Source organism: Thamnophis sirtalis, unplaced genomic scaffold (assembly GCF_051295495.1).
Source record: "Thamnophis sirtalis isolate CommonGarterSnake01/CBP01778 unplaced genomic scaffold, rThaSir2_p1.2 scaffold_4, whole genome shotgun sequence".
NCBI classification, from domain to species: Eukaryota; Metazoa; Chordata; class Lepidosauria; order Squamata; family Natricidae; genus Thamnophis; species Thamnophis sirtalis.
This window is the reverse complement of record NW_028261384.1, coordinates 94,751,373-94,823,461: the sequence shown is the minus strand read 5'-3', so window position 1 is coordinate 94,823,461 and position 72,089 is coordinate 94,751,373. Positions and strand designations below refer to the sequence as shown.

General features: G+C 40.8%; 1 protein-coding gene across 2 annotated transcripts; it reads right to left on the bottom strand.

Moving 5' to 3' along the window:
- Positions 1-24,887: 24,887 nt before the first annotated feature.
- Positions 24,888-46,146, bottom strand: ORMDL3 (ORMDL sphingolipid biosynthesis regulator 3). Of its 2 annotated transcripts, XM_014074222.2 has the most exons (6): positions 45,975-46,146; positions 39,630-39,691; positions 37,389-37,446; positions 31,396-31,587; positions 27,400-27,551; positions 24,888-26,031 (listed from the first exon to the last, which is right to left on the bottom strand). In XM_014074222.2, exons 4-6 carry the CDS (start codon positions 31,567-31,569, stop codon positions 25,896-25,898), a joined length of 462 nt encoding a protein of 153 aa, XP_013929697.2. In that variant the 5' UTR covers positions 31,570-31,587; positions 37,389-37,446; positions 39,630-39,691; positions 45,975-46,146; the 3' UTR covers positions 24,888-25,895. The 2 variants fall into 2 exon arrangements, with proteins under 2 accessions (XP_013929697.2, XP_013929712.2); XM_014074237.2 differs by lacking the exon at positions 39,630-39,691.
- Positions 46,147-72,089: the final 25,943 nt, after the last annotated feature.

The following is a 72,089-nucleotide window of genomic DNA, read 5'->3' as shown; positions in this document are numbered from 1 at the left end:
AAAATAAAACCCTGTCTTGATATGTGGTGACCTGCTTTATGACTGTCATAGCAAATTAGCCAGCCTCATTGAGGTCCTGCTTAAAGTCACTCATGCCTTGGCCACTTCCCATCTGGATTGCTTTACATAGGGCTACCCTTGAAAACTACTCAGAAACTTCCAGAGATCCAGAATGCAACAGTGTACACAGTAATGGTGGTGGTTGTCCATATAACACCTCCATTGTGAAAACTGCATTGGTTTCCTCCCCTCCCCCAAGTGCAATTCAAGAAGCTGGTGATCACCTTTAAAATCTAATATGACACAAGACTTGGCTATCTCAGGGACCACCTCTCCATCCTATCAGATCTGGTAGGGTGGGCACACTCCTAGTTCCTTCCTCTAAAATCTTTAAATTATAATGGAAGTGTTCTCTGTGGGGAAAAAAATATGCCTTTATTCAAATAAGTATGTAGTCAGGCAAGTCTGATTCATTCTCCTCTTTGATTTTCCTCATGCTATAAATCATGCTACAAAGCAGTGCTACTCAATCATGGCAGCTTTGTGATAGATGCACTTCAACTTAGAATTCCACAGCCAACATTGAGTCACTCCATCCGAGCCATCTTAAAATTTTATATGCTATAAAATTTAAGCTGTGTTACCAATTATAAAAGTATGTTAAGGTGCAGCTAAAGGAAATAAGTGGATGATTGCTTCAGATTTCATAAATGATTGATTTGACCTGAATTGGAAATATCAGAACTTCCAGTGGCTTTAGGGATTAAATCAAAACAATAGCAACATGTGTTTAATTTTAGGCTCCCTGGCTGGGGAAAGTGGATTTCTGTGTCAAAACACTATCATCTATCACTTTTGCAACATGAAGTCTGAATGTTTTATATCCCTACTTATAGCTGATACTTTAAAAAAGAAGGCTCCATCGAAAATGTTGAAGGACTTTCTTAAGACCCATGAGATAAAACGGACACACAGCTGGCTTAAAATAAAAAAAGAAGAAGCATTTTTTTTAAAAGAAAAGATGAAGCATCTAATAATGTACACACCAGTGTTTCCCAAACCTTTTCCTTTATTGCCCAAAATCGCTTCACAAAATGTCCCTTTTGTGATTTCATAATGGGTTTGTATGTCCTTATCCAAAGGAAAATCATTTTTGCCTGATTTGGAGTAATTTACCCAGATTTGGGAAACAATTTATACACGAAGATAATTTCCTCCTTACAAACATCGGTTACTATCTTTAGTTCTACATTTTATTTCGCGTTATCATTTTCGGGTTGAGTTAGTCTAAAAAGGAGCGATACGTAACACTGTATTTACAATTTCTGCAGTAAAAGAACCCCCGCTTCATTCCGGTCCCTGGGAAGTTTGTTTAACTGAAAGAATAATATTCAGCAGTCGGTCGCCCAGCAATCTTTAAGTAAACAAATTGCTTAATTTGCCTTACCTTTGCCTATGCTTTAAACGGCGCTCCGTACAGCTGTAAAAGAGATCTCTAGCGAAACCCAATCTTTGACTTGTAGGGATGAGAAGCTAAATACGTAGGGGAATTAGGGAGTGTCCTCTAAATTCTGCTTGCGTTGGAATGGCTTTATTTTACTTTCACTTCTTCTTTTTAACGAAACCTATAATTAAATCTTATATTTTTTCTGTTCTTAGAAAATATTGCGGTGTTCTGTCTTACACCTACGGGGAAGTAAGGTCCGCTGAAATTAACAGGCTTATTTTTGAGTAGCTGTTTGTGGACCGTCTGATCAAGATATCGGAGCGGCTGGAGTTAGGAGTGAACTGCTCGGGAAGGGCGGGAGTTATTAGAGAAGGGATTGTTCCTCCCATCGGAATTGTTTCTTAAATTGAGAAATTCCATGTGTGGAGAATCTAAAATATTGCAACGATCGACGGGGCTTTCCCTTACCCTGTCATGCTGAGTCAGTTGCAGGAGATAGGCACTATTTTCTTTTTCAGTGTTTGTGGCTGGAAGAACAGTAAATCATTGGACAGAAAGCGACTTCCAAATTCCCCACCACGCCCTGGGTTGATAGAAAGAGTGTTCAAAAGATCCAAAGGAACACATTTACAAGAATGTTCAAATGCTCGGAAATTCTGGGAGTTGGAAGTCTACGCCTCCGTTAAGATTGAAAAACACGGATTTAAAATAACAGAATGAGAACAATTACTTTGCATAGGTGGTGAATATTTCTTATTTACCACATTTTGCTCTCATCATGGGATCCTTTTTATCTGAAGCCTTAAATTTAGTGGGTGGTCTCAGTCTGGGTAGCTCTCATTTTTGTGTATTATCTCAAGCACCAAACTTTCAGCCAGCTCCAAGTTTTTGGCAAGTTTTTTTCCTGATAAAAATGATAGGAACTCATGTCTAAATGTTGATGTTATGGAAAATCACCGCATTTTCAAGAGTACTTTGCAAGTAAAAGAAACCCCTTTGACTTTCATTTTATGTATTTATAGTCTTTGCAAGCTATCCCAGTTGTGAGCTTCTGGGCAGTGTACAGCCAAGAAAAAAACAAAACAACAACAACAACCTAACAGCAAGGTTGGGATTAGAAAAGACAATTTTATGAATAGACAGCAGAAAAAGATTTGCTGGGCATGTTTGTGTTGTGATTAAATACACATATTGCAAATTTGAGGGAATAGCAGATATAGCAGTTGGAAATGAAATGGTGTACTTTTTGGGTCTTTTTGTACTTCAGATTGGCTTGCTGGGCAAAGGTGCTAACCCTTGGTTTACAGCTTAATATTTGACCTGGGATGTCAGTTATTGATATGGAGCCTGATTTTTTATTTATATTATTACTACACCATGATTTTTAACAGGCAATCTCCAGGACATGAAACAGTTTCTTACTTAGAACAATCTTAGCACAACTCCAGCAACAGACATACTTATAGCTATGTTCAGTCCAAATTTATATTGTGAAAAAAATAGCTATGCTATAATATTTTTTTCTTCATCAGGACATGAATAGCATATTAAGACTTTTTCTGCTTTTAATACAGATCAGGAAATTATATTTTGGGACTCATTTATGCACCTAAAGCTATTCCAGTAAAGGTAATGGAATTTGTTTGACACTTAGAACCAACTGTTCCATTTTGGTTCATGAGAAAAAACACATTATTAGGCATATTATTTACAACAGGAGCAAACATTCTTTTTATAGATGGAGCCAAACTTATTTCCTGATAGCGGAAAGATTGTGGTGGTTGGGGGTAAGAAGTTTCTTTTCCCCTTTGTTTCTGGGGAAGTTTTAGATATTTTTTTTATGTGTCCATCTCTCAATTGTGAGAAATATTTGACCAGAACAATCACAAAATTAAAGAAAAAAATATGTCAGAGACAATAATAGCTGTGTCACAGCTGTAAGTCAAAGATTTGTAGAATAGGACTTGAACCAAAAAAATGCACTTAAAAAAAGAGTATGTAATTAAAATCTATACTCATGTGCATTGACTATATACTGTATCTTTCTTGACTTCATTACTGAGAAGAGATTAGAGGAGGATTCTTGCATACAAATACTTTAGTGTTGGATTTACACAGAATAAACAATAATTGTGTTGGGATTTCATAGTTCCTTTACTTCCTATTGTCTTATTCAAATTTATGTCAGGGATGCTTCTAGACATGCATTGAGATGATGATAAGTCTCTGTCTCCCTCCCTCCCCCCTCTCTTTTAAGAGTATAAGATTTTTATTGAAATATTCAAGAAATTGCTTTTCCTCAAGAGTTTCAAGAAAATTCTGCATTTAGAAAGTGAATGAGAACACATTTATAATAGCTGAGTGCAATTCGTCCATTATTAAGTTGAACCTAGCCAAAGTCAACACCATATTTTTCGTGGTTTCTTTCTACAACCCTCTAAAATTATATAAGTTAAACTAATAAATATTTTCATAATAGTGTCATTGACTTAAATCTAATTTAGTCCATCTTTCTGAAATCCCAGAAATGGAGCCCTAACTGTTGGGATGGACAATATGATTCCTCATTAAGATGTCTTCATAACACTAAATCATACCAATTCTCAAGAGGAGACAAATGACTCTGAATAAGGGGAGGTTTTAAGAAAAAAAATCTTCCCTTTGCTTGCCACATTCATGGTTATAATTAAGTGTAATTCCAACTGATACTCATCTTTAAAATTTATATTCTATCCTGGTTAGCAAGTTTCAGCACTGAAAAGAGGGATGCAGTGTCTAATCCATGATGGCGAATCTATGGCACGTGTGCCAGAGGTAGCATGCAGCGCCCTCTCTGTGGGCATGCAAGCCATCACCTCAATTCACCTCCACCTTGTCTATCAGGCAGTTCGCTATTGTGAGTAGATAAATAGATACTACTTTGGTAGGAAAAACATAATTGCTTTCATGTGTGCTAGGAATGGAAGCCAGCACTAGATCTGGCCAGGTGCAAGGCATCACGACACAAGGTGAGGTGAGATTAGTGGAGGAGCCTGGAAGAGCCAGCAACACAAGTGCTGCTAGTTAATTGAGATAAAGCTAATTTGCCTCCTGCACTGCACCAAGGACAGATGCACAAGCACCAAACACAATCAATCAGAGCTGCACTGTGTGTCTAGCATGTATAGATTTCCTTGAGATTGTATGCCATATACTAAATAAACAATAAGTATTGGAAACCCTGCCTTTATGAGCAGCACTACAGATATATAACCCTGGAAAAATCAATTCACAGGTTTGGAGATATATGACAATTAAGAACCTAAGAAATCTTGAACCAGATGATCCAATCCCACACAACAGCCTAGAAAAAAGCAAAATTTCAGCATGCATCCAGAAGAACTCTAATGTGGCATAATATTTTGAAAGGTTTATTGGTGATGCTGACCAGAGTTGGGGAAAGTTGGAATTTGTCCTGCACAGTATCCACCACTCCTTTCAGATGTCATGTCAGTTAAAAGTAAAGGTAAAGGTTCCTCTCACACATATGAGCTAGTCATTCCCAACACTAGGGGGTGGTGCTCATCCCCATTTCAAAGAAGAAGAGCCAGTGCTGTCCGAAGACGTCTCCATGGTCATGTAGCTGGCATGACAAAATGCCAAAGGCACACAGAACACTGTTAGCTTCCCATCAAAGGTGGTTCCTATTTTTCTACTTGCATTTTTAATGTGCTTTTTAACTGCTAGGTTGGCAGAAGCTGGAACAAGTAACGGGACCTCACTTCATTATGCAGCACTAGGGATTTGAACCACCAAATGCTTATCTTTCTGATCAATAAGCTCAGAGTCTTAACCACTGAGCCACTGTATGCCTTATTATTAGATATTATCATCACTTCTTCTATTATGCCCTTGATCCTGAGATGTCTAGCAAGTGTTATAGGACATCTGATTCCTGTGAATTGTTGCCGGGGATGGAACTTAGCCAAAGCATGAGCGAGCCGTTTGGACACAACTGCTTTTACATGGAGTATCTCTTGTTACTATTTGGTCTCAAGTTCCAGAAATGAACACAAGACATGGAGACAGTGCACATTAATGCAAAAACTAACTTCTGGTTGAACTCAGTTCTTTAAAAAATATGGGGAATGAAGTATGAAACTTGAAACTGTTGGTCACTCCTCAAGACATTGAAATCTTGAAAATTAAAATACAACCCAGACTAGAAACATTTTCTGTTAAGGTTTATGGATAAAGGCTGAAATATATGTTACCTTTATATGTAAAAGGAGCATGATTTTTATATGCTCGGCCCTGAAATGGTGAGTAAAGATGATGGAACTTAGCAGTAATGGCTAAGTTAGTGATCCTTGTAAAACAACAACAATAAAAACGTCACTGGAAAAAAAATGAAATTTCAAGTCCTTTATGGACTTTTTGCAGGAGTTGGGGGGAAAAAATCAAATTCTGACATGGATTTGATGATTGTAAAATTTTAAAAATGTAAGGGAGAAGAATTTTTTTTCTTTTGGGGGGGAATGGACATTATGTTATAATATTAAACTAAGAGTTGAATGTCTTTTTTACAACCATGGAAGATGAAGTTGAAAATCATTCTTTGTATTTATTTTTGTTTCCTCTATTTTCTTTCTATCTTTCTGTACCTCTATTTATAGCTCTCTATTTCCTCTTTATCTGTATTCCTGATTGTTAGTTTATGTTAGGTTTTGTGTGTGTTTGTTTTGCAAAATTTAATGTTATTATGAAAAGAAAAAAGGAAGTGTTGGTTAACCCTTTGCCTGGAGATCTTGCTTAAATACACTTTTCCATCACCATCCAGCCTCATACACTGGTTTCTCTTCAGATCATATAAATCTTTTGCCTTTTACAAAAGATAATTATTGCTTCACACAAATTCCAAAATTTGAATAGCAGTCCAGAAGATGCTGAACGCCAAAGTTCTCTTCTTTGGTTATGATGGCTCACTAGATCAGTGGTTCCCAACCTTGGCAACTTTAAGACTTGTGGACTTCAACTCCCAGAATATCTAGCCAGCACTGCTGGCTGGAGAATTCTGGGAGTTGAAGTCCACATGTCTTAAAGTTGCCAAGTTTGGGAACCACTGCACTAGATCAACAGCTCAGCAATATTTAGGCATCTACTCAGTGCTTACCCCTAATTTATGGAAAGAGTCATGCTGCAACCTCATTTAAAATCCAAAGCAGGCCTCAGTTATAGGTTATCTTGAAAATACACAGATGATCAATTTAATGCTCCCAATCCTAATTTTGCTTTATTAAAATACCAAACTACACATTGGGCTGTGCTATTTTTGTCAGTGTATTTATTTTGTGATTCAGGGCATTATATGAACCCAGAATTAACCAATTAATTAACTTAATTGAACTAATTAAGTAAGGCAAGGGCAAATGTGTTTTGTAAACATAGTCTATGCAAAAGTGCCTTTAAACAGTTTGGAAAATTTGATTTGTATAAAAAAGAACTGACAGGACATCATGGTAAACCAGAATTTTGAGCAGCTTGCTTACTGAGAATCAATCAATATCTTTACAAAGTACAGTTAAATTGCTTTCACTTGGTTTCTTCTGCCAGCAAAAGTGGTTTACCACATTTACATTTATATAAAGCCCACGCCGCTTTACACACTCTTGCTTATTACACAAATTGCACTGCATTGATCAAAACCCAGTATTTTGTAATAAAAAGCTTTTTCGTATCTATTGTACTTTGGAAACCAGTACTTCTCTCTTTCTTTTTTGAAGGAAATCCCCATTTCAGCACATTTTCCCTGAGCTAATGGGTATTTTTCTATTGGCGTGCCCTAATTCACATCTCATTGTCAGCCTAGGAAAAAGCCCTAAATGTATTAGACTGCTATTCAGAATTTCAACAATACCTCAGTGTACTGATATGTCACCAAGGTTAAAGAAAGAGTTTTGAGGCGCCTTTACAGTTTCAAAGTCAACTGTCCCTTGCAACTCATACCATAGCAGTCTAACAGGAGAAATGCTTCTGCATACCTCCAGACCAATTTAGGTAGTCCTTGATTAACAGCCACTTATTCAGTGACCATTTGTAATTACGACAGTTTGAACAACTGGTACTTAAGACCTTGAAGTTCTGGAAGTCCCAGCATCCCTAAAATTACATGATTGTGATCCAAGTGCTTGGCGATTGGCCAGCACTTAAGATGGTTGGAGTATCCCTTGTCACATGATCATCATTTGCAACCTTTCCCCTGACGTCTCACAAACAAAGTCAGTGAGGAAGCTGGCAGGAAACATTGCAAGTCATTCTGGGAGGTCACTGGCAGGCTAATAGCTTTTTCTCCTGCGGGGCCTAGTTATACCCCCTACCCATGGCAGCTATCCCTACATCATTGCACACATTCCCCACTTCTGCCCACCAGCCTGTTTGTGAGCCGCCTAAGACTTGCAATTTCCCCACTGACTTTCCTTGTTGGAAGCTGACAGGAAGTTGTGGGTTGTTACTTAACAATGGCAATGGGGAGTGCTGGGATGCCATTGCTAAACTATGCAATTTGTTACATCACGCTTTCTAACTGCATCAGTTAGTGAAAGAAATTCTGGACCCAATTGCCAGGGTGATCTGAGAAAGACCACCTGCGAATACAAGACAAATTCATGGCGAATCCAGTACTGTAATTGACGAGCCTAAAGCAGAGAGAATGAGTACTGGCAGGCTGCTCAGTGCTTAGTTATTGGCTGCTATAAATTGAACAAAGGGTGAAGGTGCAATGACAGTTCCAGGATTTCCATGTTGAATGTGCCTTCAATCTGTAGAATGTGAGGATACAATGTGCAAGGAAAATGGGGCAATGGGCATGCATTGCAGATGTAAAGGAATTTCAGAGTTCACTGTAAGCCTCAAGGTTTTAGAAATTGGCTGGTAGTCTGCAAATACTTTTTTGCTTGCTATGCACATTTTCAAATATCCCCAACTAATATTCAGGAAGGGAAACAAAAAGGCTTCTACAAGGTTACTATCGGCTTATTATTAGCTGACACAATGCAACTAAAAAACACAATATTGCAGCACTAACAAAAAATATTTTGCAATTGCATTTTCATAAATATACTCATCTTATGCAACAGGTAGCAAATAGTTACATATTTTTGTTTCCAGAAAGCAGTTCTTTAGTTATAAATGTATAGACTCGAAGAATGTATATTCAAAATAAAAGAATTCCATTTTAATGGCAAGGAAGTGAATTTGTATTTAATTATGGATGACACGGCTAAAATTAATGTCAAAAATATAAAATTTGTGTAGTTGTGAATTTGCCTGAAATTAGAAATTCATACCATTAGAATGTTATGCTTTGGTATTAGTTAAAAAAACTTAGGATGTATTTTGGGGAAAATTGTTTTAAATAAAAGTGATCCAGGAGAAAAATATTCTGAATGGCTGGATGAGTATGAGATGAGGGTACACAAAAGTGATTGGGCAGATCAATCAGAAATTCAAGAGTCGACCGTTGACTTACCTGAACGGTCCTTCTATGTGTGCTGTGAGGGGAATCCAATCATGGGTTAACTTTGTCCATTAGCCTAGAGACTGAGTATGCAAATCTTGACCATGCCTCCTCTGACTGGACCGGATCAGTTTTGCACGAAGTCAGCCCTTGAAAGATGTATGTCAATGTCACTCATGGCCATAGCCAAACAGGTATTCAAGTCATGTCCAGAGTAGTACAGTCAGGGAAAAAAAGAGGCAAGGTTAGTCATATAGTCAGAGTCAAGGTAGAGCCCTGACCAGCCGAAACTGTGGGCGGGTTTGGATTCCACTCACAGCACACATAGAAGGACCATTCAGGTAAGTCAACAGTCGTTCTCCTGTGTGCTGCTTGGAGAATCCAATCATGGGACATGCCAAAGCAATTAAGTCCCAGGGCGGGAGCCAGGCTGGTCAGGATCCTCCGCAGAAGAAAGAACCCTTTGCAACACTCTCCGCCCAAAGGAGGCCTCAGCCGAGGCGTATACGTCAACCTTGTAGTGTCTAATAAATGGTGAGGGCGACAACCAAGTAGCCGCCCTGCAAATCTCTTCCACCGAGACTTGCATAGCCCAGGCCGCCGTGGTGGCCGCACTCCTGGTAGAATGAGGAGTAATACACCTGGGAACCGGTCGGGAGTGACTGTCGTACGCCAATGCGATACACGCCTTCAACCATCGGCCGATGGTGTGGGAGGACACCTTCTGTCCCATGGACGACGGCTGGAATGAAACAAACAGCGCCTCCGATCTACTGAACGACGCCGTGCGCTTCACATAACGTCAGAGAGTTCTACGAACGTCCAAATGATGCCACTGGCGCTCCTGAGGATGGGAAGGATGAGGGCAAAAGTCAGGGAGGACAAGCTCCTGAGCTCTGTGGAACAACGTGTTGACCTTCGGAAGGAAGGAAGGGCCTGTTAGGATGAAATATGCAGAGATCCGCATGAACAGAAAGCGCTGCCAACTCCGACACCTGTCTGGCCGATGTAATGGCCACCAGGAACACCGTCTTAAGGGTCAGTAATCGAATGCTGATGGAGTGGATGGGCTCAAAAGGGGTAGATGTGAGTGCCCTGAGCACCCAGGTTAAGTCCCAGGTAGGGTGGTGCACCGTCAGAGGCCTCAGATTAGTCGCACCTTTCAGGAAGGTCTTGACCCATGAGTGCTGGGACAAGGAGTGGCCCTGACCGCCTCCAATCACCATGGATAATGTTGTGACCTGGCAGCGAAGCGTGTTGGGTGCTAGGCCCTTATCGAGTCCCGATTGCAAGAAGTCCAAGACTTGAGGCACTGAAGCCTTGACAGGGTCGGCCCCGGCGCGGCGGCATCACCTACAGAAGGCTTGCCAGGTGGCCTCATATATACGTGTAGTGGATGGTCATCAGGCCACCTGGATCGTGTCAATAACCTTACTTGAATAGTAACCTTACAGAATAGCCTGCTCACATGCCACACGGCTAACTGCAGTAGCTGGGGGTTCGGGTGGATGAGAGCCCCCTGATTGAGCTGGATCAGGTCATCAGGAATCCTCCATGGACGTGAAACCAACAGGTGTAGGAGGTCTGCATACCAGGGCCGTCTGGACCACATCGGGGCAACCAACAGCACCTCTGCCTGTTCCGCCAAGATCTTCTGGATGACTGATAGAAGAATCGGGAGAGGGGGAAAGGCATAAAGAAGGCCGGCCGGCCATGGGCTGCGTAGAGCATCCACCCTCTCTGCTCCGGGAGTCTGGTACCTGGCGTAAAATCTTGGAAGTTGCGTGTTGTGTTGCTGCGCAAACAGATCCACCTCGGGACGGCTGAACCGGCGAGAGAGTTCCCGGAAGAGGTCGGGGTGAAGTTGCCACTCCGCTTGATCCACAGTGGCCCTGCTCAGCCAGTCTGCCTGTGTGTTGGCCACACCCAAGATGTGTTCCAATGGGGTAGCCACAGCAAGCGCCGGGATGCTACGTTAGAGACTACCGCTCGAGAGGCGAATTTTGCTGCACTAAGAGTGGCATCCGCAGAAAATTCCAACTGCCATTAATTTGGTAATGTCTTGGTGAAGGCACATTTCCTTCAGGGCAAGCCTACTCTGCAATTTCTTAAGCCAGACCAAGGAGGTCCTATTAAAGAAGGACGCCGTGGTAGCCGAGCGTAGGGCCCAGGCCACAGCCTGATGGGTCTTGCGAATAACTGTCTCGGCCTTACGATCCTCTGCCTTCAAACCCTCCAAAATTTCTGATGGAATTAATGCTGGAGAGGCGAGGGCAGCAATAGGAGCATCCACGGTGGGGAACTGGAGAAGACCTTCCAATTCAGGAGTAGAAGTGTACACTTTCCTATCCCCATTGCTGGGTGGGTTAACCACGGTCGGTTGATCCCACTGCTTCTGAATCAGATCTAGAAAGAGTTTGGGTGAGGGAATAACATCCTGCAAGGCCACTTGCTCAGCAAAGAGGCGCTCAGTTGCATCTAACCCCACAGCTGTGCTATCCTTAGAGGCTGCCTCCCCCATGTGGGTGGTGGTCTTAACCTTATACAGCAATGACTTAAATAGAGAATGGCGGAACAATCCAGGTGAGTAGGTTGATCCAGTGGAAGACTCATCATTGGAAAACTCCCTATCTATAACCTCACCGTCCTCCACCAAGGCCGACTCCTCACTATAGACTGAGGGTTGAGGCGAAGGTGGATCTGTTTGAGGAATAGATGAATCCCCTTGCACTGCCTGGGGATCAGGTCCAGTCTGGGTCACAGTGGCCCTGGGAACCTGGGCTCTACGAAGTAGCTCCGCATCCACCCCCCTAGAAATAGCTACAGATATCATTTGGTACCAGTCAGGGGGGAGGCCCAAATCCTGGCCTTCCATTGGCCTTAGGCCTGCAGCAGTAGGAGTGAACGTAGTGGAAGGCCCTGCGCATGGGGGCGAGTGGGCCGAAGCCACACTGAAATCAGAAATGGGAGGGTAGGGTAGGGGGGCCCCAAACCCCCCTCTGCTGACATGGGAGCCCGAGGCAATTGAATATCAGGGGACCAATTCCGCTCTGTAGGGCACGCTGGGGAAGCCCGTTGCAGAATTAGTACCGGGGGTGAGCTGCTAGGTGCCCCAGAGGCCTTAGCTGCTAACTTGGATTTATCCTTGCGCTTATGGGACTTGTCCCTAATGGCGGATGAGGCCCGAGGCTTATGACTGGTGGCCCTAGTAGCAGCCCTGCCGGGCCTTGGGCTAGCCCCCCCCTCACCAGGGGAACGGGGCTCACAAGTGGGCTCCACAGTACCTTTGGACACAGACTGGTCAGCCATTGCAATGAGAGAAAAAGATTTAGAAAGGCTCAAACTTGTATAATGAGTAAATGCCACGAATTGCTCCACCGCACAAAGCGCCACATGAAATCAGTAGCTGCGTTGGAAACAACCTCCTCAGTGACTCAGCAAGCCTCAAGTGAGGGAAAGAGGAAGGCCGTCGGGGCGGCGTCGATGCCTGGGCGCGAAATCACACTCCCTGCCTCCTCTGGCCGATTCCGGTGTGTGCGCAGAACCCGATCCAAAATGGTGGCCACCCCAGAGGGCGCGAAATTTCAAACCGCCAAGGCCCTGAAAGGACACCCAGGGATCGTGCAAGCCGCTAGCTCCACAGCGAAAATGCCGCTGCTCCAATCAAGTAAACACTACGTGGCAATGGCGATGCCTGGGGTCAACCGCGCCATGCAGGCAGGTCGCTCCCAGCTCGAAACGGCGCAGGGCGGCGCACCAGCCTAGAACGCACTCAAACATTAAGCGAGGGAAACAAATGCCAAACTCCGCACTTGGAAGTGCCGCTGCTGTTCTGGCGCGACGAGCCTATGGACCTTGCAGCTCCCGATCCCAGGCGGGGAGGTCTGGACTGGCAGCGAACTGCCGCCTCCACCTCTGATTAAATATACCAATTTAAAAAACGTAATCTGTGGCTGCTGAATCCAATTAAAAGGTGAAATTTGTCGATTAGTCTAGAGAGAAAATTGAGATGCGTCTCGTAAGGCTGGACTGAGTAAAAAAACTGATCCGGTCCAGTCAGAGGAGGTGTGGTCAAGATTTGCATACTCAGTCTCTAGGCTAATGGACAAAGTTAACCCATGATTGGATTCCCCAAGCAGCACACAGGAGAAGAAGGATTATCTGTTTAGAAGTAGTTTGGATACTTTACAGTATTTAAACTTAAGTTTGTTTGTAAGGCTGCTTATCATATTATTGTTTATTTTAAGTCTGCTTACATATGGCAAAGGAATTAATGTAAAACTATGTAAAACATAAGGAAAATTTGTTAATTTTGGAATATTAGCAATGCTAAGGAGAAATGTAAAAACACGAACGAAAATAATTGCTGCAAAAAATCAGGATGTGAGAAAGTGTATTTAATATTGTGGTCAGTGACCACATAGGACAAAAAGACATAAAATGTAAGGCATTTTTACCTAGTAGTAAAACCTAAAATTAAGAAAATATTTTTTGATATAAAGCAATAGAGGTCTAAGAAATATTGTGCCTCTTCGGTTAAATATCAAGTGTGATAACACAATGAAAAGCAATTTGAGTCAGATTGGTATATTGGTTAAGGCACAGGTTAGAGATTGTGAGTTCTAGTCCTGCTTTAGGCATGAAGCCAGCTGGATAATCTTAGGCCACTCCCTGTGACCCTCTGACCTACAAGAAGGAATCACCCTTTGAAAATGTTGCCCAATGCGGTGATAAAAGGTATTCCTCCATGTACCCATTCATTACCAAGTCTATGATATGCCTCCACACACATGTGAACAAATGGAATCAAAGGCATACCCAATGAAACAGTCACCCAGATGGGTGTGGGTAAAACATTTCAGCCAGATGGGTGTGGGTAAAACATTTCAGCCAGTCATGCTGTAATTTACTGCCCTTTTCTTTATCTTATTTTTGATATACACAGGCCAAAGTCACGTAAGCTGTGGTTGTGTTTTTTCTTAGGGCTAATTAATGGCATGGGAGTGAATTTGTAGATTTATATTATGAATGATAAAGCTAAAATGTATGTCAAAATAATAAATATCATCTAGACAGTTGTGGCCCTGCATGCAGTTATAAATTCATAATATGATGATGCTACGCTTTGATAATAATGAAAGAGGATGTATTTTGAGGAAACATATTTTTAATAAAAGTGATCTGGGACAATATTATTCTGAATGGATGTGCTGAGAGATGTGCTGAAAAAATGATTCAGAGACCCAAGATCAGAAATCTGCCAATGTTTTCCTAGGGGTCCGGTGTACACAGTTTCACTGTATGCCAAATAAAATTATGTTATATCTTCAAAGAGATGTGATTGCTCTCAGCAAGCCAGGTTTAGGCCACAATTTAAGAAAATTTAAGAAAACGTAACTTAAATCTCCACAATCCATTCACAATCCAAATCTCATTCATATTGGGCTCCACTAACATCCTGATCCCAGTTCTTGAGGAAAAAGCCAGGTCTTCAAGCTTTCTGGGATCTCTGTAGATTCCATTCTAGCTTTCTGCAAAATGTTGATCTTGTGTAGTTGTGTAGCCAGGTTTGTTAAACTAGAGCCTTCCATTTCCTCCAGTCTTCCTAGACAAATTGACATGAAATAAAAACAGAAATCCACAGTGTAGCCTGACCAAGATGGATCTACACATCTGCAGGCAAAGCCTGATGGGACCAGTAGGCTATGTCTGGACAAAAATGTAGGTGGGGAAGATCCTAGGGGGAAAATATACCTACATTAGCGTAACAGTGGTCAGTGGGTGCTGCCCTGTCCCAATCCCTCAAGGATCATTTCTGCCTTAACAGTTGGTGAAGCACACTGCATTTTACATTGACATTGCCAGAGGATTCCGCTGTCTTAAAATGGAAAACACTACCTTAAAGCTGAAATAGCTCAAGCTGATCTAAATCTGATTCACTCATGGGCTGAAAATGAGATGGTCATATCATGGGGACAGGGCAGAAAAAAAGCACAGGAAAACCATTATATCTAACATTCCTAGCTTCAAACTTCAATGTGTTAACAAACTAGGCTTTAGTCTGGTTTTCACTAATGCAATAATTGAACCATGGTTTATGGATTAGTGTTCTATGAGAACTAGATCCTTCAGTAGTTTGTTTGAAACAAACTCTGGATTACAGCAGTATAGAAATCCAGCCTAATGGCCATAGTCTAACACACAGAGAATATAGAACCATGATGGAGAACCTATGGCACACGTGCCACAGGTGGCATACGGAGCCATTTGTCAGGGCACGCAAGGCTTGCCCTGTCAGCTGGCCAGCGCACATGCGTGCGTTGGCCAGCTGACTTTGGTCTTTATTTTGAAGTCATTTTTCGCCCTCCGGAGGCCGCCTTGAAGCCTCTGGAGCGCATAAAAGTAGCCCTACAGGCAAACTGGAAGTTCAGGAATGTACTTCCGGTTTGCTTGTGGGGCCATTTTTAGCCTTCTGGAGGCTTCAGGAGCCTTTAGGACGCTTCCCTGAAGGCTCAAGAGGGCAAAAAATGACCCTACGAGCAAACTGGAAGTCACTTGCTCGTAGGGCCGGTTTAACCCCTCTGGAACCTTCAAGGAAGCCTCCTGAAGGCCCCTGAAGGCTCTGGAGGGCTAAAACTGGCCCCACAAGCAAACCAGACGTTTGTTCCTGAACTTCTGGTTTGCCCATAGGGCCGTTTTTTTGCGCTCTGGAGGCTTCAGAAAAGCTCCTGAAGCCTCCGGAGTGCCTCTGGGGGGCAGGGAGGCTGTTTTCACCCTCCTAGGCTCCCAGGCCACCCTCCCAGGCTCCTATAAAGTCTCTGGAGCCTGGGGAGGGCGAAAAAAAACGCCAAAATGGGGGGGGAGTGCTGGAGTCGTGCACATAGCATTATGGGTGTGGCACACCTGCACACGACCCCCCCTGTGTTCCCCCCCTTTTGGCATATGGGCCAAAAAAGGTTCGCCATCATTGGTATAGAAGATTGCAGAAAACTGATTTTTAGTTTCTCTCTGCATCTTCAAGAGAATGCTCAGGCCCTCAAACACCTTTTGCTATTTCAGCACATAAAAATATTAATTTATTTCACTTACAGAATTATCAACACAGCTTGTAAGAGAGAACCTATATATAGCAATTAGTTATCCAAACTGTAGAGTGGAGGAAATATCAGTCTTTTATCCTGGCTGGGAAATTCTAGGAGTTGATGTGTTCGCATTTTACAGTGGCTTGGATTGAGAAACAATGATCTACATCCCTAGTCCACATTTACTGTGGGGCTGAAGTTGTAAGGCTAACCTGATCAGTTTAGGAGCCGAGGTGGCGCAGTGGTTAGAGTGCAGTACTGCAGGCCACTTCAGCTGACTGCTAGCTGAAGTTCGGCGGTTCAAATCTCACCGGCTCAAGGTTGACTCAGCCTTCCATCCTTCCGAGATGGGTAAAATGAGGACTCGGATTGTTGGGGGCAATATGCTGACTCTGTAAACCGCTTAGAGAGGGCTGAAAGCCCTATGAAGCGGTATATAAGTCTAACTGCTATTGCTATTGCTATTTACAATTTCAGATCACTGGCAAAAGTATGCAATTATATATCTCCACCCCAAGCCAGATAAATGATATGGTGGCAGTGATAGCTGTGTACCTGGATACTGTAAGGATCTGGATGGGAAGGAACTGGCTTTGACTGAACTCTAGCAAGATGGGGTTTTGGCCCTTCAAGCCCATATGATTTTTCATCTTTGACTCTGGACATGGTGACACTTTCTCAGATTGAGCTGGTACACAATGTTGGGGTCCTACTAGACTCATGGCCCATTACTCTTCTGCAGCTTTTACAATTCTAATAAGGTACAAACATTTCCTAGTACCATTTTAATTAACTTGTATTTGAGCTGCATTTTAGAAAAATATTAAGTCAGAAGCATTGTTGATATATAGATGTTATTGTGATTTACAATACTCACTTCTTGTGATTTCTCTCTTGGCTGCTTGAAAATCCACAAAAAGCTGTAATTTCCATAGAAGATAAGGAGTGGCTTTTTTAATATGACTCCTTATAAATACAACAAAGTATCCATGGAATTTTCCTCATTATTTTATGGTTTAGTGTTGATCAATTAGTCTAAAGATTATATGACATAAAATAATGAAGCATATTGCAATATTAAAAAATTAACAAAATACTCAATTAAGATACCGTATCTTTTGGACTATAAGACACACCAGTGTATAAGACGCACCAAGATTTCAAAGAGTTACTTAAGTCAGGAAAAAAGTTTTATTCCTCCCTAGCCCCCAGGAGCGCTCTGCAGGTTTTAGCAGGGCTGGGCAAAAACGCTCCCTGTTTTTCATCAAAATGGGGGCATTTTTTCCTTCCCCCAGCCCTGCTGAAGCCTGCAGAGTGCTTCTAGGGGCTGGGGGAAGACAAAAATGCTCCCCATTTAACGGCCTGACTAACATTTCCACTCTTTTATGGGGAAAAAAGATGTGTCTTATACTCCAAAAAATACGGTAATTCCCTTTGGCAACTGAGTCCAATCTGATCTAGACAGGAAACTTTAAGAGGAATGGTTTTAGTTATAAATTTGTTAGTCTCTCTTTCTGTCCATGTGTTTGTATCTTGGAGGAAGTAAAATAGCTTAATAATGAGGTCCCAATGAGCTATCCTATCAATTAGTGACTTTAAAAAACCATGCTCTGATTAAGGTATATGGTTGACAGTTATGCAGGAGATGAATGATGTTCCGTTTGTCACATGTTGTTTATAATACATCCTTGATGAAATTGCTACAGAATTGAAGCTTGTTTTAATTCTTGCTTAATCCTGCTCTGGTCAGTTATTCTTTGGCCCTGTGTCAGGCCTGTAGTTATAATATTTTGCTGTTGAAAGGTTTTCTTAGTCTTTTGGCTGAGCTCTAGTGTAGTATCACTGCTTTAAAGAACTAAGTTTTTCTTTCTTCTAGATATACATCCGAACTAGACTATGTTGTATATGCATAATGTTGCATTTATTTATTTATTTTATCATGTTTATGTAGTGTATATTGAAGATGGTGACCCTTTAAGTGCTGTATGCAACAAAATTTCATTTTAACATATGCCAATTAGTGTACATTTGAAGTGACAATAAAGTTTCTAAATTAGGACTTTAAAAAAATATCCAATCTATTTTACAATCCTCATATTTAATGAATGTCTCCTATACAAATATCTACTAACCAAGTCTAACCTTGCTTAACTTTTTAAAGTCAGCCAAGGTTGGCTAGGAAGTGCTAAATTCTGATCTGACAAATTCATTAATATGAATTAATATAAATTTGGCCAACATATTTGCTATTTTAAGTTTCCATTTTCAGATTATTATTTTTCTATTTGGATTTGAATTTCTAAAATTTCTCATATTCTTGGAAATTTGCAAAGACACATTGGCTGAAACAATATTATTGCTACATTCATATAGAACCATAAATTACAATAACACAGGTAGGATATTACATGAATACTGATTTTTGTTTTATTAGTTGGTCTTGCAATACTGTAGAAAGGACTCATAAAAATTATATTCACACTTTGTCTTAGAAAGTTTTCCAGATGAAGGATTTCTTCACTACACAACAAATTAAGGTCAAATCTAGAAAGGATAGGGTAGGGTAGGATAGGGTAGGGTAAGCTGGAATGGGATAGGATAGATAAAAGGAAGGAAGGAAAACAATATAGCTATCATTCTAAGTTCATTGCAAAGATGTTCAATGTAAAACTGATAAAACTAATTTAAAATACCATTCAAACCCTCATTCTAAAAATTGTATTTCACAGATAATGGCAAATCAATGCAATATTTTATTTCACTATGATTAAATAACAATCCACACACACAAATTTCAATTTGTGATAGCCTCAGCTACTTTTTCCTTCCTAAAATGCTTATTATCAAACCCTAAATATATATTTTTCTATTGTTTTATATTATATTCTTCTGAAGTACATAATCTAAATATAAAAGGAAGCCTATATTCCATCACATCAAGTAGATAACAAACTGTTAGCTCCTAGAGAACATACTACTGTACTATTGCAAGTGTATTAAGTAAGCTGGATAAAGCGTCCAGCTGGGTCCCTCTCCCCCTTCTACTTCTAGGTTTCTAGAAATAGTGCTACATGGTTCTTTGAACTTTTCTGTATGCAGTAATGCATAGCAGGAATGCCCAAATCAATCTGTCAAGCTTTGTTTGGTATCAGTGGAAATTATTCTAAGCTCTATCCCTTCTATTTTCCTTATGCAGTTGGAAAACATGTGTGTCCTGAACTGTCCTGAAGCCCACCACGAAGTACCATAATTTGCCAGAACGGCCTCATTGCCACATAGGATTCAAACGCCAATCCTGTTGCTACATGGAATCTGGATGGAGGCAGTCTTCTCATTTACCTTAGGTGGCAAAATATTTTTGGCCCACCTCAACAAACAATAGCTTTAGGTGGGCAATCTGAAGCAGGGAAGCAGTGTAAACATAGTATGGCAATGGAGGCTTGCCTCTCTTCATTCCTAAGGTAATGGTCACTGGGAAATCTTTGCACTCAGTCAGCAGCCAATGAGCCTGAATGCACTGGTTGAAATTTCTTTAATCAGGATGGGAACTCTATAATCTCATCCAGAGCCTTCGTCAATTTCTCCCTATTGTGGGTCAAAGTATATACCACAATATTCTTAGAACCTTCCACTTTTTTCTCCAGTTTTCTCTTATGTATCTAAGATTTCTCTGGGTCATCCAACATATAAAAGCTCCCTATACGCAGATAATAGATAAGGCACTCATATGTCCCAATATTTAGAAACTTTTGCTGTATATCTCTTTAATGTATTCCTTATGGTCTGGTTCAATTATTATATAACTCTATCTATCTGAGGGTATTAAGTACAAATTATACAGATTAATTCTTCATACAGACATGTGAGTAAAATTGATGAGCAATTGATCCTTAATCTCTCTGAGAGAGCCAACACTGTTCTGCACCCAATTTGCTCTTTCAGAGTTATGTCTATCTACTTTCTTTAATGACCAAGGAGACTTTTATGTACTCACATGAGGGGGGAGGGGTCTAGGATGACTCACTGTGGTTGCCTCTTTCTAGCCAACTCATCACATGACAACTCAACCTGGCCAACTCATCATCAGGCCAATTCACTACTGGACAATTCAATGCAGGGTAACTCAAGACAGGGACAAGTGAAATGCAGCAGGCCTTGTCTTGATTTAACTTTGAACCTTCTCAAGCCAGAAGTCCTTGAGGCTGGGTTGATCTGCAATTCTTCTTGTCCCTCTCTTGAATTCCCACATTGAATTGTCCCACAGCGAATTAGCAATAGTCAAATTGTCTGGTGTGGAGTCAGATGGGGCTAGTTGTCTCTTTCCGCACTGGGGAAACATTACTAAATAGCAAGAAGAATCCTATATTATTCCAGTGGTAAAACAGCATTCACAGTATATTACATGCCTAATGATAGCAAAACTCTGAGGTATTAGCATAACCTGAAGCTTTTAATTTTAACAGTGTGGTACAGGACTGAGGATATGGTCCTATCTTATTTCATTAGGTTCACAAAACCAGCATTCCTGAATCAGTCATTCAGTCTTCAAGAGAGAGCAAAAATAGAAAAAAATTAAAACTGCATTAAAAGTAAAAAGGTAAGAACTGTGACCACTAATGACTACACTGTTACACTAAGCAACTATTAATTCTTTGGAGGTAACTACTATAGCACAAAAGATAGAAACTGTTTGGCTCTGTGGGTGATGGGCCTCTCTTTCTTCTAACATGGATAAAGAATCATTGGTGTATTCTGAGAATTCAGCTACTATCCTTGCAAGTGGTGTTGACTCCTTATCAGTTCCATCAGTACCCTCAATAGCTGGGGGAAATTGTTTAAAGTTCTTAAAGTAGTAATTATACAAAAATAGTTCTATTTTTGAAGGGCCAAAAGCCTGGCATAGAAAAAGCTGCCTTTTTTTCCAGGGAGCATCCAACACTGGTGAAGAAATTCTTTCTGTTCTCTAGAGTTGTAAGAAGTGAAAGGACATTTTGAACTGAAAGGCACAATGAAATCGAAGCAGCTGCTTTACCTGGGAATATATAGAAGGGTGGGTTGGATGCCATCTTGAACCAATTGTCAATTTTGTACAAAATTAGATCTAAGCAGATCTTCCAGAAAGTGACATGGGGGATGCCATATGCTCCTGTGTTTTCTAGCACATTGTGAAACAATTTTGCAAGCATTATCTTGTGCATTCCTTAGCAACTTTTAACAACACCTCATGAACTTCATCTGGTTAGCATAAAAACATGAAGCCACATAATCACTGAACTAACACTTTGCTTTTAAAAAGTTTGCCACAAGAGCAAACTGGCAATTCTACATTTTAAAACAAATAGGAATGCTGGGAGCGTTTTGCAGAAAGAGAGATGTTGGCTATAACAGATTTTTTTCTACTTGATACTCTCCCATTGTGTTTTAGATGAGCTCTCAAAATAAAATATTATAAAAAGGGACAATCACCTAGAGGACACTGTATCAGGAAAAAATGGCCTAAATATCTGAATAGTGCAGATAAATGTACAATATAAAAGCCCTTAAGATAATTCAATCTTTGAACCAAAGGTAGGCATTCATCAATTTATTATTTTCAGAACTGCACGTGGAAACACATTTTCCTCCAGTTAATTTGATTTCTCCTTAAGGCAAGTGCTTAGCCTAACTTCTTTTTAAAGATGCTACTGAAACTTAGCTTTTGCTTGCATACAATTAACTACTTTGCACCAGGGTGGGATTCAAATAATTTAACAACTGGTTCTCTGTCCTAATAATCAGGGGGTAGGTGGGGCTAAGTGGTCATGTGACCATGTAGGTGTGGCCAACTCAACATTACTCAGGTCGAGGGGCACTTTGCCTTAGCCGTTACAATGTAATAAGGGTTAACCGGAGAGCAGTTTCTGTAAGCAGAGCAATAAAGATTAAGCTAAAAACAACACCAGAATGTTTCCTTCCTGCCTTCCTTATAGGATTAGCCCTGTAAAGCGGAAAAAAAAAATTTCTTCCAACAACCGGTTCTCTGGACCTCTTAGAAAGTTAAGAACCGGTTCTCCCGGATAGGTGCAGACTGGCTGAATCCCACCACTACTCTACACATACAAGACTCAGATGCATTAACACCCACTCACCCTTGATATGCAAGAACAAAAAATCAGCTGTAAAGTACAATTTTGAATTCTCAATAACTTTCCCTCCAGAGAGAGAAGGGGAAAGAAAACTAGCACAGAGAAAAGAAAGCAAACCAGAGTTCATTTGAAGAGCCCCCACATAAGCAACATAAAGAACCCAACCACACAGAAAAAGTTAAATAAACAATTTTTAAGGAAAAGAAGTGGAGCAAACATATAGAAGTTCATTTTTCTGCTTTTTTTCAAATGTTTCTAAATTCTTATGTTCTCTTTTTATGGATACTTAAAAGTACTTTGCTTTGAAGATGTATTTGTCAAGCTTTCAGCAATGCGAGTTCCTCCAGATGTTTACTGACAATCCAAAGGGCACACTGGCAGGAGGATCATGGAAATTAGAGATGATCAATCCATTTGGAGGCACCAAAATGTGAAGGAAGTCTTACACAGGCATAAAAAATGGGACATACTGAAGTGAATAGCAATGAAAAATCTAAACTATGCTAGGATTTGGGTGAATAGCTATCTGAGTTATTTGCTATACATAGTTCTCAACTTACAACCACAATGAGTCCAAAATATATGTTGTCAAATACGAATTTGTTAAGTGAGTTAACATTTTATGACATTTCTTTCCACAGTTAATTACTGATGTAGTAACTTGGTTAAAACAATCTGGCTTCCCCATTGAACTTGCTTATCAGAAGGTTGCAAAGAATAATCACATGACCCTGGGATGCTGCAACCATCATAAATATGAACCAGTTGCCAAGCATCTGAATTTTGACCTCAGGATCATGGGGATGCTGCAAATGTTGTAGTTGTGAGAAACCATCATAAGTCACTTTGTTCCAGTGCCGTGAATTTAAATGGTCACTAAATGAACTGTTGAAAGTCGAGGATTTCCTGTATTTTGGTAGATGTACTGAATTGGAAATGCCACATATTTCAGAGAAAATTTACACTAGGAAAAGTCATTCTTCCTCTCTGGGCTTCAGTAAGCCTTCCCTAGTGAAATAACCTCACCAGTGCATTTGGATAGTCTTCAGCTCATTTAGCCAAAATGATGGTTCAAAAAAGGCTCATTTAGATAATAAATCCTGAGTTGGATGTGCAGCAACTGAAACATTCCGTCTAACTCTAAAGCTGATTCCATAATGTATAACACTAGGTGCTTGCACTTTATAATTGTCAGTATTGGTGGTAATACTGTTATACTTTATTAACAATCAGCAATAAAGCACCTGTCAAATTTTAAGAGTCCTCCCCTCTTCCCAAAAACCTTACAAGATCTTGAAATCCTGTTATTGTTCATGTGACTTGGGAAGCGCATTTGAGCCGTGATGTCATCTTGCATGATGGCCTCAAGGGTTGGAGAAAGTTGCCAATCCTGTTCTAATAACTAAATAAGTGACTGCCAGTGGTTGGTTTTGATCAGCTTTATCCAGGACCAGATCATTGTGATTAGGTTTGAGAATTAGGAGTTTTCCATGTAACATATATACTTTTTAAAATATTTAATCAAACAAGAAGAAATCATCTTCCTTTTAGTATTTGATGATTGGTTTAATATCAGAAAGCTTGAAGGACATACAGTTAGATTCGGTTATGGCTCAATTTTAGATTAGCTTATTGGTTCAAGAACTAAGTGCTTCAACTTTAAGATAAATATTGTCATTATAAATAGGAAGATGAAATCCCCAAAGTGATCACTGTCTTTTCACATTCTTAACTTATGGTTTTCTCTCTTTTAGATCCATGTAGAATACTTTTTAAAGCTTCATACATTATGGTACATATAATTCCCACTTTATCATTTAGGTGGCCTTTTATGCTCTGGATTCTGGAATATGTTTAATTACAAAATATGTTAACATTAATATTTGTTAACAAGAAACACCTACTTTACTTAGTTTCTCTGAAAGCAGAATAATTGCCTCAGATATATTTCCTGAGAAGTGTTAAAAGAGTTTAATTACCCAGTTGAAAAAAGTAATTTTCTATTTATTTTTATATTTTGCTCCCTAGAATCTATGTATATGCTAGTTAGCAAAACGATAGAAGCTGTTGTCAGGCTCCAATGTTCAGGAATTTGAACAAATAATGCCAAAAAAACCCATTCCAGCTATGTTAATTTTCACTGCAGTCTCATCTCCTAACTATATGCACATCTGCAGGGGGTGGGTGGGGGGGTCATTAAATTATACTCCTCTTACAGGATGCATGCTTAATAATAATAAGCAACTTCATATATCCAAGATATTGATCATCAAAATTCATCCTTCCCAAAATATTTTCAATGCCCAAGTGCAGCCTGACCTGTTTTTTTTATAAAGTCGATGTCTCATATCTTAATGTATTAAGCTTCTAGTGTTGTTTGTGTTTTCTTTCTTCTCCTTACACCCTAATAAAAAGCTGCAGAAGGAAAACACCCAGATAGCAATGTCTTTCCCTCAAATTATGCCTTCTAGAAGTGTGAAGATTCAACTCATGTAGCTCTCCAACTAGCATAATCGACGTGAAACATATCTGGAAAGTAGGAAGTCTGAGGAAACTTGTGTTATGAAATGGATCTTTTCCTTTTGCAGCTTTTTGAAGAAATTATAGGTTAACAATGATGTTAACCAAATAAAAACCCATTTTCCTTTCTTACAGTAACCAGTATTGTTGATGAGAAACAGGCTAAAAGCAAGCAATCCTTAAAAGTAAAGACTATATCATACTAGATGCGCCATTGCTGCTAGACACAAAATCATTTTTATTTTAACATAATGATATATTTATGCAAAATCTGTTCCACCATATGGATGGTAGGTACAAAGAAAACAAACCCATCACCTTTGCTAGACATCACAATGAGTAATGAGAGACACTAGCTTTTGAATTTCAGCACTGTCATAAATAAGTAGTAATCAACAATAGATCTTAATAATCTAACTACTACTGTTGGATTTCTGACAAAGAGAAAAATATTGGAAATGAGGCCCTGATATATATATACATATCTTTTTAAGCCACATTCCTTGTCTTCTTCCCCTCTGCTCTCATGTAACTTCACAGTAAGCCATTTGTGCTCCAAGAGGCTGGTCATTCACCCAATAATTCTCTGGCCAGGAGTGCCAGTGGGGAAGCTGGGATTCAAACCTCAGCGCCCACTGCAAAACCAGTGGCAAGCACTTCCTCTGCTTCTTTCTTCTCTTCTTCTACTCTAATCCTGCCTCTACTTCATTAAAGGTATTTATAAACAATTGAGAGAAATCTGACTATTCTTTTCATAGGCTGTAGCTTAATATTTCTGACATAGCCCTTTCAATGAGCAAGTCAAACTCCCACAACGGGACAGTTTGATGTTAAAGTGCATTTGCTATCATCTTAAATGAATGTCACTTCAAATAATGCTTTTATTATTCTTCTGAACCAGAATCCTTTCCTACCAGAGAACAAGTGATGAGTACCTTTTATATAGTAGTGTGTGCCTGCATCTAATTTCAGATTCTTGAGAAGAAATAATAACAAGATTAATTATCACACATTTCAGCTTCCTCTTGTCTCTTTGCAAGCCCAGGGCGGGTTATATTTTGCTGGTTTTTGCAATCCTGTGCAATGTACCCATTGAAAAAAAAAGAGCTCTCCTGCAATCCTAACCTGAAGATGCAGCTAGAACAAAAAAAGTGGGATTCTCACTCTGGTATATCACAATCACCAGAAAAGTGGGGAAGGGAGAAAAAAGACCCCCCCGCCCAAACTCAGTACTTGTTGATTCCAAAGATTCGGACACCATGCAGCTGAGGCAACTTGGGGATCAAGACGCTCATCAAAGAGATGGTGTTGATGATGAAATGTATCCGGTCATATTTTGTGTAGAAACTGGTAAGAAAATAACTGGAAAGGAAAGGAAAGGAGTTTCAGTTTTGCAATAGTGTTTAAAATACTTTAAAATATTTGTCCCTTGTCCTACACAACTGGAGGGTATCAAAAAAGGGGGGGAATGCTACCTGCAATCTGACAGAGGACAACAAAAAGATCAGAATTATGGGACCATCCTTTCCAACTAACATGTTTTATTAAATTGCGTAAGATTTGGTGATCCTCACATTTTCAATATCTGCAGGTGTATAAAGGAAAGCTGAAGTAAGATTTTAGTGACCAAATTGCCATTTCCAATTGTGGTAACTAAATGAAGATTACCAGTATTTCAATTCTATCCAATGATTTTTATAAATCCCAACCAAGATTTCAGGAATGCCACAATATTATAAAGTGTTCCGACAAAAAGACGAGTCAGAGTTATATGCAATTACAAGTCTATCTTGTCTATTGCCTTTTTTAAAGAGTTGGTAGAAAAAAGAGCAATCCTACATGGTTATTGATTCTGTGTGGCCCCTGGCTAATCCTTTCCACTAGGAGGACTGAAGGAAGGCAGTAAAGCAAAGTGGGCAAAAAAAAGGCACTTGTTTTGTAGTGGCTTCACTGATAACCAATTGCAAACCAATTTTCTACTGTCATCTGAGGATAGAAATTGGGGCAAGAAGAAAATAGGGATTCTGAACATTTGGAAAGAACTAATATGGCTACCACAAGATGGGATGAAGATGCCAACTTGAGACGGGTTAAAAAGAGCTAAACCTGAGAAAGAGAAATTGATGAATGCTGTCGATGAACTCAGGGGAGAGACAATGTCCTCATGACTTGCCACTGGTTTTCAAGTTGTCATCAGATTGGGCAGTACACAAAGTGATAATTGGTTTTCTACATCCCATGCTTTCAGCTGGGGTGGGTGGTGTTGCCATTATTGTCTTGTGCAAACCAGCAAACTATGATTCATCCAATAAATGATATTTAAGCATACATGCAATACACACAAGTATTGCTTCAACGTAGGAAACAGAATGCTGGATAGATAAGCATTGATCTAATCCAGCAGGACTCTTATGTTCTTAGGTTATGTGGTGAGCCAGTGGTTAGGAATGTGTAATATCTCCCTCCCACATCTGCTGACCTACAACTCTTACCAAAAGTTTCATCAGAAAGACCAACAGAGAGGGGGACTGAAAAATATAATTCCAGACTGCTTTACAGCTGACATAACTATGAGGTATCTATGACTTAGCCCATCTTGTTCTCAATGGTCTTCCATGTAATAGTGCTTTGATTCCCGTATTTCAGGGAAAACTGGAGCACTCCCTGTATGCTGAAATTGGAAAATAACAATAGAAGAGAATTTCCAACCACAGTCTCTTTGGTACTCACAGTACAATTGGTGTGATAGTCAAGAACTTGCGAGAAGCTGTCAACTGTACTCCATAGTCCATCTGTTCCCAGTGGGTGAGCAGCCGGGCCTTCCCCTGATCAGGAGTCTCAAATGGCGTTCCTTTCACAGTGTGTAAGAAGATGTACATACACTGTAAGAAAACGTAAAGGTTTGGTAGTTTAGCAGGACTTTTTACCTTGCTTGGCTGCATACTTTCTTTCAGATTGCAGTTTAAGTGATGAGAAGTGTGAAAATGACCTACAGTACAGTACAGTATTTTTGCAATGAAAGTGATACAATAAGGGAAAGTGCTGGGATAAAGTCCAAAACCACTATTTTAAGAAGAATTAGTGCTTTTTTTTTTTTAGTGGTTGTTTTACTGCTAAAAATTGCGGCTATTTCTTAGAATGAAACTATCAGTATGGGTGATCCTAGAGTCCATTCATTTAACAACCATTTGAATTTACAACTGCACTTCAAAAGTAAATAACTTCTTGCATTTATGACCGTGGCAACATTTCCACTCTCATATGAACAAAATTCGGGCACTTGGTAACTGGCATATATTTACAAGAGTTGCAGCATCCTGGAGTCAAGTGATTGCCATTTGTGACCTTCCCAGCTTTTGAATAGAAAAGTCAATTAGGCAAATTGGATTTACTTAATGACTGTTTTATTCACTTATCAACCATGGCAAAAAAAGCTTGTAAAATCAACTGCTTAACAACTACATTGCTTTGCAATAGAAAATCAGTTGTATTGTAAGGCAATACCTATACATGATGCAACAAGGGCTTTCTGACTACCAATACCTAATTAAAATAAGATGATTAGACTTGGCCAAAGTGTAATAAAGGAGGACTGAAACTAGATGTCCTTGTTTCTGTTCCATTACCATAACCACATGTTTACTCTCACGCTAAGGAAGGGCATTCCCCCCAAAGACCAAGAATACTAGCTTTGAGTGGACATGTTGTCTTAAGAGAAGAGGGCATCAAGAGCAAACAAATAGTCAAATACTCAGTATGAAATTTCTTCACATCCATGGAAATAATTACTGGCTGGCAAGCTTGATACTATGACTCCCGCCTGTCCAGGTTCTTTTTGACTTATTTCACTGGGCTGCAGTCATGATAAGAGCTGTGCCAAAGAGTTCTTCAGCATCGTCATACATCAGAGCCAGCTGGGGAGCTGAACTACAGAGGATAGAACATAAATTGACAGCCCGATCTGGGGTATACAAATGGATGGACAAAAATCAAGGAGAAAAGCAAGAATTAGTCTCCAAGAGGCTTGAGAGGATAAACTGACAGACATACTTAATAGGCTGGAAAATGATACAGTGAATGCTGGCCACTGGGATGATTAACATCTCACATCTCCATGGCTAGTGTTGATGTGCAGAATATGGACACCAGGCAAAGATGGTGATATGTTTTTCTCTCTATGTGAAGCAGTTATATATACCTGAGCAGGTGAAAATGTTCTGACAATAAAATTGCTGCGCAGGAGATTTTAGTACAATCTTTGGGTTGCCGGGTAGTAGATGGTTCACCCTCTCACTTCAAGAGTAAAAACACTGAATAAAACTACTGCAGATTATGTTACATCTCAGTGGGGAAAAGAGAGCTTAAGTTAAATTTTCCACCTTTAAGAACAACCAACTGGAGTGCAAAGCCTCAATTAGTTTCAAGTAGATTCTTATATAACAAAATGCGTTTTTAAGCCATCTTTCTGGCCTGCAATTGGGCTGCAGCTTTCAGGGTTTCACTCAAAGGCTACCACTTATACAGCTCTGAAAACCATTTCAGCAACTAATGATAGACTAGTAGGAATGGCCAGGTAGAACAACACGTAGCAGTGTCAATTCCACAAAAGTGAAATAATACAAACCATAACCAGAGACTCTTTCAATATTCCTGCCCCCAATACAGTGGGGAATGGAAGAATTTATATTCTAAAAGGATGTAAATGACCAGCTGACTGCAAGGAATATAAATCCTTCTACTCTCTCACCATCCAGTCACAGCTGAAGAAGCTTCTTGGATGAGAAGTGAAACGTCTTCGAAGAGAAAACAAGAAAGTCCAGTTGCCTCTTGAAAAAGCACCTTTGGGACAACCATGACCTGGATGACTGAGAATCTCCATAGGGATGAGCCTATGTTATTAAAAGCTAAGTTTTTGAGTTTAGTGTCATTCTGTGCAATCGAATATGAAATCTATTCAGAGAGAAGGAATCCTAGTGGACTTGTGGTCATTCTCAGTCATCATATTACTATAATGAAGTAATGATTCCAGGCAAGTAGCTGAGGCCCCTAGCTGGAGAACTGATAGCTCTCCAGGGTCAGGCTCATAATATGTATCTCATGGGCACTCGGTTTGCAGCTGAAGTAGCTACTTGGCACTGCAGGAAAGATGAACTGAGGGGACATTTCTCTGAGATACAAATCAGCTTAAATGACTGGCTGATCGTATCATTGAAATGAGAAAGAACCACTTTCCTGAAAGTAGTCACCATTGTTATAGCTTTTAAGGTATTACTTTCTATTACATTTTGCCTCATGTTCTCCATGCAATTCACTTTCATACCACTTTTTATTTACTTATGCAATTTTTCCTATTCTTATAACCGGGTTTTTTGGGGGAAGTTGATTCTCTCTCCTATTTACAGGTAATCCTTGCTTAATGATTGGCCCATTTAGTGATCATTCAAAGTTACAATACCACTGAAAAAACAATTTTATGACTGGTTCTCACACAACCATCGCAATGTCTCCATGGTCATGTAATCATTCCAGTCACTTCACAACTCATCGGGAGTTTACAACTCTCATAATGTCCTGTGATTTGCACACTTACCAGCTGGTTTCTGATAAGCAGAGTCAACAAAGAGCAGTAAAATGACAAATTGTGGTCACATAATGTTTCGTTCAATGATACAGACTGATTCACTTAACAACTGGGGTAGAAGTAAGGTCATAAGTCTGTCACAATAATATGATGTCTTGCTTAACAGTTGCATCATTTAGTGATGGAATTGCCAATCTCAATTGTAATTGTGAAGCAAGGACTACCTGTACCCTAAAATGTACATTAATCCAGGAAGAGTAGTGTGAACATGTGCATATCAGTCAGATCTGACGCACACCCATGACTTAATATTTCACTGTAGGACAAATTAGTATTGTACCAATCTATCTCATCCCTTATACATTGGGCTTAGTGAATCTGTCGTCATGATTATAGTTCTCAAAGCAGGGATAGGCAACCATTAATTAATTCTTCTGAACCAACTCAACCAAAGGCAACTCTCTTTAAATAATTTCCTACTGTAATGTGACTTAATCTTGATTATTCACCAACATATCAAACTTGATTTTGCAAACTAATAAAAACTAATCCAGGCTTTTTTTCTCTGTAAAGGGAAATGATAGTTTAAGCTAAGCATGATAGGAAGCAGTGGGAATGCCACTTTGCCACTTTTACTGGGCTTTGACTTAATAAACTAAGATCTTTATATGTGAATATTCTGCTTCAAATACCTTACTCAGCGTATTCTACTGTTACCCTTGTCCCAGGTGATGTGATGGACATTTTCACCAGATAATATTAATACCTGTCATCACATTATCCTAAATTGCCATATAGAGAACACTGAAAGAACACTGATACATCAAACGGGCCCCCAAATCAACAATAGTTTAGCTGAGATACATGGCTAGTTTCCAAGTTGAGCCAGGAATCTATGTAGGATGATGAGATGCTCAAGGAAGCACTCAGGTCCAGGAAATGGATTCCAGGTAGAAAAGATTATATCCACTGGCTGTAGGGCTGTGCAACAATTGCACCTGAATGTACGACAGTGACCACTGATGTGTCTATTCCCTCCCCCCTTCCCATTTGTTTAGAGAGCCCAGAGTGGGACCATTACTTTGGTTCCTTCCACTGCCTGTTGCAGAAGCACCTGTTTGTGAAGCCAAAGAGCACCTTCATACCATGTTGTGAATGAGGTTAGTTAGCGTCCAGACGACAGGGACACTGAAGAAAGGAATGCTGAGCAAAATCACGTGCAGGAGGCCAATTCCCAAGATATAGGAGAGCCATATGCCGCGGCTGTTCATAACACGGGTATTTGGGTTCACTTCACTGTGAGCTGTGCCCACATTCATCTTTCTAGTACAGCAGCCCTGAAATGGAGCAGAGAGCAACAAAAGTGTGTCAAAAACAATTTGCCATGCCAAAAAATATTATCTATTTGTTTTCTTCCATATCAGTTAAGCAACAGTTCTACCATCAGATTGAAGATGCAGACTCACAGGTATCATTGATGCCTGATATTTTTCAACACAGACTTTGACAGCTGGGATGAGCATGTGAGCACTGCTTTATGCATTTGCACACCAAAGAGGGGAGAAAGGAAACAGGCATGGAACTGAATACTTTCCCAGCCCTGTGTGGTTTAATTGCACTGGGTCTACAACTCTCATCATTTTCAGTTAGACTTACTCGTGATGGCAAACCTATGGCACGCATGCCACACCTGACATGCAGTGCCTTCTCTGTGTGCACGCAAGCTGTCACCCCAGCTCAGCTCCACCGTGCATGCATGCATGCCGGCCAGCTGGTTTTTGGATCTATGCCACACATGCGCGGGGGGGTGCATGTGGGAGACACGCTCACATGTGCAGGGGTGGGATACACATATGCAGCGCACATGAGGGTGTATGCACATGTATGGAGTGGCAGGGCTGGTGGGGATGGCGCACACCTTGCATTATGGGTGCATATGAGTGCTTTCAGCACGCAATGACAAAAAGGTTAGCCTATATTGGCCTATAGGCTAATCAATAAAGATATCATATCGTATCAGTTGGAATTGTGGTTTCACACTGAGAGGATACCATGCTTACAGATACCTATTATTTTCATTAAAACAACAACAACCCTCAGGCACTTGATTCAAAGAAGAAACGTAAAACATTTGAAATCTGTATGTACTTCCACTTTGGCTGTAGCATCAATTCTGGATCAGCTGTAAACATCAGCATTGCTTTCTTTCCCCCATTCCAATCAATGATTTATTTGAAACAGATGTCAAGCTGCTAGTTTTTTTTGAAAAGATTTGGGGTAGTTAGTTTCCTTGCCTCAGCCTGGCTTCAAGCTTCAGGATCCAGTTCCTGGTGCCTGTCTGGAAACATTAGTTACAATGCCTCCCCCTCTTCACCAACTGTATGGGCATCAGCCAGAATTAGAGGTAAGGACCCAATTGCAAATGCTAACATTACCATTGAATTATTATAGCTTGCAGAAGTCTTTTAAATGTAGGAGGAAACATGGCAATGCAGTTGAAAAGCATTTTTACAGAGGAAAAACTCACACACACACACCCCCAAACAGCCAAACAAATACATACAATGTGAACTAAGGAGGAGAATGAGGTGGCTAACAATTTGTTTCCTTTTTTTTTGTATGTGGTGGGAGTGAGAGATTTTCATGGCTTCAGAATGTGTAATTGTTCAGTGGATGAGAAAACGATGAAAAAAGAGTTTTGCTCTCCTGTTATTCAGCTGGAGGAGAGCACTGATTGCTTTATGGTATTCCTTGCAAGTTTACAGTGATTCATGGGGCATCATGTGTGATGTATGCTATTGTAGGGCTGCCACCTCACTAAATAATTTTTGGGTTGCTTTTTGAATATAGGATGGCTTTAAACTGCTTTGTTAGCATCTAGGGAATGGAACCCTGTGTGGCATGGAAGTGTCCTGAGAAATCTGAGGGGATTCTATGTATGATTTCCAGTAATTAGAAAGTAAAGGAGTTGAGTGATCCTGGGTGGCTTTGATAAACAGAAAAAGAAAACTGTAACATCATGAAGGCTGTTTTCTAGATGTGCAATGAGACCACTGCAAAAATTAAGATTAAGCAAAGCTGTATTCAATTCAACAAGAATAGAAGTAAAATGGCTTAAATATGTCTGTGGCAGGGAAGAAGGTCTTCATTAACCAGATGTGATGCAATCACTGTCTATTTGAAACACCTGTGCTTCTACCAGTTAAAAAAAATTGCTTTAGCAAATTCACATGTGCATTCCATGATCCTTCACCTGTTTCTCTGTATTAATTAGTTTAACACTAGCATACTATGCTTTGCATTGGCTTCTGAAGCAGGTTACTTGGAGGCTCAAGTAAATGCTGAATTATTAACATCTCACACCAGGCAGGACCAATAGTGACTCTGACATGAGAGGGGAAGGGAAACTTTAACACTTTGCTCTAATGCTCCATTGTATCTGTTGTGATCCAAACTGTTACCCCTTAGCATTGCAATTTGCTTCAACACTCTAACTGAATGAACATGAAGAATACAGAACCTGTTAAAAGCAAGGACTTTCATGTCCCATATTAGAGTTTTGTTTCAACCTGGGCCATATTGTGCCAACTATTTATTTGGAGAAGACAAAGCAAACACTAAAAAAAAAAGACAAGATACTTGCAAACATATCAAGTTTGTCTTTCATTAAGCTAAACACTCCCCCACCCCAAAGTATTTTACAAAGTATAATCTTACAGTGAGATTTGTATTTACCAGCAAATAGGTACAAAAGATTATGGAGAAAAATATGTATTTGTTAGGAATCAAAAATGATTTGATAGCACATAGTTGGTATAAAAAAGCTATTTGGATAGATTGAAAGGAACTTAACCTGATACACTGGCAATTTGACTTTGATTTAACTTTTGAGAGGCAGAGATAGTGGCTGATGTGCTATGTGTCACATACTTAACAAGTAAAATAACCTACAATCATATCTGTCCATCACTAAAGTAAGAGACAGATGTTTAGGATATCAGGAATTTAACCAAATATCTTCTGCTTACAAAAAAAATGCACTGGGCCAGGGCTATTTTGTACTATTCAAATATTTCTCCTTGAAATCCCTACAATAGCCCTATAAATTGAGATTAGCACTTATCTCAATATACATTAAAACTGGGGGTTACTTTTTTTTTCTTGGCATGTGCATTGCATGTATTCTTCTCCTGTTCTCCCTGGGAGATTCTCCTAGGTTCTCCCCCCCCAAAAAAACAGCTTCTATTTGCTTCTGTGACTAATGGGTTGCAATCAGATCTTATGCATCACGTGGTCTATGGCTCTTAAATGCTTAACTTTAAATATAGGCTTGGTCCTGGTATTTTCCAAGCATCTTCAGCTTTGCTTTCTCCTTTTTTTCTAGTAGTTTACTAAAAGGGGAGAGGTGGTGGTGTTACAAGTGAAAATGCTCCCTTCTACACCAGCTCTGAACCTTTTATGTTTGATTATTTAACAACAGTGAGATTTCAAATCTAGAGGTTCATCAAGATGGTAACTTCATTTTTCAACTTTTTAAAATCAATCTAATTCTTCAGGTCTATTACAAGTTCAGGCTAGCCTAGTGATTTTTCCCTCCACTTTTATCCAACTGAAAAATTAGTAGTTGATAACAATATATATGGATTTTTGACCGTGAATAGAATTTTTGTTGATTTTTTTTAACTGTGAAAAGACAGGAACAGGATTTCAGAAGCGTAGATTTTTCCAAAGAACAAAAGTTCCTGAGGTACATCCCGAAAAACAATTGGCTTTGATGTTTTGGGATGCTCAGAAGGCATTTGACAACGTGAATTGGCGTTTTATGCTGTTACAACTGGAACAGATGGGTTTTGGTGAGAAATTTACTCAAGCCATACAAACTATATATTACAAACAAACAGTAACGATAATGATAAATGGAGATTTGACAGAGTATTGAAATAAAGAAAGGGACTAGACAAGGCTGTCCATTATCACCATTACTTTTTGTCTTAACACTAGAAGTTTTAAATAGAAATGTCAGAGAAGGAAAAGAAATAAAAGGAATGAAAATCAAAAAGGAAGAACATAAACTATAAGCATTTGCAGATGACTTGGCCTTCATTCTAAAGGATCCATTAGAAACAACACCTAAATTGATAGAAAGAATAGAGGAATGTGGAAAAGTAGCAGGATTGAAAATAAAAACAAAACGAAGATTTTGACAAAAAATATACCAGCAAGTCAAAAGGAAGAATTGGCGGAAACCTTGGAGATGCAAGCTACAAATAAGGTCAAATATTTGGGGATAAACTTAACAGCAAGATGCAGTGCTCTCAAAGACAACAACTACTATAAACAAATAACAGATTGTGATGGATCTGAAGAAATGGGAAAATCTACAACTATCGATGATAGGGAGAATATCTACAATTAAAATGAATATTTTACATAGAATCTTATATCTGTTCCAGACGATTCCAATTAGACTAGGGAAGGAATACTTTGATGACTTAAGTAAAATAGTGTTGAAGTACATATGGCAGGGGGAAAAAGCAAGAATAAAACTGAAACTGTTACAAGATGCAAGAACAAGAGGAGGTCTGGGCCTGCCCAACTGGGAACTATATTATCAGGCAGCAAGTTTGATGTGGGTTAAAGAATGGATAACACTAAGGAATACCAGATTATTGACTCTTGAAGGACATGATCTATTGTTGGGATGGCATGCCTTTTTATGGTACAAGGGAACTAAAACACAAGGGTATTTTAGAAGACATTACCTATGGGAGGCTTTGCTACTAAATTGGGAGAAGATTAAAAGACAATATTATTTAAAAATTCCAGCCTGGCTATCAACTATTGAAGCCTTTTCATATGCAATAATATGCAAAAAGGAACAAACAGATATGGTGAAATATTGAATGCAGAGGGTGAACTTAAATCTATGCAAGAACTGGAAAAAGAAGGTATGAAGATGAACTGGTTTTCATATGTGCAAATACAATGACTGTAAAGAGGAAGTTTTTTATGATAAAATGACTGAGTTAGATAACATTTTGATGGGTACTGATGAAAAAGTAATGAAAAGTTCCAGAAATATGCAGTCAATTCTCTCTTTCTCGAATTTGGATTATGACTAAATAAGCATATATTTATCGGTGGGTGAGGACTAGCAGGTGGATGGGGCTTCGGCTTATACAACATTCGCTGTATAAGATGCACAGACATTTCCACCTATTTTTTTTTGGGGGGGGGAGTGCTTTTTAAACACACAAAAAAATGGTAAGTTTCTTTATTTCTCTTAGCAGAGTTTCCATTTGCCTCAGGGTGCAAAATCCAGTTTACAAATTTGTTAGTCAGGTCCTTGACTTACCACCATAGTTGGAACAAGAATACTGTTACTAAGCAAGGTTAAGTGATCATTTTATGACTTTTTTGTTATGATTGTTAAACAAATTAGGTAAAGGTAAAAGTTTCCCTCGCTCATATGTGCTAGTCGTTCCCGACTCTAGGGGGCAGTGCTCATCTCCATTTCAAAACCTAAGAGCCAGTGCTGTCTGAAGACATCTCCATGGTCATGTGGCTGGCATGATTAAACGCCGAAGGCACGTGGAATGCTGTTACCATCCCATCAAGATGGTTCCTATTTTTCTCCTTGCATTTTTAGGTGCTTTTGAACTGCTAAGTTGGCAGAAGCTGGGACAAGTAACGAGACCTCACCCCATTATACGGCAGTAGGGATTTGAACTGCCGAACTGCTGACCTTTTGATTGAGAAGCTCAGCATATTAGCCACTGAGCCACTGCATCCCTGTTAACCAAATTACCAATTGTTAAATGAAACATGGTTTTAAAGAAATCCTTCCCCCATTGATTTTGCTTGTTGGAAGTTGATAGGGAGGTCACAAATGGCAATCACAAGACTATGAGGATGTTACTATGGTTGTAAGTTACAAATTAATATTTTCAGCGCCACTGTAACTTTGAACAGTCATTAAACAAATGGTTATAAGTTGAGGCCTAGCTTTATAAACGGGCATATTCGGATGGAATTCTTCTTAAGATTTTATGACTTGGTTCCACAATCCCAATTCACCCAGGTTTTCTGCAAATTATTTAACTAATCCATACATTCATAAACTTTCATTTTTGCTTACCTCTCTGGCAGGGCAAGACTGATATATTTGGAAAGAACTAGATGTGACGGCAACAATTCTGTTTAGAAAGGAAAAGAGAGTAAGGGAGGGAGCAAAATTATTTCTCAGAGAAATAGACAATGTACTATGAATTTTTTTAAAAAAAATCCTCCTTGCATAATTTTTCTCCTCAGCTATGCTTCGATAACAAAAAAATGACACCTGCTAAACAAAATATGTCAAGTAGTAATATTCAGCATTCCTTATCCACAGGTCTATTTTGCTATTTAAATTGGGCTTCTCTCTGTCTTTATATTTAATGAGGTAATTATTTGAAATCCATTTCACCCAAGTGACACAACGCTCCATCTGAAGATTGTATAAGCAACTCATTGGCTAACCCAAAAGGGCAATCATTTATTAGTTACATAATTCATTAGTGTAAAGAAAGCAGAAGAGGTTCTTGCGACATTGCTTTAGGTAGTCAAAACCTGGAAACTTCTAGATGTGCCAATATGACATCTCTAATAAAATGGAACTTTGAGGAAACTCAAGCCTCAGAGTCTTCTTTCATCGGGAGTGTTACTTGGAACCCTCACATAAACCCAAATCTGAAAGTTTCCAGGTTCTCCCCACATAAATGAAAGTTCAAGTCCCTGCCCAGCAACCACGTGTCCATCACATGATCCAATCGGGCACCGTCCAAAACTGGGGATACTGCAATGAGTCACCTCATTGCAGCTACAGGGCAAGATGTCCTTGACCCTCTGAGAAAAGAATTTTATTTTGACTATACCTCACCCATACTCCATATAATCCCCCGTCCCATTTTCCCACAGTAGGAAATATGGCAGGCCTGAAGGCCCCATGTAAAAAATGACTTCCAGGTCTGACACTTAAACTTTTTTCTTTAAAGGGAAAACACCCTACCATTACCTTGATTTGGAGCATTCCTTTCCTCAACTTATTATTAATATTAATATAAATATTAATAGTATGAAAACCACAGTGTACAACTCCCACTGTACACCCCCCCCCCCAATATAAAACAATGACTCCCCTCAAATTTATCAACAGCAGAGCTCACCTAACATCTTGACCCAAATACCTGGGGAAACAGGCGGGTCTTCAGTGCCTCATGAAAAGCTAATAGGATTGGGGCCACCCAAATCTCCAAGAGGATGTTATTCGATAGGACAGCTACTGCCATTGAGAAGACACAACTCTGAGTTCTAACAAAATTATATTATTTGATAGCAGAGACCCAGAGCATGCTCTCTCTCCTGTTTCTGGAGGGCTGAATAGAAACAATGGGAGAAAGGCACTCCCACAATTACTTTGGTCCTATGCCACTGAGGGCTACAGAGAATAGCCAGCACCTTGAATTACACCTGGAAATCTATGGCAGCCATTACAGTTTGCAAAGCAATGGTGTTACCTGGGCATAATGAGAAACATAACAAATTATCTGAGCTACTCAATTCTTGGAAATTATCAAAAGTTTTGGGCTACTCACTTTGACCTTTAGCGGATTGGGGCAAAGAGTCATTTAGGAGAACACAATTAGTTTTATATCAAAAAGAAGGGTTTATAAATATTTTAATATGAGATTGTGGAATATAACTGCCAGTCAGTGAATGCTAAGTGCCCCAGTCTTTTTGGGGGGAGGGGGTAGCAAGTCAACCCATCTGGAATTTTGAAAGCATGCAATGAACTGTCTTGGAGGATTTTGTCAATTGATTTTGTCTTGCGCAGGAGGGATGTGGTGGTTCAGTGGCTAAGATGCTGAGTTTGTTGATCAGAAGTTCGGCAGTTCAGCGGTTTGAATACCTAGTGCTGCATAATGGAACGAGCTCCCATTACTTGTCCCAGCTTCTGCCAACCTAGCAATTCCAAAGCATGTAAAAATGCAAGTAGAAAAATAGGGACCACCTTTGGTAACAGCGTTCCAAACACCTTTGGCGTTTAGTCATGCCGGCCACATGACCACTGAGACGTCTTTGGACAGCGCTGGCTCTTTGGCTTTGAAACGGAAATAAGCACTGCCGCCTACAGTCGGGAACAATTAGCGCATATGTGCGAGAGGAATCTTTACCTTTACCTTACCCTACACAGGACACACAACAATCAAACATGACATGACATGACCCAAAAACATATTCACCTCTTGCAGCTTGCCAGGTAGGTACTATGCTTAAACAAGGGTCAAGGAGTCCTTTATTATTCCTAAATTATAACAAACATATTTTAAAAGACACTTACTGAGTCAATAGGCACACATACGTATAACTATTGATTCATATGACCTTTTCCATCTGGAGCACCTTGAGGAAATATAAGAAGTTTGAAAAGATGATGAGTTAATTGGGCAACATAATGTAAGTATATATCTACATTGATTCAGTTTACAGAATTGCAACAATGGAAACAGCTGGGCAAATAACTTAGACAGAAGGCATTAAAGCTAATTTCATTCAAATCTTTGCAAATGCCTTTCCACTTAGGAGGCCTACTGATATTCTATTAGCTAGTAAAAGGCTATTGGAAATAATTCAATGCACATCACGTTTGCAATGCCAAAATGCTGTTCTTTTACCACTTTTTCCCCTTTTGCTTCACTGGATGGATGTTGACAGGTGAGAAGATGTGTCCATCTTTTAAAATGTTTTTCTTTTTAAAAAAAAGATGGTAGTTAGTCCTAGGCAGCCACATCTAACGTCAGAAAAGAACATTGGAGATTATTACTATCATTAAGATTTTGCTGTGGTAAAAATATTCATTAACTGACTCCCTTTAATACAAATAATTGAAATTGAAAATTAATTTTCAAAACATATGGGGAAATAATGAGATGAAACTGTAACATCATTGTGAAAATATTTATTGTTACCAAGGATTTCAAAGCAGGTGGGGAAATAATGTGAGGATACCTTAGCATCAATGACTGTGCATTATACTGTGTATTATCAGGGTTTGCTGGAGAAAAGAAGGAGTTTGCGATTGACTCCTAATGACTTCCTGTGCAGATGTTTATGCTAAATTGTTTGTCACTTCTTTCTTTTGGGATTTCAACTAACCTTTTAATCTAGCCCTCAAGCGGAGGTGTTCCTTCTATTAAGACTTTAGTGTAGCTAATTAGAAATGACAGTGGAGAGTAGGTGTGTTTAACAAAATATCAGGTCATTGTCACTTTCTTTAAGGCGACTGTACCTTTAAACCACTTTCCCCATGCCTTTGGTTTTTTTTTGTTTTTGTTTTGCTTCTGGTATGCTATGGTCTGGCTTCTGTAGGCAGATTTAGGAAGGGGAAATTTGCTGAATTAATAGGTCTTCTGAGGGGTCCTTGGTACTGTCTTGCAGACATTTCATTACTCAAACTAGGTATCATCTGTGCTAGTAATTAATAGTTCTTTTAGGAAAGAAGAATGACAGATGATTTTACAATGTATGTGCAATATATATTCCCCAATAATGTAATGTATTGAAGAACTGACATGTTCTCTTTCCCCTCCCTTCCCTCCCATTACCACATTAATCTGGGGAAAGTCCGGCAATTTTTCAGAAATTAATCTTCTGGACTGGAAGCAAACTATCCCTGGAGTTGCCAAATCAATGTATTCTTTTTGCTCTTTAAATTCTGCATACATTATAAATGCAAGGCTTACAAGGATGTTACACAACACTTATAGACTTTAAGTACTTTAATGTTAGTTTATGGTTCTTTAAAAAAAAAAAAGCTTTGCCAGTTCTACATTATTTCAAAATCAGTTTTGTTAAAGAAATGCTGTATTTGCAGCTACATAAAAAGGATGGAATGAAAACTACACCAATTGCAGTATTTAACTTTCAAGTTACTTTGTTTATTTCCAGTGAATAGCAGCCAAAGGAGGCTGGAAACAAACTAAATGGTGAAAAATAGTTCTTTCTGCTCTTAAGTAGTGTATTCATACACTCTTATTTTCTTTATGTAAGGAGAATGTTTAGAGATCCAATAAAATACACAAGACTGTGGAATCTGGTACATTCTGTGTCTGTTCATAATTTTAAAAATGTTGGCCCAAGCTTTCACCAAGAATTTACCCCTTTTCAGCATTGCAAGAAAAGCTGGAGGAGTGAAGGAACATCTATTTCAGATTTCATGGTGCAGGGAGTTAGCAGCAGACTATTTTCCGAGGGAAGCAATGTCCTCAGGCAGATTGTACAGTATAATGGTGGATATGCTCATGTTTAACTTGCAAACAAAACTAACTGACATTCCAGGGCATTTTATAGCTTATGCCAATTGTTAAAATCTAGCAAGGGATAAATGAAGGATAGCATTAAAAAGTTGCAGAATCTTAAGACATACTGTAAATCTGTATTGTGGAGTAGCTTTGCCAAAAAAAAGTCTGATTCTAGCTATTTAAATTTTGTTTGGAAATCTTCCATTAACAGATTATTGACAATTCAAAGCTTGTTTCACTGTGTCTACAAATAATAAAACTATGTATAGCCATTGAAAACAAACAAACATTTTAAAGGAGCAAGAGGTAATCCTAAAATAATCTTGTATTTCATCCTCTTATATAACTTTATTTTATTCTGATGTAAGCAAGCAAACTACATTCCTTTTTCTCACTCCTGATCTATCCTAAAAGGAGCTCTCCTCCCCCCTCCATAAAGTGATCGGAAAGTGGGGTTATTTACAGAGTGATCCCTATATCAGTTTGTTTCTGAAGTTATCAGGTCATCTTGCTAATAGAGCAAAGCAGGTGAGCTTTATATTATAAATGCAAATCACAGGTTAAAAGTGTTTTTAACATTCTGTTTACGAGTTCTCTTGCATCCGTCTGAAATATTTTGGCCAAATATTTTGGCCCTGCATTTGTTAAGTTGCACAACTTGAATTTCAACCAAGTGCCACAAAAGTCAAGAATATCCAGATTGAATATTCAAGAGCTTACTTTACTTTAGCCAGAAACTGAAACTTTTGATTCTTGACATTCTTCTTTATTTGTTGAGCAAATGCTTTTAAGAAAGGCCTCTCCCCTCTGCCTGCCCACCCCCTGTACACTTAAGATTTTTGATTGTTTGAAGACCAGTTCAACTGCCTTAGCTAGAGTGGAATATTTTGTCATGATTTAATGCAGCCGTTTTAAGTACAATTTAAATTAGAAAAAGCGGCTTTCCTCAATATAAATTCAGCCAAAGCCAAAAGGTCACTCTTTAGTTGACACGTCAAGCTAACAAAGCTTGGCAGCAATGACAAATTTTCAGAAAAGAAATTCCATAATTGGGCACCTGAATAGAGAATATCCTTTTCTTGGATTGCCATGGAGTAAATGTCTGGTAAATTGGCTACAGGGCTTTCAAAAGAGTATCCTCGATCAAGTTGAATTTTTGAATAGATATGTAAGGGATATATCCAATATCCAGGACACATATTGGCAGGGCTGTCTATATCACTTGTAAGGAGAGAACATTTGAAGAATTGCCAAATGCTGGGAATAAAACCAGGCTATGTTTCTGAGCAGCTTAATTTGTGCCCCAAAAGCAAAATGAATGTATTAATCATGAAGTGGAACTAGGTTAGTTAAAAGACAAGCATTCAAATGATCAACTAGCCCATTAGCCAGTAACAATCATAATTAGGTAATGACAAAACCAAACCAACATTACCTGCAAAAATGGCTGATGGCCATTTTAGTCATTTCAGGGCTACCAGCCCAATTTACACATTCTGGCCAAACCACAAAAGGTAGGGCATATTTCAGGCAATAAATAATCATTTTTGGCTGCACACGGGGATTTTGGAATGGTTTCCCATGTTGAAAAACACCCCCCTTTGCAAGGAAGTATCTAGCACAGCACACTGTAAGGAAGGGTCTAACTGGTTAATCTCAAAGGTTTTTTTCCCTACTCTTTCTCAGCAGAGACCATTGTGCAGGTAATCTCACACCTGCAAGGTGATGCAATAATTCTCTACCATTTCTAAACTCTTATCATTTTATTCCTTTGGGATGAAATTCAATAAAGAATACTTCAGAGTAATGGTAATGAGTGAGTGTGTGTGTGAGTATCCACTCATCATCTCTACTTGCAACACGTTTGAAAACTCTCGGGAGAGGTTCCCAATTAGGCATTCATTCTTACACCAGGGTGAGAACTATTTTGACCACTTTTTCTTTTTTTAAACTTCTGCATACAGTTCCCAAAATAATCTTTCTATCCTATTTAGCCATTTTTTATTCTTGGCTTGGCTTTGAATAAAAATCCAATAAGCAGACATTAGCTTTCAATTAAGCTTCCTTCTAGTTTCATTAATGTAGTTCTTTAGCTTTTAAAAAAAGTATTAACTCATTTGAATTAAAAACCAGGCATATAAATTGCTAAGCAAGCATTCATTTTTACCTCCCATATTATGTTGTAGATTGATCCTATCTTGTTTTAGATACTGTTTTTACTCCTCCCAAACCTTATCTTGATTTCTTCAGTGTCAAATTCAAAATCAATAAAAGAAAACATGTAGCTCAGAATTGAATTGGGGAGTCCTTAGTGCTCACTGAGCCTGTTTGTTTGCTTGCAGATGTTTCATTACCCAACTAAGTAACATTATCAGTGCACTGATCAGAGCACTAATGATGTTACCTAGCTGGGTAATGAAACAGCTGCAAAAGGCTTAAGTGTGCATTTGAGGACTCCACAGATTAAGATTCATTTATTTGAATCTTCATGGATTACTACCTTGTCATGGCGAAGGGGCTTGTGTAGCTCAATGAAGCTATGAGCTATGCCGTGTAGGGCCACCCAAGACGGACAGGTCATAGCAGAGAGCTCTGAAAAAACGTGATCCACTGGAGAAGGAAATGGCAACCCACTCCAGTATCTTTGCCATGAAAACCCCATGAATAGTACCAAAAGGCACAAAGACCTGGAGAAATGTTGTTCAAGGAGTCGTGATGGGTCGGACATGACTTCACAACTAACAACAAAATTTGAATCTTAATCTATATTTATTTGAATCTTAATCTATTGCTCTATATTGTTGGAGACAGAAATATTATCTGTTATGTGGTAAGGAAGGGAAGGAGAACACCATTTGCTTTGGAACATTTTATCTAATGGTCATGAGAAGGCACAACAAATCATGAATTAAGGGAGGTTAGTTTGGTTTTGGTCTTTTCAGATCCTTTAGGTCAATAAATGTGAAACCAAATGTTAAAAGCAGTCTCCTGTGAATGAAGATCAACTTCTGGTGACTTCACTGACATATTAATATAGTTTTCTCAGCAAAAGTATGGTTGACTTTAGTTTTACTATTCCCTTTTGGTGGGAAGTTTTCTGACTTCCCAGTGTAAACCACAAATGTGGGGTTTCTTGTTGGTCTCTCATCCAAGTCTAATCAAGTTTGCTGTTATCTAGTATTTTTGGGAATAACTGAAATTGACTAGATTCAAGGGCAAGTTAGGCAAATATAATAGAGTGGCGTTGTTGGAGCTAGAAACCTTAGCAAACTATTAGTATTAGGTAATCAAAAGGCATGAGCATTGCTAGCAGTACAGTAGATAATGTTAAGACTTTGGATTTTATTATGGTTGATGGGGGTGGGGTCTCCGAGTACACTAAAACTATTTTTTGAAACTATTACAAGCCAATGTGCTGCATAGGGAAAAGTCTTGCTCGTTCTTTTGAGATTTTTCTTGCTTGAAAATCTTTACCCTGCTTATTCTGGTGCCAGAAATTTGGGGTAGCAAAGAAGTGTGTATTATACTCAGTTCTATAATCCAGATCGATGCATTGATCAATTGATTGATCCTCTAATCATCTTTTCTAGAATACATTTGGTAATGTCTGTTAACAGCTGTAACTAAATGACAAAACTTTCAGTTCCATCACTTGTAGAGATTCTTTTTCTATCCTACCCCCCCCCCCATGTGTTTTTGAGACCATCAGTTCAGTCTTAAACTACAATCTTCATCAGGCCATATTTGACCTTTCTCCAGGCATGTAGAGACTAAAATTCAGGGCCAAAATGTAATACTGGAATTTTAAACAAAATGACTCATAATTCCCAGATCTAAATGTAGTTCTGTGGTCTAACACAGAAAAAGATGTATGTATGTACCTCACATATTGTTTCACATTGCCTTTATTGCAAACTTTACTCTCGTAATTAAGCCTTTGAAAATCGACAGGCATTTTTATTGCTAACCTCTCAAATTCTACTGACCTCCTTCCTTATCCACCCACCAGTTTTCCTGAACAAGATATTTTTCTGATAATTGGAACATTATTCATACCTTACTTCGTCCTTCAAGCACGTTCACCCACGCCCCCCACTCGAAAAACTCAAATAGTTGTTCTTAATCTATGCACCTCTTTCCCAATAGAAATAGGAATGGTTTCTGTCCCATTTGCCTTTGCACACTCTCTTTCACCATTATGTGTCTACCTCTCTCTACTCCCGGGGCACAATTTTAAATTTTGCTTTCTTGTCCGCCTCCTCTTTCCTAATTTTGTTTACTATCAAACACTCAAACCCTCCCCACCGCGTTGTGCCTTTGCCTACTTTTCCCTGGAAGCAGGCTGGCAGGTCCAGTTCTCCGCTCCCATCCCTTCCCCTCCTTACTTTCCAATGCACTTAGCAGGCAGGCCTCCTCGCTCCTCTCTGATGTAGGTCGCCTGAAAGAGCTGGGGGAGTCCTTCCGAGACACAGAGAGACCCCCGCACCTCAATCTCCGCTTTTTAAGGGCTGACAACAGAGCAGGAGCTTTCGCAGTGCCTCCTCTTCAGTGCATCATCATCAGTAGACGGCGAAGCATGTTGGGAAATGTAGTTTGCAAGCGAGCACGTGGAAGTCGCTCTCCTCGAGCGTGTTCAGCTTTGTCAAGACGAATTGCAGAGAGCGAAATCAGATGGCTTCTGGCTAGGTATTTTCCCTTACAGCACCGTGGTAGTTCAGTGCTGCAGCTGATCTAATAACAAACTTGTTCCTGATTTGCTAGTTTTTGTTGATGCAGAGGGATTTTGAAATCACAAATATTCTAATTTATCAAGCAAGTAAAAACCCTGACTATATTGGGAAAGAGAGTCATCTCTGTTCTGTTAAGGCAGACACAGTTGCTATCGGAAGAATGCAAGATTCCAGTGGTCAGCATATATAAATTATATAAAGAAAATAATACTAAAATTATAAGAGGGACATTCTGTGTTAACGGGCAATGTGGCCAGGTAAAAAGCATCTCATCAATATTGTTCCAACTTATTATAAAGGAGGTGGCATTCCTCTAGAGAAAATAGATGATTACCAGTACATAAAAGAAATAAAATTACTGAGATTTACAGAGGAACACAGGCAGACCTATAACAATTCTGCATAATTTATTCATGAGAATTGGTGTGGGATTTTACTTAAAAGACAGTTAGAAATGTGTTGGCTATTTTGGAATATTTGGCGCAACACAATGACAAGCCACATTGATTTTCTCAAACAAAGATAAGGTCTTTGACAATTTGAACTAGACTTCGTTGTTCAAGATTTTGGAAGAAATGAACTAGGGAAAGAATTTTTCAAAGTGAGTAAGATCAATTTACACTTCATAAAAAGCACTAAATAATTGTTAATCTAAGAAGATATAAAAGGGAACAAGATGAAGATGCTTTCCCAAGATGCTTTCTTTTCTCTTATTATTTATTTTGGATTTGAAATATTGAATAGAGAGATGAAAAAAGACAATATGATTATGGGTGTAAATATTTTTTTAAATTTAAAAATTAAGAGCTTTTGCCGGTGATTTAGAGTTGGTTCTGGAAGATCGGTAGAAATTGAAATAATCATGGACAAATTGAAACATTTTGGTGCATTAGTAGATTTTAAGATTAATAAACAAGATATTAAAAATATGAAAATAGAAGATTAAACATAATTAATTAATGAAATGTGTCTTACGATTGAGAAGAAGATAAAATATCTGAGAATTATGACAAAAATAAACTATATGTTATTTCAAATTACTATATTATGGAATGGAATTAAATTAAATTTTAAAAGACATGTTAAGAAGGCAGAAATTACAACTATCATTTCTGGTGAAAATTTCTGAGATAAAAATTAAAGTCTTATTTAGATTGTTTTTATTTCAGATGCTATTTGTTTTGACAATGTATACATTATTTAAACCAAGGTGCCAACCTATGGCCCAAGGACTACATATGGCCCTGGACAGTTAAAAATGCAGCCTCTCAAGATCATAATAAAAATATTGTAAAAAATAAGGGAAGTTTGTTATTTATATAAATTTTAGTTAGTTATATTGTGTATGCAGCCCAAGACAATTCTTCATTCAATATGGCGCTGGTAAGTCAAAAGATCAGACACATCTGATTTAAACATTGGCAGAAAGAGACAGTTAAAACTTTCTGCGGGGGGGGGGAGCATGATTTAAATCAGGGTTGTCAAGCTCGATTTCATTGAGGGCTGCATCAAGGTTGCATTTTACCTCAGGGAACCAGGGTGGGTGTGACCAACTCGATGTCACTCATGTTGGGGGTGACTGTGGTGGCCTGAGTGCTCTGAAAACAGGTTCCTGCAACCCTCTACCAGTGAATACAGAGCTCGGGAGGCCTACATGTGGCCCTCCCGGGCTTCATTTTTGCTGACAGAGGCATTGCAGGCCAGTCCTTGGCTGTTTCCAGGGCCAGATCTGAGCCAGATCTGGCCCTTAAATCTGGGCCAGATCTAAGCACCCTGCAGGCTGAATTTGGTCCCTGGGCCTAGAGTTTGACACCCCTGATTTAGATATAAAATATTATAAGATGCAAAGGAAAAAGGAGAATTTAGTCTTCTTGATTAGAAATTGTATTTTGCAGCGTGCTCTTTGGTTTGGATGAAAGAATGGATGTTGCTGAGAAATAGAACGCCTTTTAAGATTGGGTGGCATGGATATTTGTAAAGAGGTAGTCATCAACTTATGACCACAATTGAGCACAACATTTCGGTTGTGAGACATTTGTGAGACATTTGTTAGTGAGTTTTATTGAAATCTGGACAGAATGAAGAGACGTGGAACGACTGAGGGAAGTAGAACAGCTTTATTCCAACAGAACAGTTAACGGAATAACTATGTACCGAGTTCAGCCTCTCACCCTGCCTGACAGCTATTTTATACACGAGCTGTCAAGCAGGGAGACCAATGGAAAAGGTGCAAACAGCCCGCGCTCAGCCAGCCGCACCTTAGCCAATCAGGCACGGCTGAGCAGTTGCCGGCTTTTAATCGTAAGTTGAGGACTTGCGGCTGGTCGCAAGTTGAGGACTTAGGACCGGTTGCAAGTTGAGGACTTAACACTTCTCCCCCCCAGCAGGCATGCATGCATGGTAAGAGCGCATGCGTACTCGCTAAGATAGGCGGGGCAGTGCCAAACCCGCCCAGAACGACACAGTTGCAGAGGAGCGAACGGCAAGGTAGGTTATCCCTGTAGTAGCTCCTCCCCAACGGGAGTGGAGCTCCAGGTGACGTCATCCAGGCATACCAATGGAGACAGCAAACTTGGAACAGGTAGCTGAACTAGTGGCGACGGAACAGCTTGAGGAGGTGCCTGGGCAAGCTGCCAGGAGGTGGTGGCCGGGCAGGAGAGGCCTGATTAGGAGAAGGCCTCGGGGGAATTGATGCGGAAGCGGTGTTGTGACGGATTAAGGAGGTGCCTGGGTAGGCTGCCAAGAGGTGGTGGCCAGGCAGGAGAGGGCTGATTGGGAGAAAGCCTTGGTGGGTAGGCGGTGCCTTAGTTGATCCACGTGGCGCCGCCACTTGCTGCCATCAGGAAGTCCGACCCTACAAGAACAGGGACTGGTTACTTTGGTGATGATGGCAGACACCCACCTTGGATCCCCTGTGAAACTCCTGGCAAAGACCAGGTCTCCCTCCCCAAACAGGCGTGGAGGCACCCCTAGGTTGTGAGGCTACAGGGGGTTATAAAGTGGTTGCAGCCTGTCTAGTGTGGTTCGCAGATGTCGGCCCATCAGCAGCTCGGCGGGACTTTTGTTGGACAGGGCACATGGGGTAAAGGAGATAAGCAGCCGAGGAGATAAGCCACCACCTTGTCCAGCCAATCTCCCCGGTCCATGCGCCCCAACACTTCTTTGGCCGAGCGAACAGCCCATTCTGCTCTGCCATTGCAAGCAGGATGGTAGGGGGCTGTTGGGGCCTGGCAGATTCCTTGCCCGGTCAGGAAATCCTGGAAGGCTGCGGCTGGGAATTGAGGTCCGTTGTCAGTCACGATAGTGTCCGGCAACCCATGTGTGACGAACACCCACCACAATGCCCGTAAAGGGAACTCCGCAGTGGTGGAAGTCATGAACAGGAGTTCCACCCAACGGCAGTAGGCGTCCATGACCACCAGGAAATTCTGACCATGAAAGGGGCCCGCAAAATCTGAATGGACCCTTAACCAGGGTCCACTAGGAACCTTCCAGTCCCTAATGGGAACAGCTCGAGGGGCAGGGCGGGAGAGTTGGCAGGGTGTACAATGGCCGACCCAAGTTGCTATCTCCTTGTCCATCTTGGGCCACCAACCATAGCTGCGAGCGAAAGCCTTCATGCGAGCTATACCTGGGTGGCCCTGATGGAGATGGTCTAGCACCTGGTTGTGCAAGGAGGAAGGAATAATCACCCTGTCGCCCCAAAGCAAGCACCCACTGTGGAGGAAGAGCTCCAGCTGGCGGGTCTTGAAAGGGCAGAAAGGCTCCCCAACCCTGCCCAAAGGCCACCCCGTCTGTACTTAAGTGAATACCTGGGACAGCATGGGGTCAGCAAGGGAATGGGCAGCTACATTGGAGGAAGACAGGGGTAGGTTCAATTCAGCAATGGATAGGACAGAGGAAGATGGTACAGGGTAGGGTTGTGACAGGAAGTGGGCAGCGCTAAGGGCTTCGGCATGCCCCATATGCTTGTCCGGATGGTATTGCCGTGTATAGGTATACACCGCAAGGAACTCTGTCCAGCGAGACATGCGGGGAGAGAGAATGGGCCCAAGGAGAGGCTTATGGTCAGTGAATAACGTAAAATGCCATCCGTAAAGGTAGTCATGGAACTTTTTGATCCCAGACACAGCAGCCAGAGCCTCCTTGTCGATCTGGCTGTAATTCCTCTCAGCAGAGGAGAGTGTCCGGAAATAAAAAGCTATTGGGGCTTCTCAGCCATTTGGGAGGATATGGCTCAGAACAGCCCCCACACAGAAAGGGGAGGCATCACATGCTAACGTCAGCGGTAGCTTGTCACTATATTATACTAAGACAGCCCCTGACGTAAGCATGGCTGTGATAGCTGTGAATCCATGCGCTTCGTGGCTGCCCCAGCGCCAGGCTGCTGATTGGTTGAGCAACTGATGAAGCGGCTTGGCAAGTGATGCCTTGTGAGGCAAAAATGGCATGTAGAAATTCAAGAGGCCAAGGAACACCTGCAGCTCCGCCTTGGAGGTAGGAGTGGGAGCATTCCTGATGGCTTCAAGTTTGGAGGGGGTGGGGTGGATGCCCGGGACATTCATAAGGAAGCCCAGGAATTCCATCCGTGGCACAGCAAAGGAGCATTTGCGGCACTTCAATTTTAAGCCCGCGCCCCTAAAACTGTTGAGGATCTTCCTAAGAACTTTGATGAGCCCTGATCAACTGCGAGCAGCGATCAGGACATCATCAAAGTAAGGAACCACGCCAGGGAGCCCATGGAGCAAATGCTCCATGAGGCTCTGGAAGACCCCCAGGGCAACGGCGATGCCAAATTGTAAACGGAAGCAGTGGAAAGCACCCTGGTGGGTGACAATGGTCTAGGCAGTGGCGGTCTTGTCATCCACCGGGAGCTGCTGGTAGCCATATCCAGTTTCGCAAATATGCAGCCTTGTCCCAAAGAGTGGAGCAGGTGCCGCACAACCGGAACTGGATATGGATTTGCCTGGAGGGCAAGGTTGATGGTCGACTTATAGTTGGCGCAGATCCTGATAGAGCCATCAGGCTTAATGGGGACCACTATGGGGGTCTCCCATTTGGAGTGGTCGACCGGCTCCAGTACGCCCTGAGCCAACAATTTGTCGAGCTCCGCATCAATCTTGGCCCTCAAGGCAAATGGCACCCTGCAAGCCTTAAGCCTGATAGGGGCAACCTGGTGGTCTAAGTTAGGAATGTTGGGGAACCCCTATATTCACCTAATGCTCCGTCAAAAACGTCAGCATACTCGGAAATGACGTCCTTGACAGTAGGTGCCATGGGAGAAGTTTAATGAACCCCCAGGAGTGACAGGCCTAGCGAGGGGAATCAGTCCAGGCCCAACAGGGCTGGCAGGGGCTTCCCAACTACCAGAATGGGGAGCTTCCCATGAAAATCCCCATAGTCAACCCAAACCGCATAACTGCCCAAGGTTGGAATCTGAGTCCCCTGGTAGTCCTTTAGGGTGGTATCAGCAGGCGTCAGCTGGTTGAAGGAGAGAGATAGGCACATCTTAGAGAGGACACTCCAGGAGAGGAGGGAGTGGAAGGATCCTGAGTCTACCTCCATGATGCAAAGGGCCCCTTCGATCGTTAAGGAGACTATGATTTTCTTTGCATCAGCCGAAGCCTTGCTGACCGATGTGGCAGGACCCTGCGGCGGCTTCTTGCTGATGGCATAGCAGTCATCTCCCTGGGTCGTTGCTGGCGTGGAGGCTGCGGGCGGTACTCAGGTTGAGGGGCTGGTGGCAAAACAGCACGGCAGACATGAGCTAAGTGGCCCTTTTTATTACAGCGGCGGCAGGTGGCCACTTTAAAAGACCAAGTTGTGTGGGCATGATTGCCACCGCAACACATGCAGGCAGTTGCTGAGGAACGGGCAGTAGCAGGAGGTTGTGGTCTTCTCGGTTGAGCTCGGAGGCGGTCAACCTGGTCCTTGTCAAGTTCGTCCAATGGAGCCAACTTGTCGATGAGGCAGGTTCTTTGGGAGGGTGCAATCAGCTGCTGGCACTGTTGAATTTCGGCCGTAGATCTATCTGACAAGTCAGCAGCTCTGGCTTCGCCCACCACCTGCTGTAAGGTAATATTGGCACGGGCTAGCAACCTCCGCTTGAGGCAGACATTGCGGACCCCACACACGAATTGTTCGACCAGGGAGTCATCCAAATTGATGAACTCACACTGGATGGCCGCTGTTCGGAGAGACTGTAAGAATTGGCTTACAGTCTCAGAGTCTTTTTTGACGCATTGCCAGAATGCATAGCGGTGAGCTATGCAAGAAGGCGTCGGAGCATAGTGGTTCTTGAGCTTGGCAATGAGTGTCCCAATTCAATTCGTGGACCGGCAGAGGTGAGGCTAGAGCCCTAGTATTATTAAACATACCAGGTCCATAGGAACTGAGGAAAAAAACTGCATTTTCGATAATCTGGTAGTAGATAATTATTATTTGCAATCAGGAAACACTGGAATCGCTCGAGGAACCTGGCCCACGATTCATTTGGTGAGTTGAAAGGCACAAATTGAGGCAGCGAAGCCATAGCAACCAGCAACGCTGAGGTAAAAACATTTTGTTTTCCGTGAAGGGGAATTAATTGTTTCCTTTCTCCTTTAACTGTTCTAGCAAAGAACCTTCAACATCCCACCTTCGTTGCCAGTATTGAAATCTGGACAGAATGAAGAGACGTGGAACGACTGAGATAAGTAGAACAGCTTTATTCCAACATAACAGTTAACAAATAACTATGTACTGAGTTCAGCACCTCGCCCTGCCTAATAGCTATTTATATACCAGCTGTCAAGCAGGGCGACCAATGGAAAAGGTGCAAACAGCCCATGCTCAAACAGCCGCGCCTTAGCCAATCAGGCGCGGCTGAGCAATTGCCGGCTATCAATCACAAGTCGAGGACTTAGGACCGGTCACAAGTTGAGGACTTAACAAATTTTGCCCCATTTTATGACCTTTCTTACAGTTGATAAATGAACCACTGCAGTTGTTAAGTAAGTGACAGTGTTGTTGAGTGAATCTGGCTTCCCCACTGATTTTGCTTGTCAGAAGGCCACAAAAGCCGATCACAAGAACCCAGGATACTGCAACTGCCATAAATATGAGTCAGTTGCCATGAGTCAGTTGCCAAGAGTCTGAATTTTGTCTCCATGATCACAGAGATGCTGCATTGTGAAAAATGATTGGTTCACTTTTTTCAGTGCTATTGTAACTTGGAATGATCACTAAATGAACCGTTGTAAGTCGAGGATGACAATGTCAGAGTTAATGTGAATCTCAAAAAATATATTAGACATGCCATATTAAGAATAGGGAATAGATACATGTAGTGCCTGAAAACCTTTAGACTATTAGCATAGGAACCTGGCATAGCCAAGTCTTTAAACTGTCTTGGAAGGCTAAAAAGGAGGCATAATATTCCAAAGGTAGGGGGAAAAAACAATATTTTAACTGTGATAGTTACAAAAAGTTATTTCTTCTAGATATAATATCTTATGCCATTTTGGTGGCCATTTTGGTGGCAATTGCATTATTTTGTTTCATTGTGATGTTTCAGGGACCAAATTGTGGCCCGTGTGACTGGTTTCATTCTTCCTGAAAATTGTCTGATGAGTTACCCACCTTGGACAATTTCCAATAAAGATGAATCATGTGTGTTAGGAATATAATCTAATGGTTGGGTTGGCAATATATAAATCATGTAACAATGCTATACCTGTATCTTTAAATCATACTGTAAAATGTGATTGGTTACTGTTTCCTCAATTGGCCATAAGAGGGAGCCAGAACAACTGTTAGCTCTCTGTTAGATGCTGGGCTGATCTGATCTGAGGGTATTGGAAGTTGGCTGTTAGAAAGTGCCGTGAGCTATTGAAAGTTTTGCAACTGTTAGCAAACTTTGAGTACCGAACTGATTATATGATATTGGACTATGTTATTTGGATTATCCCTTAACTGAAAGACATTGATGACTGGCAGTCTTATCAGTGTATGACTTGGACTGTTTGATGGACTCTGATACCTCTATTTCCATGAAAATAAAAGCCTATTTAACCTACAGTGTCTCTGTATGCTGATTTGTGTGTTCTCCAACACAACTCTAACAACGCTTCTCTGAACGTACTCGGTCTCCCAACAGGGGGCTTACCTAACAATGTGGTGTGTCCTGTATAAAAATAGAGTAGGGCAGTGAGGGCGAACCTTTTTGGCATTGAGTGCCCAAACCGGAACGTGCATGCATGCACATTCATGTGCACATGCTGGAGCACCAGAAACCCGAAGACCAACTGGCTGTTGTGCGCATGCCTGTTTTTTGGGCAGGGTTTTTTGGCCATTTTCAGGCCATTTTCTGGTACCTGTGAAGACCAGCTGGCCGGTGCGCATATGTATGCTGGAAATCAGAATAGCAGCTGGCAACGGTGTGCATGTCCATAGAGAGGGCTCTGTATGCCACTTCTGGCTTGCATGCCATAGATTCGCCATAATGGAGGTAGGGCAGTGGTCATGTAAAACACTATATATAGGAGAATGGCACAATGTAATACAGAATAACGCAATAACAGAGTTGGAAGGGACCTTGGAGGTCTTTTAGTTCAATCCCCTGCTCAGGCAGGAAACCTTATACTGTTCCAGACAAATGGCTATCCAACATCTTCTTAAAGACTTCCAGTGTTGGGGCATTCACAACTTCTAGAGGCAAGCTGTTCCACTGATTAATTGTTCTGTCAGGAAATTTCTCTTTAGTTCTAGGTCAGTGATGGCTAACCTTTTTCTAAAGTGCCAAAGAGGCGCATGCATGAATCCTGGGGAGGGCAAAAACAGCCTCCCACAGCCCTCCAGAAGGCCGAAAATCAGTTAGCCGGCAGGTGCATGCACGCCAGAGCTGAGGGCTGCAGTGCCAACAAATATGGTTCCACATGCCACCTATGGCACACGTGCCATAGCGTCGCCTTCACAGTTCTAGGTTACTCTAGATAACATGCTGGCTGGGGAATTCTGGGAGTTGAAATTCTGAGAAACACCAATCTATGCTTTTCTGATAATTTCATTGTGTGTGAAGCCGAAATGCTTTGTTTGCCATGCCCATCCACTAGGACAGCCCAAAGTGAAACTAATCTCAGGATCTTAATAATGTTTCTCCCAGACAGCTCTTCCATAAAGCATTTAAAATACCTTAAAATAGAGAGGGAATTCTTAATGATAGCCTTGTAGCACCAGATTGTGGTTTGGGACAATTACTGCTCCTCACAGCAGCTTTTGAACTGCAGAGTCCTGCAAGCTCCACTTCTATCCTCCAGGCTATTTAAAATCTCTGTGAAGCTATTGGGAACCATTGTTGGTGAGTGTGGAGCTGGGGACCAGGTACATGTGGATGGCCCTGAGCTTTATTTTCTATCCTATCATTAGGCTTGTTAGGCTCATACAATGTGCCTGGCTCAGTTGTGGAGCTGTAACAATTTATCATGACTTGAGATTGGACAGAAGATTTCGTAGTAGAGGGAGGTCTTCATGAAAGGATGAGATTTACCTACTTTTAAAAAGGGGCTGAATTTTTCCTTTGAAAGAGTAGGTCTACAGTTTGTGATCTAAGACTGTCTTTGCACACTCAGTAATGTGGTAAGAAGGATTTCTTAACAACTGCGACTGATTTATCATCAGTGCTTTTCCCTGGTCACAATTATCTATGCAATCTAAACCAGATTAAATTACTGTAATATGTTCTACGAGGGGGATGTCTTTTCAAGAAACTTAGAAATTGCACTGAGTTCACTGTTTGATGGCCAGATTTCTGCTGGGCGTTTTCTAATAAAAGCATATGAAGCCTATTCTGGTCCACTTGCACAGATTGCTAACAGATTTCCCAATTAAATTCACTGTGCTAATATTTTTATTTTATTATTTATAACATGTATCTACATGTCACCTCACTCACTGCAACTGGGTAGCTTTGACTTTGTGCTGTTTGTATTTGAATCAACATCTTCTGCACAGATTGGGTACTCAAATCATCTTCAAGAGGTTTATTATTAATGTCTTCCAGGATCTTCTCAGTAGTGCTTCCAGAACAGACCAAATTGATAAGCTTTCTCATCTCTCCAATATTAAAAAAACAACCTTTCTTTGCACAAGGTTCACTACCTGATGTATGGGTTTGCTTTGTTGACTAAAGTTACATGTCATTTGCTCATTTGTGGTTCAGGGTTTGTCAAGCAAGCACATTTAAAGCCTTTTATAAGAAAGTGGTGCGTAGGCAAATAATTGAGGACCATTTTCAAGGGTTATTAGTTAAGACCCCTTCCTTTCTGAAGCTTTTGCCTATTTAATGAACCTCCTTCAACACTCTCTACTCCTCCAATCCTGAATGGAATACAGTCATAGCTGCTTGCAAACCCACCACCCCCACCCCCTGGTCAGCCTCAGGCTTTCATTTTTTGGAATTAATGCCATGAGAGGAATACCTCCTCACACACTGAGTTTCTGAAAGGGGCAGCTGAGGATTCCCTGGGAGGTCTCAGGAAGAAGAAGAGCCCCCTTCCCATGTTCTCATTCCAACTGCTTTCTGACATTTCATTTCTCTTTGCATCCTTCAATATGATTCCTGGGCCACTGAATGCAGGAGGGTAGTGGTGGCATTGGAAATGGTTCCACTGGCAACTTGCAAAACCTGTGGCAGCCCTTCTTTAAGGGAACCTCTGTGCTTTATGGTTGAGAAGATGTGAAGGTGGCATATATCAGGGCTGTCAAACTCCTAGCTGGATGTGTCATGCGTTGGCCACACCCATGCCTGGTTTAGCAAAGGGGGAAAAGGTCCTGCTATGTCATGTGATGTCACCACAATGACTGTTGTGGCCCGCCAATGGCCAGCAGAGCTGACAGCAGATTCGGACAGTGAGGAAGTTGAGGAGGAACATGGGCCAGTTCTGGAGTCTGGGGAAGGCTCTGATGAGGTCTCTGTGTTGGAGGCAGAGGGAGGCAGACGAACAGCTGAACCTGTTCCCAGTGTGCACATGCAGAGAGTTGCCATATGAAGGGAACAGATAAAAAACAGGGGTTGACTTGCAAGTAAGGCCAAAGGTGGGCAATGAGTGGCCCCTCCCAGAGGAAATAAAAGAGAAGCGAAAGGGGAGTGAAATTTGCAGGAGACAGTTAGTTTGCTTCATTGGTTCGTGATTCTGCAAGACTCCTTGCAGATATTGGCCTGTCAGCTTTCCAAGCCAGATAAGGTCTGTGACTGTAAATCCTCCCTTGAAAGACTTTGCTGGATGTGAATGAGCAGAATTCACAGTAAATTAATAAAAGGGTTTTTTGTCCGGACAAGGAGTTTACTTCATGCTCTCGGGAAACCTTGGTCAGAACAATGGTGTGCCAATTGCCCCAAAGGCCAAGTGATACTACTTTTGAAAAAGCCAGTAGAGTGCAGACTAGTGGTTAAGGTACCTGTCTAGAAAGCAGGAGATGGTGACTTTTAGTTCTACTTTAGCCATGAAACCTGGTTGGATGAATTTGGGCCAGTTATTCTCTTTCAGCCTACAATGACATCAGGTAGCAAAGAAGTTAGTCAATTCCAGTTGCAACCAAAGGACCAACACTCAGTTAAATAAAAAAAGAGCAGACCCCGTGTTTGCAGGAAAACACTAGGGAGTAAAAAATTAGTATAGCGACTAAGGGATTGGATCTGGACCAGGGAGATTCAATGTTAAGTCTTTAACCAACTGCGTGACTTTGGTTCAGCCTACCTCAACAGGTTATAGTGATGATAATCCCCACCTGCCACCCCAACCCTTGTACCACTTTGCGCTTTTAAAAAAAAGGTATAAAATGCAATACATAAATAATAAATGGGTTAATAACACAATAAATAAATGAAGCTCCAGGAGCAGCTTAAAGGGAACATTTCCTATCTCTTGGCCCCACTTTGCCACAGTTATTTCTTTCCAGTCTCTAAATTTCTGGAGTGGCAGGCAAGGGAAGATTGCTGGATTTTTCCTTGGGACTTGTCCTGCTCAGCTGGGAGTTTGTCTTGCGTAAATCAAAGAACTCCAGGCAATTGTACAAAAGGCGGGGTCCTCTCTGATTCCAGTTGCAACCGAAAGCACTCATTGCATGCGATCTCATTGCATGCGATCTCATTGCATGCGATCATCAATAGTCTTTGATCTTCCTCTGTATTTATTTATTATATTTATATACCACCTACCTTGCTATCAAGTGACTCTGTCTCCCTTTTCTCATTGATTTTGACCTCTTACCCTGGTTTCTCTTCCGATTCACAAACTGACTGGGTCAAGCTTTTGGAAAGACAAAAATTGGTGGCAATTTTGTATAACAAGGAACTAGGTCAAAGTAATATTTAATCCTCCCTGATAATCCTTTCTCATAGGTGTGTTTCCTTTGAACCAGAAAGAAATAGATCAAAGGGAGGAGGAATACTTGAATGGCTCAATAGACTAAATCCTTCCTGCACTAAATCTTTGGTATCAGGTCTTTTGATCTTAGATGCCATGTCAGGATTATCCTCAATATGAATAGCAATATCATTTAGACTTATATACTGCTCTATAGGACTTTACAGCAGTAGTGGGTTTCCATTTTTTTTGCTACCGGTTTGCTCGGGCACGCGCTCGGCCTTATGTGTGATGCTTCTGTGCAGGTGCAGAAGCGTCCAGGCGGGTGGGCAGAGCCTCCCACCGCTGTTACTACTGGTTTGCATGATCCAGGTCAAGGGAGCCCATCTCTGCTTTACAGCCCTTTCTAAGTGGTTTACAGAGTCAGGATATTGGCCCCAACAATCTGGGTCCTTAGTTTACCAAACTCAGAAGGATGGAAGGCTGAGTCAACCTTGAGCCGGTCAGGATCAAACTCCTGGCAGTGGGCATAGTCATCCTGCAATGTTGCATTCTAACTACTGTGCCACCATTGTCAAGAGACAAGACTAATGTTTTTCAAGAAAGAAGAAACATTTTCTTTTGCTCTGTTAATTTAGGATACATCTTTCTGGAATGCTTCTGAAGCAATGATTCTCATCTTTAGCTATTTTAAGATGTGTGGACTTCAACTCCCAGAATTCCCCAGCCAGTGCGGATCCTCCTGTGAGTTGAAGTCCACAGTAGTTGCTAAGGTTGAGAAACCCTGCTATGAAGTCTTGTTCTGTTGAAAGATTTGAAAAAACAAATTGGTGTATCAATGATAGTGCATGGGTAGATTTTTGCTATATTTTATTATGTTGATGTTATAGTGGATTGGACTGTGGAAGCTACACTGAGTCCTAGAACCAATAAATATTCAAACAAATGTATTTGTATTTACTTGTTTGTATTTATTTGTATTTTATTGTATTTGTTTGCATTCATGTATTTGTATTTATTAGTTATTATTTATTAGTGTGGTTGCCTTTCATGGCCATAGCTTGGTTCCCAGGTCTTTGCATATGTCACTTACTTGAAGCTAAACATAGTAATTTTCTTCTTTTTGGTTTGTGGTGAATGGATTGTTTCAATTATCCACTACAGTTATTGGTTTCTATTGGAGCCATCATTTGAAATGGAAATTATAGTTTTATAGAAATTATTTCTATGAAAAGGAGAGTAGGGCCCCTAAGAATGATAACATTCTCCCCCCTTCTCCACTCCCTCTCTTCCAGATGCCATGCTTTGATTTTTATTTTGGAAGTTTTGTGTATTTACACTTTTTAAAGAAAAGAAATGTGGTTTTAAATGTAATATTTGAATCTTGAATACTTTCTAGTCATGTTTTTGGTGGAATTTTCTTGGCTATGGATAATCTATAGTTTCAAAGAATGGAAAAAAGTATGACACTTTGAATATCTACATTTTAGGGTGATGTCATTCAGACGCTTGGAAAGTATGTTTTAGAATATTCCAGAGACTTACTGATAAATCTGGTTCCTTTTTTACTTCTCTCAGAACCCTCCCAGCTACACCAACAAATTGTAGGGTAAGTCTTAAAATAGATTTAGCAAGAAGAGAAAAGGGGTTAAAATTGGAAAATATCAATTAACTTGATCCATCTCTGGCATCTCTGATCTAAACATTTAGAGTGGCCCTCTTCTTCTCAACCATTGAGCATTGAGGTCTGTAGAAGTCTTTTGGCTTCTTGGCTAGGCTTAGAGTTCCTAATAAATTGCAAGACACATTGCTTTGTGTGGTAAAATCTGAGTGGAAAGGGAACAGAAATTTTTTAAAATAAAAGAATATTTCAATGATGGTTTGATTCACATCGAAAACCGCCAGTCACATTTGCTTGCATTTTTCCATCGGTGGTTATGAAAATGTGAAAAGATGATTTAGATCCCTTGTTGCATATCCAATGCAATTCTTCTTTTCAGATTTGGTAATGCATATTCAATGCTAACAAGATTGGTATAAATTTGCAGCTAATTCTGATGCAGTTGTAAATATAGTTAATCTGTCTAGCAAAATAATCCATCAGATCATTCCTGCTCTTAGTCAATAGGTGGCACTGCATCCTACATTTTTGTTTTGCAGGGAGTTGTGAATTTGCTATGAAATATTGCTTGGTTCACAGTCTAGGTTTACGTCATTTTGTTCCAGTGCAGAGAAAGAGGGTCCCTCTTGGAGAGGTTTCCTCACAGCTACAGTTGGCAACATCAGAACCAGGGAACTGCCAGGTTGGATAATTTCTATTTCAAGGTCTTGTAAAGTTCCAACTGGCAATAGTCTATCAAACACCCAACGTTCTTTGGATGTGTTTGTTTTTTTCTACGCACAGAAGGCTTAGGGAAACAACTGTAATCTCTCTAGCTTTCTACATTTGACCCTGCCTGGGAGGGTGGTAGGGAGGGGCAGAAGATTTAAAACCCAATTCTTGACTTCCTAACAGAGATCCTTCCTGGCAATGTTCTGCTAAGGAGGATGGAAACAAAACTAGAGAGGATTTCAAACGAATCTGAGGAGATTCCTCTTATTGCCTCACTCTGGAAAGATCCTAGCCTGTTAACAGATGTGGGTTATAACCAAAATAGGAATGCAATACAGCAATCAAGAGTAAGAAAACAAGCAGTCGCATTCAGTTGCCAGTGACTTTGTGGAAAAGCTAGGTTTTTAGAAGTCTCCAGAACGCCAGGAGAGTGGGACCCCTCCTCGCTGGGGGAGGGAGGTTGTTTCAGGAGAGACGGCCTTTGTATGCATAGGAAGGTCCTTTGCAGAATCATTTGTCACTTCATTCCCCCCAACCTTTAAACATAGCAATGGCGGAAGATCACGCCAAAGGTAAAGGGCAGGCTGTCCGCAGGCATCTCCCGGGCTGTCCCTACCATCAGATGGGAGTGTTAGGGGAGGCGGCCACATAAAAGACCAGATGCTGAGAAAGCAATCCCCCTCCCTTTCCCTTCTCCCCCGGAGAATTGATGCTGCTTCTGCACTGCAGAAATTCTTCCTATTTTTTTTTAAAAGGACGACAGAACCCGGAGCTGAGGAAATCCAGCGGATGCTAGAGAAGAGGGCAGGAAAAGCGCCTGGAGGACACCCCATTTCTCAACTCTGGGCGCAGATCATGCCCTCCCGAATGCTGCGGGGCTTCTCAAGGAGTGTTTTTTTTTCCGTTCAGGAGACAGACCCACAACCCTCACAAACCGTCTATTTTTATCCGCTCTCCTGCCCGAACGAGCAAGAATCCCTTAGCTGTGCTGACATCCAATTTAGTAAGGGTCCCTGCTGGCTCAGCACGTGAGAGGGAAGCCGAAAGCCGGAGCTCTTTCCAGTCGCCATAAATATTCATCTCCTTCAGGCAGCCAACAGGGTTGCTCTCTCTCTCTCTCTTTTTTTTTTCTTGCTTTATTGAGAAACAAGCGACGTGCCAGGGAGCCGGCAAGGCTGGGGAACCGCAAGGTTTCTGCGAGTGTTTTCCGTAGGGAGAGGAGGACTGCAAATTCTCCTTGTTCTGATAGTTCCCCACTTCTTTCGAGGAAGGCGAAGGTTTTAAAAACCCGGGGTTCAGTTACCCCATTCGTCCAAAACCTGACAGTTATTTGCCTCCACCGAGGATTTGATGTCTATTAGACAGAAGTTGTGGTTGGTGGTGGTGGTGTTTTTTTTGGCAACCCTCTAAAGTGCTGTGGACAACACTTGTACAATGTAAATATTTTAACTGAATTCTTTTATTCTGAGAAGTACATTGCTGAGCTGAATGAGCGTTCTGCCTAGTAAGCACGCAAAATGTTTAAGCCCTAGTAACTGACACTGTGCATATTTTAATTCAAAGCAAGCTTCGTAGTGAAATTTAACACCTGATTAAAATGCAAATAATCTTGCAAAGGGGGGGGCGCCTCACAAAATCTTAATTGCAATCTTTTGAAAGTGGCCAGTGAATTCCTAAATTTTAACGTGACAAATGGCTTGTGATATATAATCCCCTTAATTTTATTCCACTTGATATGAATGAAGGTAGACAGAAGGTCTCCCCTTCTGTTGATCTTTGTTCTGGTTCTGCCCATCCACTGGATAAATTTGAAAGAAATGCTCAGAATCTGCCAACATTTTAATAAAAGCATCCATGGAAATTGAACAAATGCAATATATTCCAAATCCAAATCCTCTTAGAATACTGGGTTTCCTCTGATTGATAGAGATGCTGCCTAAGATGATGTGTCACATATCACATGTAAAAAAGAAAAGCAGGATTCTTATTTTCTTCGGAATTTTTAAAAATAATAAATGGTGCCAGACATGCTCACCACACAATTCAACTAGGAAAATACTTTAATTAGTTTACACGTAGAAGCATTTTAGGGCATGCATTTATATGATGAACCTGTGAGTTGTTCAATTTTCATTTACATCAGCTACATGGGCCATATATTCGTTGCCAAGAATAGAATACATAATCCCAATATTTGGCAGCCTTGGTCTTCCCAACAAACCATCTTAAGCCAAAGAATGTTCACATAATTCTGACAAATTGTATTGAATTGAATCAATGTGCACAACTAAAGCAGCCTCACCATACATGAAATCAAAGTACAGTAAATGCAGAGAAACTTCCAGGTGACTCTGTCCAAGTTTATTTTATAGAACACACCAGGGCGGACAAGGGGGAAGGATAAACAGACTTGCCCTCCAGGGGCTATGTCAAAATGACTGGCAAAATATGCAATGCAAAGAGACTCCTTGGAATTGCCTTGGTCGCCCTATTCCATTCTTTGCTGTGACACTGCAATTTCTTCCCATTTTGAGCCATTTCTCCGCTCTTCTTCACCTTCCCAAGGCCTAAAGGGGTTTCTCTCAGTATAAGCTATGCAGCCCACCCCAGCCCTCCCATCCTGTAGGTCAGTGCTGTCTCAGCTTCTGCCATTTCATAGTCTGGGTCAATCGCTGTTTCTATATTTAGCAGGAGCTGCTTCAGCAACATTGGCTATTTATAAACCTCTCTGCCAACCTCCCCTAAGCTCCCACCCTGTCTGAATGCAAAATGAGGGGGCTCCTGACTGCCGAGGAAGGAGGTGTGCGGCACAGCCGTACTGCACTGCAGCCTTGGTTGGTGGGGTTTGGAGGGGGAGTGAGAGAGACAGATTTATCTGCAGGCAACAGCTAACAGGCTTTCTAGATGCAGTAATGAAGGTGGCTGTTGAGGAAAATGGACCGTGTGGAATGAATTAATTAATGGAGAGCAGAAAGGCGACTCAACATAAAGCTGTGTGGTGGGAAAAGGCAGTCAGGGGGAGAGGCAGATGATGTTGGCAGGAAAATCTAGGATTGTCAGAAGAAAGAGTGAGAAAGAAATGGGAGCTATTGCTTGGTGCATGCAAACACAAATGGACAATCTCCTGAATAACTTTCTGACTGGGTTGCACAATGCACTAAATCTAGGTGGATACCAGATGTGAGCAAGTAGAAAATAATTTTAGATCAATAGAACAATTTTTCCCATTCTAGTGTCTACCACTCCTATTGACCTTGCTGACTAAAGATTCCTTAGGACTGTGGTTCCAATCTATTTCCATGGTGGCGAAGCTGTGATGAAAAAAGATAGCACTAGGGAACATGGTTAACTGCTTAGTCTAACCTCATCTGAAACTGTACTTTTAGCCTGCAGTCACACTAAAAAAAAAAATTGCTCCTATCAAGGTAAGATAAAGCCAAAGAGTAGTCATGGGAAGACTAGCTTTGCAATGGCAAGTTCTAAGAAAGACAAGGCAGCCACAGTATTCTCTGCTACAGCAATGACAGAAATGCAAAATGCTTTGGATACTCTCTACATAGTGCTGTCCAAAGTTGTTGCGGGCTGGGAATTCTGGAAGCCAAAAATCAATACATACAGAGAATATCAGCTTAAAGAAAACTGCTTGGCCTTGGCTAAAATGCAGGGAAAATGGACGCTTTTTCATCAAGAGCATATTCTCCCTATGCCAGGCTGGAGAGTGTAATTAACACACACACACACAAAAATGGGGGAGGGAACAAAAATTCAATTTCAATAATGCTCACTGTTATATATTTTGTAAGTTTGCTATCACCTACTGGAATGTTTTATGTAGCTATTATATGTCATCAATGTGACAAGTACCTCCCTTTGGGAATATACAATATATACTGATAACCATTTTCTTATTGCTATTTTTATTTTTAAAAAATCATTCTTTCCCAGGTTATTTTTATGAAGGGCCTTTAGGGCAACTGTGGCTTCCATGTGTTACTGGAAGAAAGAAAAAGCCAAAGACGGAAGAATAAACCTAAGACTTTTCTGACGTGAAACTAAGGGATTATGAAATTGATTCTAGTGTGTTTCCAAATAAGATCCAGAGGTAATCACAGAAAGAGAATCTCTATCCAGAGAAATCAATGATTTTTTCCCTTTAAATTCTGCTTCAGGTACACAGCAAAAGAGGAATGGTTATTCAAACCTGCACATTTATAGGTAGAAAAGTAGACCTAAAAGTCCGTAAAGACAATCAGAACCAACACAACAAAAACAGTTTTGCCATTAGTGTAGGCCTCCTAATTATATTTTAAACATAGTAACTATTGTATGCCATTGCAAGTTATCATCACTCAGTGATCCTAATTGGGACTGGAAACTCTGTTGTTAAATGAAGCAATCATCAAGTGAAACATCATGTGACTGCCTCACTTAGTGATAGCAGTTCCAGCAGTCCTGGTGGTGATTGTTCAGTGAATCACAGTCATTAAGTGAGGAATTAGGCGACTGTGACTTGCAACTTCCTGCTGTCTTCCTTATTGCCTTTCTTGTTAGAAGCCATCTGAGAAAGCTATGAATGGCAATTATAAGACATGAGATGCTGCAGTTGTTTTAAATTTGTAATCATATGAATGTGGGAAGTCATAAGTGTGAAGACTGATCACAAGTCATTTTTTTCAGTGTTATTATAATTTTGAACAGTTGTTAAACAAATAGAGCTACCTCTATTTATTATATGTTTATGTTAAATTCCCTTTGGAGAACATACTGATTTTGTAGGATGTCATATAGATCAGGGGTGTCAAACTCCAGTCTCTTGGGGTGCATAGATCTGGCCTGCAGGGCCATCCTGGAAACAGCAAAGGACCGGCCTGTGGTGCCTCTGCCAGTGAAAATGGAGCTGTGTGCGGTCCTCCTGAGTTCTGTTTTCCCTGACAGAGGTTGCAGGAGGCCATCACAGCCGAAAACAGAGCTCAGGAGCTTCTGTCACTACAGACACCTCTGACATGACTGATGTCAAGGTGGCCACATCCACCCTGGCCATGCTCACACCAGTCCCCTGAGGTCAAACACCCTGGTATAGATCCTATTCTATAGTCATACTTTGACTGTAATATAGAAGTTTCTCTCTACCTTTTTGGACAATTTAGTACTAATAGAATAACAGAGTTGGAAGGGACCTTGAAAGTCTTCTAGTCCAAGCCCTACTCAGGCAGGAAACCCCATTATTACTGATACCAACAGGATTTGGGGGATGAAAAAATCTGGTACACATTTTCTTGATGGAGACTGTCCATTACAAAGCAGAAAGATAAACCTGTTCCCCAGATTTATCAGTTTTAAAAGCCAGTTTTATCAGCATTTATTTATCAAATTTATCAGATTTACAAGTCAGCTTGATAGCTACATTATGTGACCTACATGTTTATAAAAGTCTGTAACATTTTACATTCTGGATTGTATTAGCAGATGTAGCGGGAAATTAGGAGATGGATAGTACTGAGTCTTGGCCAAAGGACATACAAAATGTTATATTTATATCACAAATTTATACAAGTTTGTTGACAACAGATTACCACCAATGCAGCACACCGAAGCTCGATTGTATCAAATGGAGAAGTTCCCAGACAAAAGCTGAATAGCAATAGGACTTAGACTTAGATACCACTTCACAGTGCTTTACAGCAATTTACAGAGTCAGCATATTGACCCCAACAATCCAACTCCTCATTTTACTGACCTTGAAAGGATGGAAGCCTGAATCAACCTTAAACCAGCAAGGACTGAACTCCTGGAATGATCAGTGAGTTTCCTGCAATATTGCATTCTAACCACTGTGCCACCATGACTCTTATAAAAGCAATTTGTATAGATCAGTGCTGGCTAACCTCTTTGTTGTTGGGTGCCAAAAATGCGAGGGCGGTGTATAATGCAAAGCACGCCCCCACGTGCATATGTGCACAACCCCAAACACACTCCCTCCCTCCACATGTGTTGTACTGCTTGCCTCCAAACTGAGCTTGGTATTTCCTCCTGGGGGCCGTGGGACGCCATTTTTTTTGTTCTGGAGGCTTTCCTGAAGCCTAGGGAGGGCAAAAATGGTCTCCCCCACCCCTGGAGACCCTCCGGAATCTGGAAACAGATTGTTTCTGAATTTCCTGTTGGCCCATTGGGCCTGTTTTTCACCCTCCCCAGGATCTGGGTGCTTTCCTGAAGCCTGGGGAGGGCAAAAATGGACTTCCCCGGCCCTCTGGAAGGCCAAAAATCAGCTGGCCAGCACACACATGTGCTAATAGCTCACATGCCAACAGATAGGGCTCCGTGTGCCACCTGTGGCAACCATGCCTATACCTGCCATCATGGGTACAGATTATCAGGATCCATTATTCAGGTCATCAAACAATTCTTACTTGGAAACATTTACAAAATGTCAAGGCAGTGGTCCCCAATCTTTTTGCCCCTGGGAACTGGTTTCATGGAAGACAATTTTTCCATGGATGGTCCCATGGAAAAATCAAAAATGGTTTTGCTTTTGCTGGCTTGCCTGCTGCTTTCCTCCAGCTGTGTGGCCAGGTTCCTAACAGACCATGGAACAGTTCCCAAGAGTTGGGGACCCCTGGTATTGAGGTATTGTGTTTGATACCCCTATTTCCCTGAAAATAAGGCCTATGAAAAAATAAGTCCTAGCATGTTTTCATGTGTGAGCCTAATATAAGCCCTACCTTCAAAATTAGCCTTACCCAAGAGCCTGTGCAGCCTGCCGGTTGCCCATTCCATCTGGTTGGCCACAGTGCTGAGGCCACAAAGCGATGCAGAATAATGGCGGAGCTGCCCAACATGCCCTGTGCAGCCTCCTGCCTTGCCGCAAGCAAACAGAAGAGATGTAGGCCTCCCATACATGGAAAAAAAATAAGACACCCCTCAAAAATAAGTCTTAGGACTTATTTTGGGGCTCAAAAGAAAATAAGACACGGTCTTATTTTTGGTGAAACATGGGTAAAACAAATACAGGTAGTCCTTGACTTACAACCACAACTAAGCCCAACATTTCTTGTGGCTAAGTGAAACATTTATTAGGGGAATTTTGCCCCATTTTATGACACTTCTTGCCATGGCAGTTAAGTGACTCACTGTAGTTGTTAATGTCATAGTTGTCAAGTGAATCTGGCTTCCACATTGACTTTGCTTGTCAGGTGATCACATGATCAGGACACTGCAACTGAGTCAGTTGCCAAGCGACTGAATTTTGATCACATGACCATGGGGAGGCTGCAATGGTTGCAAGTGTGCAAAATGGTCGCAAGACACGTTTTTCAGTGCCATTGTGATTTTGAACGGTCACTAAATAAACTATCATGACCTGAATTAGGAAATGTCTTCTCATAAGCATTTGATCACCATGCCTGTGCATCCTTTCTTTGAAGGTTTTTTTTTAAATATCTGTTACCATTAAGTTCTCCAATATAAAATCAATTATAGAAGCTTGATAAACTACCAATATTTTTAAATAGAAAATCATGGTAATTATAATTTGGAAGTGTGTGAATGGTTTCTCAGACTGGACAGTCATTCATGGGATTGTTAAACAAACATTCACCTTCTTTATTAGTAGAATCTGGGAAGGGAGTGGTGTCCTTGTGATTCATCAGAAAGCTGCTGGAAAGAGAAAGCTATAATGGACATATATTGTTGCTAAAATAAAAACCTAGGCCAGGACCTGAAGTATACATCCTTGGAGTAGCCAGTCCCTAGGCATGGGTTAGTGAAAACTGTATGTTCTTACCTACTGCACAAGAGCCAGTTTTTGGCCTCCCAAAAACAAATTCATAGCAAAGAAGAGTTTATCCAAAGAAGCAAGGCAGGGCTACCCAAACACAGAAATGGACAGCTGAAGTGCAGCAAGCTCTGGTTTCATCCACTGGCGAATCACCGAAATCCGTCAATAATAATTCAGATAACAGAGATTAACTAACATGCTTATCAATCCCCATTAGGACTGGATGCACCATTATGTAGCTTGATGGAATTGAATTAGATGGCAAATCCAATCCTTCCCAACCCTAGCATATTCTTCTCTGTTGGAAGACCCCTAAATATATGATAATGTCTGATCAGTACTACCCAAAGCAGTATATTGTTCTGTGTTCTCTTTGTCCCCAAGATTTAAAGAAATTTGCTTGGGAAGTTGAATGGGATAATTCCATCTTTTGTTGACTTCTCAGCCTGTTGACTGAGGCAGACCACCATAATAGTTCTGCCTGTGTATGGTTATTTTGCTTATCACTTTTCTAGTTCAACGAGGTAACAAAAATGGTGAAAAAACAGTTTTGAACTCTCTCTGCATGATGCCTTCTTTAAAAGCTCCTTAAGACCTGGGTATAATATTGCTATACACTTTTGTTTTTATGGCCCCCATTAATCTTTTTGCACTCCAGGAGTTGCTTAAAGGAATTTTTTTAAATTTTTGGATAAGTATTGAGGAAATATCAAGAGGAAATGTAAATTTATATCAGCTTAGAAGAATAATGAGATTTTCTCCTCCTTTTTCCTAGCACTCTACTTTGGATCAAAAGTATTTAGAAGAGACCTTTTCTTGTGATTTCCGGATCCAGCATGCCCTTTTCATAACTGTACTCTGCATGGAAAAATCATTGTATTTTCATGAAAGGAACAGATATATTCATAATCCTCTTGGAGAAGTATTTCATGAGAACAGGCTGACTCCCTATGAAAGGAAAACACTGAGGACATTCCAAGAAAGTGTCAAGGGAGAAGTTGCTTTTTCCTAATCTTCATGAGAAAAGGAAGTTTTCAGATCTGACCTATGACTCACCAAGTGAAGTGAAGTCCATTAGTCACATATAACCACAATGCCCACCAGATCTTGCCATTGGCCTTATTTTCTAAGGTTGATTAGAGCTGAAGTCCAGACACCTGAGTTAATTCTTTATCTGGCATAGCAGAAACTATGGCTGTATTTCAATATCACACTTAGACATAATTGGATGATAGGAGGCATAGAGCATGTTTTCACAACAAGCTAAATCTAGTTTAGTGTTAAACATTGGTAAGCTTCCTACTGTTCTGTTGCATAGTAGATGAAATAGCAAATGTGGCCATTTTTAGGTTAGCTACCATTCTGTTATTCATTGTAATGGCTGCCCATTAAAAAGGAATCCCTTAATAATTAAAAACAAACAAACATGACAGCCTCATCAGGAGTCAAGTGACTTGTTTTTAGATCTTTATACCACCTTTACTTTATACAGCTTGAGTTATCACTTATCTTTCCACAACTGCTCTATGACGTAGGTTGGAATTACTGGCCCAAAGTCACCCCAGCCAGTTTTCATGCCTAAGGGAAGATTAGAAACAATGGTCTCTTAATTTTTAATCAAGCATCTGAACACCACACCAAACTGAATGGTGGAAATGAAAGATGCAACATGAAGCAATAACCCGAATAAATAACAATAGAACATATCACGAGGGCACATAGTATTGAAAGTTCTTTGCCTTGACCTCAGTTTAAGCTAAACATAGCCTGCATAGGAATATTACATTAGACCTAACCACATTATGGAGTAATCAGATCACATCAGTTGAACGGATCAGATCACAGTGGGACAAAGACATAAGAAATGGTCCACAAACACAATTCTCTGAATTCATATACCACACTATGACAAAACCAAACACATTATAGTTGGTATGGTGTATAGCCAGGATCTGTGTGGGGCAACTTCAGCTTGCTTTTTTTTTTTCTAAGGGAGAGCTCCCATCTAGAAATTTACAATTTAAGTTAAAAATAAAACTGCTGAAAATCAGAACTTGGAGTATCTAGGAGGCCTCATGGCCTTAGGGCCATGATGGTGAACCTATGGCACATGTGCCGGAAGTGGCATGCAGAGCCATTTCTCTGGGCACACCAGCCATTGTCTGTTGCTCTTCTGAGGTCCAGCGTGCATGTGCACACCGGCCAGCTGGCCTTCGTGTGTACATGCATGCCAGAAACTGGAGGACCAGGTGACCAGTGTGCATGTGGATGCCGGAAACCAGAAGCTCAGCTTCCCAACATGAGCATACATGCCAGGGAACGGCTCTTCCGGTTTCCGGCACTTTTGTGCATGTGCGCTGGGGAGCTGCTCTTCTGGTTTTCGGTGGGTCCTCCCCCGTGCCAAAAAAGTTCACCAACACTCCTTAGGAGTTGATTCCAAACCTTGGTTCAATTGTTGCTTGCCACTGGTGTAACACTTCAAAGGCCATAAAGCAAAAGACAAATAAGTAAGCAGCAAACCAGCCCTGGCCACAAAACCTGTTGGATAACCTGCTGCAGAAGGAACTGTTCAGTCAATGTCACTGTATGTTGTTCTAAATCTTTATTTTCATTGCTGTCAGAAGTTACTTTAACAAATCCCTCTTAATAGTTAGGGATGTCCTGAAGAACGGCGATGTCTGGATTTTCATTAATGGGGTCTGAACTTTCTGAACTGAAGTTTACAACTAGCATTACAATGTAGATCCTGCCATCATGGCAAGTGCAATCAATATTATTCTGCTTGCTCCATCTTTAGATAAGTTTGTTTAATTGGTGTTAACATGTTAAGATACAGAAATATAGTAGCTGGAGCAGTGCGGTTGTGCAGTTAGCCAGAACACATAGTTGTGGTGGATTGGTTGTAGATTCTACTTGCCTGTAAAGACAGCAGTTACAGGAATGGAAGGAGATTTTCCTGTGGCTCATTCTTAATGAGACAAATTATCTTTCATGGAGCCTAAAGATGGAGATGTTTCTGCAAAGAGAGGATTTGTGAAAAGGTGTTAGCAACCATCCAGCAAATCTCAATAAGGAGGGGCAAAGGCAAAATAAAAAAAAGCACTAGCAAGCATAATTTTGTGCTTGGAAGATAGTCAGGTAATATATGTGCATTGACTTACATCTGCTAGAGAATGCTGGTTGGCCTTATGTAGAATTTATGTAAGAGAGACCGCAAGCAGCAAAGTAACTCTCACTAGAAAACTTAATAGGGCAAAGCAACAGTCTGGAAAAAAGAGTGTCAGATGACCTGCAGTTCAGGAGGAAATCCTTCATTGAAT

Excerpts from the sequence above, each read along its gene's own strand:
- ORMDL3 (XM_014074222.2), bottom strand. The coding sequence starts at position 31,569 with ATGAATGTGGGCACAGCTCACAGTGAAGTGAACCCAAATACCCGTGTT. Across the intron at positions 27,552-31,395 it reads CTAACCTCATTCACAACATG|TGTATGTACATCTTCTTACA; the intron begins GTATGAAGGTGC and ends GTTTTCTTACAG. Across the intron at positions 26,032-27,399 it reads ACTATCACACCAATTGTACT|TTATTTTCTTACCAGTTTCT; the intron begins GTGAGTACCAAA and ends TTTCCTTTCCAG.